Genomic DNA, 72,089 nt, shown 5'->3' with positions numbered 1-72,089 from the left:
ACTAGCTTGGGAGGGTCAGGTCAGCTAATTTTTTTTTTTTTAAACATCACATAATGATTGATTGGTGCAGGCAATACCAAGGACATGACATTTATCTAAGCTTTGTAACATCAGAGGTCTCAAATCAACAAAACATTTTTCGCCTGTTCTGGAAAAAGATAACTGCAATAGAAATGCAGGATGTGTTTCCTCGTCAACCACCTCCTAGGGTCATCATGGATCAGCATGAATTCCATTCAGAGTTTGCCATCAGCCACTGACTCTGGCCAGCTCAGGAAGCCTGCACGGTGGGGAGTGGGTGATGCAGGGTTGGACCCCAACTCCAAGATCCTGGTTCAGCCAGCTTGGGAGTGAAGTCCAGGAATTCACCCCCCAACCCCAAGGATTCTGATAAACCAGATTTGGGAACTGCTGCTCTAAATCTAGGGCTCTGTTAAAAACTGACGTTCCTGATGGGCCTCAGTACAGTGGGAGTCTGATGTGGCTTTGACTTCTGAAGAAAATTAAATTTTGCCCATGTGGCCAGCACTGTTTGTGCCTAGCACCTCCGTTCCTATATATATAGGGTGTGACTCTTGGCTTAGGGGCTTCCTTGGGTCAGGAATGGGAGCAGGAGTGTGTTCAGGCTGCATGTGGGCCGGCTGGGGGCCAAGGAGTTAACATTTCCAAGGAGCATCAACCAGTGACGGACAGGAGTTGGTGGATAAACACCCGGCTCTCTGGCACCCTGGGTGGGATAACCCTGTGATGGGTTCTACACCAGCTCACAGAGGTCCGCATGTGCCAGCAGCAGTAACCTGATGGATAACCTTTACTGGCTCCCTTCCTCAGTCTCTTACAACGCTTCCTGGACCACCTCCCAACACTCAGCAGTGCAGTTAGTGTCAGTGTGAAGCGTATTCAAGTCCACTCATGGTTTTGAATGGGTGGATGTTATGCTGTTGCCAGGATGGGGCCAGGGCGAGAGGAGAGAGGCACCCTCTGTGCTGATCCTGCTCTCGTCTGAGCTAGACCATGGGTGCTTCCTGAGGTTCTGCATCCTGGGCATCTTGCCTGCTCACTCCAGACCCACCCTGACTTTCAGGAAATCAGAATATAAAACTCAGACAAGACAACCTATCCCAAGTAGATGTTTTCCAGAGTGTGCTCTATCTATATTTCTTCACTGCTTTTTCATAGACAGTCACCCTCTAAATGGAGGACCTTTTTTGGCTTCCAAATTCTGAGGTATTAGAATCATTCTACATGGTCAGTAAAGCACACATGTTGTTGTAGGCATTTAAGACAGCACGTCTACTTTAAGATGATGGCTAAAAAACCAAAAGGCAACCTGTAAAGCATAGCCTATCTTGGCAGAAGCCTTCTAGGTGAAAAATAAAAGCCCTAGTTCAAAGAGGCTGCCTGGCCTGCCGAGCTCAGCCTGGAGTTTATTAGCACAGTTAATATCGCATGCAAATAGATTTCCCTGCTTCGGTCATGCCAGTCCATTAATTCAGCCCCTTGTCTGCTACATCTTTATCCTTGGCAGGTTAATCCTGCCAAATGCCTTTGCTGTAGCACCTGTCACGCTGTGCCTATGTCCAACAATGCAATTCTGCTAATCCTGTTGTATCAGCTTTGTGGCCCTGTCTGGTCAATCCAATGGTGGAAAAAGCGCATATAAGGTTTTTGCCAAGATCTTTCTCCTACTCTGGCACCTACCCCTCCTTTTAAAAAAAATGATTTCAATTATATGGTTTGAAAGTCAACCACAGCGCTGGACGCCAGCCAGTGGCCATGTCTTTCGGACAAGGATGTCACGGCGCCGCTCAGCATGCCTCCAAAGTGTTTCTGGCAGCCCCACCCAGCGTCAGCTAAATATGCTAAGTGAAAAGGGTTAAAAAAGGAAGATCAGCTAAACATCTCTTTTCCATGGCTGGAAAATCCTGTCCTGTCCTGACACCAAATAGGTTTAACGTTCCACCCTCACAGTTACCATAAAGGACGAGAAGGGCTTGAGGATGGAAAGCATGCCTGTCATTTGTTGTCTTTGGTGCTGTCCTCTTTAAGGCTTAGTGGAATCATTAACATGAATTATTAGATGAGGCACATCCCTTCCTGCAGTTGCCTTTGTCAGGTATTCACCTGACACAGGGAGGAGCTGAATCTCCAAGCCCCACAGTGTATTGCTCTTCTAGTTCGTGTCCCCGTGCGGGTAAGAGCCTGGGAGCTGGACCACTTCTACCTCTGTGACACCAAGCATGTTGCTTTACCTCTCTGGCCTCATTTTGCTCATCTGTAAAACAGGCATAACCATAGCACCGGCCACACAGGACTGCTGTGTAAGGATTCTGTGTTAATACATGTCAATCACTCAGAACAGTGATGGTACATATATAGCAGGCAGTGGGTACATGTAAGCTGATATTAGCATAGACTGAGGAATTTGTCAAAACTCACTGCCATTTGTGTAGTACATATGCAGAGTACATCATATTCCACATGGGCATATCTTTTAGGGTCTTCAGATATGAACTGTACTCTCTTGCCTGCAAATTACAGAAATCTGGCTGTGAGGACCCCTATCTAGTCTCCATGCCTCCCGCTGGTCTCTGTGTTACCCTGGTAGCCTTTGGTGGATGTGAGGAAGCATTCTGGGGGTATGAGCACTGGGACTCAGGGCCTGAGTCCTAGCCTGCTGCTATGTGACTTTGGGCAAGGTTCCCCAGGGCCTGAGTCCTAGCCTGCTGCTATGTGACTTTGGGCAAGTTACTTGACCTGTGAGACTCTTACAATCCCCACATTAGCAATGGCGAGACTTGGTTTTACACAGCAGGGTTATTGTGAGGATTAAATAAAGTACATGTGAGGTGCATGGCATGCCGCTGGGAACACCAAAAGTGCTCCATAAATAATGGCCATTATGGCTATGGAGCCCCTGCAAAGCACCTGGGCTTCCCTCTCCAATTCTCCATCCATCTGTCTCCTCATCACCCCATAGCTTTCTTATAGATGTTGTGAAAGTTATGTGGGACTGGGGAGGGAAAGCTGCCAGCATGGGGCCCGGTTTCCAACGCAGACTCTAGGGATGAGGCGGTACTCACTGCTGTTAAACCACAGTTCAACCTGGCTGATTTCTTGCTCCAAATAGCCTTCAGCTCCATACAGTCCTTTTTGTGTTACTCTAGTCTAATCCTTGCTAAGACTTATGAGTAGGTTTAAATGATGGTGTGCATGTATAGATTTGAAAGCCCCATGTTTGGACAGAGCTCAATGTGCATCCTGATGTGAGTGCCTAGGCATCATTATGGTAACTGTGAGGGCAGGACATTAAACCTATTTGGTGTCAGGACAGGATTTTTGCCCTCCGTGTTAAAAGTGTTTTGCTACACAAAAGAGCTGTATGCTTCCCTTGCCAACCCAGCCACTGAACACTGCCTTTTCCCTCCTGCTGTTCCCAAGTGCTGCTGGAACGTCTAACAAATAAACTATTATCATTAGTTGAGCACTTACTATGTTCCTCTTACCAGCCTGGATGCTTCACATTCATTATCTTCTTTTTTTTGAGATGGAGTCTCGCTGTGTTGCCCAGGCTGGAGTGCAGTGGTGCCATCTTGGCTCACTGCAAGCTCCGCATCCTGGGTTCATGCCATTCTCTTGCCTTAGCCTCCTGAGTAACTGGGACTATAGGCGTCCACCACCACATCCAGCTAATTTTTGGTATTTTTAGTAAAGACAGGGTTTCACCGTGTTAGCCAGGACAGTCTCGATCTCCTGACCTCGTGATCCACTCACCTTGGCCTCCCAAAGTGCTGGAATTACAGGCGTGAACCACCATGCGCGGCCCATTATCTTCTTTAATTGAGATAGTACTGTTTTATCAATTTCCCACTTAAGGAAATGGAAGCTTGGAAATGACAATTAGCTTACCCAAAGTCATAGCTACCAAGTGGCCATAGAGACCAGGGACTTTCCAGGCTACACACCACATCTTTGGTGTGATGCCATTTCAGCTGCTGGGCATCAGAGTCGAGGGTGGACCTCCTGAATTACCAACTCTCTTTGTCATTAATTTTTTCCAAGGTATAGCTATGCCACATGCAATATTTTCCTCCTCCTTTAATTGTTTTGATTAATCCCGTACTCAGGTTTTAATTTTTCTCCTGGGGGGGAGGATATGGCAAAAACAAGACTCCTTTTCTGTAAAAATTAGGAAATTCCAGCATCTTAGCACATTTCATCCAGTGTGCTAAGAGTACTCTCTTGCCTGCCAATTATAGAATTAGCAGAAAGGACCCCTATCTAGTCTTCATACCTCCCACTGGTCTATACATCCCAATTCTAATCCTATACATCTGAATTCTGTTGCACTGATCTTAATCTACTTTTCATTCACCAATCTCTTGAATAGAATCAGTTTGCTAATTAAAACATGATGGAATCAAGCTATTTGCAAAATTAGGAGTTCCGACCCTCTGGCCTCTGTGGCCCAGGTGATGTCCTCTGAGACATACATATGTGTTGCCTTGGCGAGAATTCATGCTGAGAAGACAGTCCATTCATCTTAGGTCTTGCTTAACTAGCAGAATGTAAACATCTCTGAACTTTGCTTACTGGATAAAAGGCAGCATTAGCTTCTCATTAGCTTCCCATTGCATTTCCTCCTGCAGGATCAATCACATATCCAGCCCAGACACGTGGCCCCTGCTTGTAATTAATCTTGGAAAGGCGTAGCTCTTCTGCGGATGGATTGCTGTATTTGAGCGTGGCTTTCAGAGGGGAGAGGTGGGAGAAATAAAGGCTGGAAGCAGAATAATAAGCACCCGTGTCTGCGAAGTCTGCTCTGTGCCCTGTGCTGCAGGAAGCTTTTTTTAGTGGTTGATTCACTGTCAGAAAATTTGCTTTTGCCTGAACGCGACTTAGCATCAGGGAAGGAATTTATGATTTCTTCTTTTCCACAGTGTGAATTTCATGCCTTAGGTAGTTGCGTCTTTTTTTTTTTTTTTTTTTTTTTTTTTTGCCAAATTGAAGTTGTCTAAATCCTATCTTTTGGGTGGTTCTAGAGTTATACTCCATACTTTCAACCTGTCTGAGGAGTGGAAGTGCTTGGGTTCCTCTCTTCACAAGGATTTAACTGTGATACTTTCATACAACTGAAAGAGACCTTCTTTTGACCTTGTTCTCAGAACTCTGCTTTTCTAATTCTTATTTGAATTTTAAATGCTTTAAGGTGGCTGGATTTTTTTTCTTTTTTTAAAATTGTGGTCATCTCAGTTACCAGGCTGGTAGAGGGCAGTTGGGAAGGCAGTAATAACAAGGAAGTGAAGATCCCATGAATATTGATCATCAGAGATGGCTAGGACTTGAGGCACTAAGGATTGTCAGCTCCTTGCCTTTACTGAATAGTATTTGTTGCTATTTTGGAAACCAAGCAAATTGCAGAAAAACCTTTACAGAAACTCAATTTACATGAAATCCACCTAAGGAGTCACATCCCCAAAAGCTCTAGGAGGACCGTGTGAAAAGGCAAGTTTCCTTGCTGCCCCAAATATCATGTGTGAGACACACTTCATTTAAGGGTCATGCCCATTGTGTAAAAGGAGGTGCATCTGCATTATCTCCGAAAAGGGATTTCTTCTGACAAAGCATTTCCCTCCCCCACAAGCCTCGAAAGACATATAGACAACACGAGGATTAAGATATACTGACAATGGGAGGATTATTTCCTTACCTGGCATATGACAAATGCCTATTAATAAGTGAACAAGACAATCCTGTCTTCATTTTCTCTCAAACACCCTGACCTTGTGGTCAGTACTCATGGGGTTACTGACCTCACTTATCCTGCTGCCTGCCCAGGACCCTGGGGGCAAACCATCCCGGCAAGCTTGAGACTGCCCACCCAGACAGAGGGGGCTCTGAAGGGGGCCCTTGGGCTCTGTCCACAGGAGCAGGTAAGCTGTTCTCACTTCCTCCTGCATGCCTGCCTGTTTTGCCTCAGCTCTCGCATTTCTGTTGCAAGAACTCAAAATGCTTGCTTGTCAGACAAAATGTATATTTGGAAAGTATATTTGTTTGAAAACTTGACTGGCATTGAGACCTCAAAGGCCTGGCTGGGCATTTCTGGTTAGCAGCAGAGACCTAATTTTTCTTTTTGAAAGTCCTGCTTCCTCCCCACAATTCCTGGCCTTGGAGCTCTGTGAAATTTCGTAAGTTACTTCCCCTTCCACCATGATTGTAAGTTTCCTGAGGCCTCCCCAGCCATGCTTCCCATACAGACTGTGGGACTGTGAGCCAATTAAACCTCTTTTCTTTATAAATTACCCAGACTCATGTAGTTCTTTATAGCAGAGCAAGAACAGGACTAAAACAATATGTTTGTATTATCTTCTCTCTAGTAGTTCTCCCAAGAAATTCTCTCTTTAAAAAATGCAGCAGCTAATAGAGTTTTGGAGGAAGAAAACCCTTTAGCGAAACATGGTTTCATAGAGTAGCAGTAAGGGGAAGTTCTGCTTCTGAACAAAATGAGTTACCTCAACACCACCACAAAATACTCAGGGAAAGGTAACCAAGAACAGGCTTCTGAGAACGAATGAGTCACCCTCTCTTACACTCTGCAGCCTGAGCTGGGAGACACTAGCACACACCTGCTGACACCGGCAATGACTCACTTCAGTCTCACCTCCAGACCTGTCAGATCTCCTGGCCATTATTTAGAGAAATCACTAGCAAAATTGAAGGACAACTCACAAATCCACATTACCCTGTAGTTCTTAACCAACTTCTGGGGGCTGGGAGCAGTTGCCTCATGGGGGGTCCTCTCCCCAGACTCTAGGCCGAGGCACAGAGGTTGACACTGACTCTTCCAGAATGTCATTATTGGAGCAGCTCAAAGATCCACCTCTGCTCGCCCCTGAGGGAGACACAGGTGAGTTGGAGCTGGTGAATTCTGGAACTCTGGCTCTTTGTACCATACCTCAAAAGAGCCTCCAGTCCTGGGGGTAGGGGGTAGCTTTCCTGCAAATGGATGTGCTCACATGCCTGGGGAAGGGGCTTATTCAGATGCACAAACAGGAAGAACAGGAAAGTGGGAGAGACCAAGGCAGGGGACAGAATTCAAGGGGTCCATGCAGTTTCCTTGGTAATATTTTTTAAAAAATTATTTGTGCAATTATTTACTGACATAACTGAATGAGGAATGGGTAGACAAATATCCCTGAGACTTTGCTCAAAGTAAAACACTTCCATAACACTAGGTATTACTATTTTAATGTTAACACTGAAAGACCATATTCTGAGACAGTGTCTGAAGCACAGACAAGAGCAAGGACCCCTTCCCCATGGGAAGTGAATCCCAGGGAGGGTGGAGAGAGGCAGGGACATGAGTCGTGTCTCCATGCCCCAGAGCTGATCACTCCCCTGACTTTGCTGTGTTCTACAGCCTTGTAACACTGGCCAGTGCTCACTCTGGGCTTGTTTTCTTATTGCTGAGATGGAAATAACAATACCCTTGAGCCTCAAAAGCAGACCATCACGTGCCTGGCCAAAGGCCATGGCTGTAGCAACTCAGAACCTGATCATATAGCACAGAAAAAACCTACCTACTGACCTGTTGGTGCTGCTGAGCCTCTCCATCCTTGTTCTGGACACAAATTGAGAAGTCCAAACTCATCCTTCACTCTGCAAGAAATTTTCAGGAATCAGTCACCCTCTAGTCACCTTAACTTCAAGGCAAGCCTTTTCAGACTCAGCAAAAGCAACCTTGGGACTTATCTGAACTTCAGAGGGGCCATGAAAGATGGTCCACTATATAATGGACCTGCCATCTTAACCCTGGGCTAAAAAACTGTGGGTGGGGGTAGGTGGTTGAGGGGAGGGAGGGAGGGTGTGGTAGGTGAAGAGTTCTGCCTGCCTGGGCACTCAGTGCTGGATTTCTCCCTGCACTTGCACATTCTTTAACAAAGTGGCAGGGCACAGCTAACATTATCATGCACCCTCAAGTGCCTCTTAGCTCATTTCATGCGATGCTTCTAGTGACATGCTTTTATGAATCTTCGAAGCACAGGTGGTGAGAGGATGAAGAGTTTCCTGTTTTAAGGCTGGGTGCTCTCAGACTGTGTGTGTTTGTGACACCATCCTTTCCTCCCCCCTTCTCCCTCCCATTCTACATCACTAGAAAGAAAGAAAAAAGGGTGGGATACTCTTTAAGACAAGCAGCAAGCCCACAACTTAGCTGATGTCATTCCTTTGTTCCTACTCCTGGGGGCTAAGGCAATAGCTACAGACCTGGGGGCAGGAGAAGGGGGACTTTCAAGTAAAGTTGAAGAGAAAGGAGTGAAATGAGAAAATCTTTAGCAAAGCCCATCTTCTCAGCTGATGATATGGTTTCACTTCAGTTCTCCTTGTCCTTGAGAGGCAATAAAATGGGATGTGACAAGATGGGAAGTAGGTCACGGTTTTGTCCCCATCTTGCAGATGGGGGAAACTGAGGCAGTGGAGCTTAAAGCAGCCAATTAACCTTTATGAAACCACAGGTTGGTAGGGGCCATACATATTTAGCAAACATCTTTAGCTTTCCTTTGAAACTAATGCTTTTAATTTTCTTGACTCCTGTAATGGGTCCAGACCAGCAAAGTGAAGATGAGCAAGTCAGCTCCTCCATGACATTGATTCAAACTAAGTTGGCAGGGGCGTTAAGATGAGCACACTGCACTCTAGGAGGTCTGAAAGGGGCTCTTGCAGGTACACTCTGGGTATGTGGGATAGAAGGAGAAAGCTCAGCAACACACACCTAATGATTAGATGACAGTTTCTCCATCTGTAAAATGGGATGACATTCTCCTTGGCTGGTAGAGGGAATAAAAGATAATCCTTGGGCTCAATCAACAGTCACAGTAATTGGCAGCTCACTAACGGGTGTCTCTAATACCACAGAAATAAGCCCAGACACCAAAGTGGGGAGTTCCCATCGTCAGCTCTGTCCTGAAAGAGTGGCACACACTTGGCACATTCATTCTAAATTACGCCCCTGGCCCCAGGGTCCATTATGTCAAAGGATAATGTATTTGTGGCACCCACTGTGTCCTTGGAAGAGGTTTTCTCCAGGATGTGGAAGAAAAATTTAAAAGGATCAAAATAGAGGTATCAGTTGATTCATAGCCAAGATAGGGTATACAGTGTTTAGGTAGTTGTAGTAAAAGCAAAGAAAAACAATGGAGAGAGGAAACATCACACAACTCACATTGGTAGAAGACCTGGAGAGCAATATTGAAAAACATTTTGATGCCCATTAGGTAACTGTGCCCACTCTGTCCCTGGCAGTTAAGTGCCTATCTCTGGTCTCTGACACATGGTGATCCTATACCATCTCCACTGAAATCAGAGAGCCTATCTCAATGGCAGCACCCCCACCAATGTGCCCAGCCTACAGAGCTCAACCACCACAGTGATCTCCCAGGCCAATGGGGCTCCATCAGTGACAGGCTGCTCAAGGCCTTACTGAAGGGAGTATCCTCTGAGCCTACTCCAGGGACAGAGTGTGAATGTGGGTGTGCAGGGCGCACATGATAAATCGGTCCCCACATCCCAGCCTTCTAAGCCTTTGATTCCATCCTCTTACATGATGCCAAGGAAGTTTTGGAAACCACATGGAATGTAGAACCATTGAGTCTCACTTTCAGCTAACCAACCAAACTATCTCTTGGAGCCACTTCTAGCTGCTCAGCTGACACATACAATTCAGGATCTCTCAGGATCATCTTTGGTCCAACATCCTCATAATCCATTCCTATTCACATTCTTCAGGTTTTCACCAACACAAATTAGCAAAATCTTGCAATCCTTTTGTAGGGATGCCCCTCCTGCCCTGGGAAGCAGACAATCCCCTGCCTCCCGCTTGGTGGAGGGTCTAGGCTGAGGCAGGGCTCCTGGGCTGCAACCCTCCTGCTCCTCTAGTGACCGCTGGTGTTTCTGCCTGCGGAAATGGTTCTTCAGGAAGCAAAACCTGCTGACAGAGACACTCTGCTCCATTTTGGTGTTTTGCCAGAGATTTTACTTTGATTTAGAAACTGAAGAATCCCTCTGATCCTGAGAAGGTCCCAGAGGAAAGAACCTGAGGAGACACCTTGCAGCTTTCTGGCCTGACAAAGCTGCTTTTCTGAATTAGTCTTTCCAGGACGGGGCTGAAGACTCAATATTCACCTCACTGGCACCTTAAACTCCCACCTTTATACTCCCTCCAAATGCAAGAAGACTTGAATTGTTATCAGAGACAGACTATAAAAAAGCAGCAGTAACTGAGTTCAGGGCAGCTGAGGAGGGCTAGAGATACCCGGCTTCGCTGGAATCTTCTGCAACCCCTCGGTTGCAATAGCCATCTTTCACCAAGCCTGACCGTGCCTAGTGCTCCACATACCCCCACCCCCAAGCCTTGCAGCAACCCTGAAAGGTGGACATCATTGCCCCCACTTAATGGGTGAGGAAATGGAGACTCGGCCTCACTCACATGCTTCCCCTGCCTCCCATTCTCCCAGTGATAGTGATGACAAGCCCGGGAGGCTGGCGCTCATCCCCCAGATGCCGAGACAACAGTGTGCCTCTGGATCATGATGGCGGGGAGTGGCTGTGGGCTTCTGGGTCAGTCACAGGCATTTGGCTTGTGCTTGAGCCATAGTCCTCCTGTCCCCAGGTGTCTTCAGGGAGTGTGGCCCTTCCTTTCCTCACAGGCAGGCAGGCTGCCTACTCTCCACTGCTTTTCCAAATGCCCCCGATGAAGACGGGAGACCGATTCATGCCATTCCGTTTTATTCATGTTTTAGAGGCACCTCTTTAAAACTTTAGTTTTGAAAAGCCTGGAACTGGCAGCAAAATGGACATTCCTGGTTATCCAGGAAGGTGAAAACTCACACGGCCTATGAAACGTACATGAGAAAATGTATGATTCCTTCAATGCAAAGTGATCCTCTGCCAAGTGGACTCAGTTCTCGGAAATCATGTTTTATGCTTTGACACGAATCACTGACCGGAATGTGTAAGGTTAAAAAAATTTAAAACAGGATTCAGCATCAGTATAAAAGTATAATCAGAAGGTTGTTTTATCAACTTTTTTTTTTTTTTTTTTTTAAGCAAGTAAGCTCAATTCCTGAGTTACTGTTGGAAGCTTTCCAAAAGATAAGGCTTCAGTGAGAGAGCTGGACTTTGGGTCAGACAGACCCATCAGTCTGCCTTGCTCTGGCATCCCTAGCCATGCAGGGTCTTGAGCAAGCCAGTGAGCTCAGTTTCCTTTGGGTGAGCTAGGGACAGCAACCCCTTCAGAGGGTTTTTCTGCAGATGAGGTGGGGGAGAGGGAACCAGCATGGGGTACATAGGAGAACAGAGGAGCCCAACACACCTTAGTTTTATTCCCCTTGCTCTTGGGACTTCCATTTCCGGAAGATAATTTTTCCACACCTCCCAAGAATTTATTTGATTCAACATCTAAAAAGGCTGGGTTTGATACTACAAAATTTGGTAAGCAGTGATTCCAAAAAGCAAACCAACAAGAAATATGTAAGCACCAAAGCTGAGTCAATGGGCTGGTCACTGCGACTGTGAAGGGAATACCAATGTAACTCACTAGACTTTGAATACAGAGAGATGTTGTTCACAATGATTACCAGACAGAAGTGTTCCCTGTTACCTACACAACCATAAAATTAGTCAGCAATTTCCAGTTAAAGCTCCTATTCCAGGCAGTAAGAGAATAAGCGAAAACCAAATCCTCCCAATCAAGCTTAAGAACAGGATAAGAGAAATAAGTACATTGCACATGCCAGTTGTGAGGAAGGTGAGGATTTAAATCCCTGGGTGATAGAATTCTGCTGGCGCTTCAGTTTTTATCCTACTCTTCAAAATTACCCCACACTGGGAGTTCAGAATGCAAAATTGCAAAGGCAGTGATGTGCAGGGAAATGAAATAACAAGGCTCAGCCTGTGGGGTTTGCAGCGTCGGGTTTGTGTCAGGATGGAACTGACTGGAAAGTATGACGATTGAGAGACTTGCTGCAAACTTTCCAGTTGAACCAAAGACTTAGACCCCAGCAATGCAGCCGGCCCCTTCCACTGGAGAAGAAGCTGCCTGGCAAACATGCAAACGCGAAGAAATCCTTCTCCTAGTGGACCCAGCTCGTAGAAATCACGTTTTCTGCTTTGAGCCTAATTTACAACAAAGGGTCATCTTCTCTGGGCATCCTGATTTTGTTTTTGGTTCACTTTCAATTTCCATCATTATGAATCAAATTAGTAAGAAGGGGATTATGAACCAATCTTCCCCACCCCTCCCCTCCACACACAGATAGCCCCCTCACCCCCCATTTCTTAGGCCTTGCTGCGAGGATGAAATCTACAAGAGCGTAAGTGCCATTAACTGACATTCATCAAAACACTCTCCATTGTTCGCAGACATGAGCGGCCGAGAGGTGGAAATTACTTGGCATTTCATTTTAATCTGTATTGAAGACTTGCCTGACAAAACATATTAAGTGTAAGAATTGCCAGCTTGGGACTGAAGCTATGTTTATGGCTTGCCCCGTCTTTCTCTTTCCTAAAGGAAAGGAAATGACACTTCCCCTCTCTTTTCCAACCTTCTGCAGCTTACCACCCCACCCCCACCATCCCTGAAACCTTAACATTTAATTTTCCTTCCTGAGTGAAGCTTTTGTTAGAAGTGTCTATAAAATTATAATAAACATCTTGTGCCTCTGCACTGGCGTCTGAGATTAAAAAAACAAAACCCAACAAACTCTGCCTTTAATAGGGTGTTATCAGCAGCATTTCCCTGGGGGAGGTGCGTCCTGGCCATCTAACTGCAGGCCACGCGAGCTGTGTGCTTCTCTGGAGAGAGACTGTCACCAAACGCTTCTGACAAAGAATGGATGCCATGCTAATGGATGCGCATAATTACCAAGGGACAATGATTCTCCCTGCTGAATTTTGACAGTCATGGAGTGCAATCGTGTATATATCATGCTTGCCACTACAGTTCATTTTCTTTGGAATCTCAAGTTTTTACTTTTATCTTTGAGGTTACTTTCACATTGTGCTAAAAAAAAAAAAAAGGCTCTTGCAGATGGAAGATTGTTTATTTTCTCCTCCTCATTTGGGTCTGTCTCTGGATTAGGAGGCTGCTCTTGGGGTAAGGCACCATGTGAGTGGTCCACACTTTCTAGACCATAGCTGGCCGCTTTTAGGATTCAGAAGAAGGAAAAATGGTGGCAGACCCATGGCGTAGAGGTGGGAGGGCTATTAAGGTCACCAGGGAATAATAGGGACACTCAGGTTTTGCCAGTTTTATGCTTTCTTTGCTTAGGAACCTTACGATGTTGCAGACTGGTGCTGCTCAGGTGTGGGAAGGGTAGAGAAATCCTGGTCCATGTGTTGTATTGTACTGTCATAAAATCTGTGCACTGCGCCACTCAAGGGACCTCCTTTTTGAACTTTTCCCTCCAGAGGTTAAAGGGCTACAAATCCCTGAAGGCAGGAAGTTTGACCTTCTGACCATGCTTTGTTGACCTTGGTGACTTATGTGGGCCCCAGTCTCTCCAGGGAGGCCTCTGTTGTCCCTCATGGGCCACCTCAGCTGAAAATGCAAAAAAGGTGTTCATTTCAGCTCTGCTATTGGGTATCTGCCATTTACAGGAGTTCTGGAATCAGCAGATAGCAGAGGAAAGGAGAGCAGTGCCCTGTGTTCCCCTAAAAGCAAGGTGGGGGCATCAAAGCCCTCCAACCAGTGCTTTCCTGGCCTGGGGCTGCCCACATAGTCCATGGATTGCAGGACAGGGTGAAGGTCAAAGAGAATCTGAGCTTTGTGCTATGGCAGGACTAAGGAAGCCCTTTTCAAACTATGGAGAAGCACCACATGTAAGTGAGGTTGACCTGGCTGGATGCAGTGGTCCTGTCCTACCAAAGGCATGAGAACTGCCTTGCTCTCTCACTCCCCAAATGAGTGCCTTAGGTTAAGTTTTGGTGACAGTACATGCCTTTTATTGGACAATGTGTATGTTCTTTTATGTACTATACAATATAAAATTGCTCACAGCTAAATTCATAATACAACTATCTCTGGCATCAGCCTGAGGAAAAGAATTCATTTCAATGGCTTAGAGAATTGTTACCAATTAACCCCTGAACAGATACAGCTGTTCCTTCCTCTCATGCCCAACCCAAGCTAGCTAGATGCATTCCAAAATTCAAACCTTAGCCCAAAGATGTGACCTTTTGAAAAGATGTGGGAAAAATAATGCCTACAACCTACACTGTTTAAGGTTATAATTTCAGTCTGTTACCTTTTCATTTTGAAAGATAAATAATATATGAGAGACTTGCATATGGCCCGATTTTAGGGGCAGATGTAACTGAAATGGTAATTACTAAGAGTTACAGAAATCATTGAGTTAACTACACAGTACAGTATAGTCACATCATGTTTAGAAAGTATAAGCAAGATGTTATCTAATCTAAATTTGTTGTACCATAGTTCTGATTTTTTTCCACATAAAGATTAGGTTAAACAAATCATGCTCTATTCGCTTCCCCCTGAATTAACTAAAAGTCTTTTTCTTTAGTAAGTAAGTTATCAGATTATCGAACGGGATCATTCAGTTCCTTGACCCCCAGGTTATGCCTGTGAGAGGTACACACCTTGTCTTGTCTCCAAGTAACTTAGCATTTCCTAAAGAGCTCCTGGGGTCTAGCTGGCATCTCCCCCAATACTTACCCTGGATCCAGCCCAAGGGAAAAGAGAGAACAGACGAGCAGCTTGTGCAGAGGAGTACCAGAGCAAAACCCATAGTTAGAGAGGGCTTCCTCTCTGAGAAGACAGACTGGGAAGCCAGGGTCTGTGCCCTAAGCATTTCCTGCTATCTTCCATGTTAACCCATTTGATTTTCACCATAATGCTTATCTCCATTGGGAACTATGAACTTCCTGTATTTATATCCTAGTCTATCACATGATTCCCACTGGACTATAAACTCCGTTGAGGGTAGGGATCTCCTCTGACCTGTTCATCTGTACGTCTAATGCCAAGAACAGTGCCTGGCACATAGTAGATGCTCAATAAATGCTTTTTGAATAAAGACTGAGAAGCAATATATTTGTTCCAAAGAGCTGCTCACTCTTCCCTTGGTCTTTGCACAAAGCAGAGGAGTGGGGAAGCAGTTGAGAAGGCATGGAAGCTGAAGAGAGCAGGTGAGAACTTAAGCTCAGAACGATGACTTAGGTTCAAGCCATAATAAAATAAGAGTTGCAAATAAAAAGGATGCACAAAGCATTATGGTGAGAAGTCCAAAGAACTTGACATCGCAGCCCTGGGGCAACTGCTATAATGTTTCCGGCCTGCATTTTTGAGATTGGCAAAAACTGCAGAAAGATGAGAATGGAGGAACAAAAGGGAAGACCTGCAGAAAGGAATGAAGTTGGACACTAAACAAAGAGGTTGCACACAGAGGCCAAGAAGAACTGTTTGACACTATCCAGAATTTATAATGTGCAGATGCCTGTGGATGTGGGTGATAATAGGCCATGCCAGTGAAAAACCTGTGGCCCTGGGACACTTAGATATGAAACTCTTACGTCCTGAGAACAAGAAACAGGTCTTTGAATATTTCCTCTTCCAAATCCAACCACGTGTAAACATAAGCTCTTACATACACACACAGTTCCCACAAAAACCTTCCCTAACCTAATCCATCATTGAAAACATGGGTGTGGGGGCAAAACCTGACTTTAAGAAGGTCAGGTTATATACATTTAGCCCACTGGTCTGAATGTGAACTTCCCTTTTAAGCCTATTTTATGTACTCATTTCCATTGCGAGTGGTTTACTCATAATTCTCACCCTTCAATTTATCAGCCAACCTTTCTTTAAACAGTTAAAGTTGGTATCAGTTTAAAAACTTTTCACAATAGCTAAGACTTGGAACCAACCCAAATGTCCATCAGTGGTAGACTGGATTAAGAAAATGTGGCACATATGCACCATGGAATGCTATGCAGCCATAAAAAAGGATGAGTTAATGTCCTTTGCAGGGACATGGATGAAGCTGGAAACCATCATTCTCAGCAAACTATCACAGGGACAGAAAACCAAACACCGCATGTTCTCACTCATAGGTGGGAACTGAACAATGAGATCACTTGGACACAGGGTGGGAAACATCACACACCAGGGCCTGGGGGAGGGATAGCATTAGGAGAAATACCTAATGTAAATGATGAGTTGATGGGTGCAGCAAACCAACATGGCACATGTATACCTATGTATCAAACCTGCATGTTGTACACATGCACCCTAGAACTTAAAGTGTGTGTATATATATATATATATATATATACACACACACACACAAACACACACACATATGTATAAAACTTAACTTGCTAACTATTAGTAATAGACCATTTAGATAGCCCAAATACTTTTGCTAATGTTTGTGGCCTCTTCTTTTATGAGCTTTTATATTTCTAAAAGAGAGTGGAAAAAATAGGTTTCATGCTCAAATGATTGCTTTCCTATTTTGGAATGAGTCCCTGCACACTTTGTTAGGAAGTGCCTACTGTGTGCTGTGTGCCAAGTGGTGATACACCAGAGAGCTGGGGCCACAGCCCTCGGCACATGAGCCTGGGCTGGCAAGGTTGTCAGCCACCCCCAGCCAAGAGCCACATCTGACCCAGCTACGCTTTGGACTGACAGGCTCTGATGTTTGCTAACCACCTTCTACCTGATGGTCCTCTTAAGGACTTAGATTATTCAAAAGAAGATTGCGATTAATGACTGAAAATGTGTCTTCTATCTAATCATGAAGAAGTATCACAAAAACCCAAAGTAAGAGACATTCTTGGTTTTCTTAAAAAATGTCAATGTCGTGAAAGACAAGAAAGGCTAAGGGACTGTTTCACATTACTGAAGATCAAAGAAACATAACCAAATGCAACGCACACTACTGGACTGAATCCTGGATCAAGGGAAAAAGAAGTGTCTGTAAAGGACATCATTAGGACAAGGGGCAAAATGTGAATATGGATAGTGATATGTATCAATACAATACTAACACAATTGTACCGATACAATATTTTATCAATGTTAAATTTCCTGAATTGCATAATTGTGCTTGATTATGTTCTCAAGAAATACATAATGAAATATTTAAAGACAAACTAATTCCCAAATGGTTTAGGGGAGAATGTGCATATATGCACATACACACATTTGTGTGCGTGTGTGCGTGAGAGAGAGAAAGAGAAAGGGAGACAGGGAGAGAACTTATAAAGTAATCAATCTGGGTCCAGAGTATATGAAATTCATTGTATTAGTCTTACAAGTTTTCTTTAAGTTTTATATTCTTTTTGTTTGGAGGGGAATAATTTTTTCATTTTCTTTTTTACTTACTATTTTGAAATATGTCATGATCTGTAAATACATGTTTTTTTCAGTTTTTAATGGAGACAGAAAAAAGTAATATTTGAAGTAACTGACGTCACATTTAATGTCAATATCATGGTATTTCTTTGAACTCTAATATATGACCCCCCAGTAATTACTTCATGTACACAAAACATTAAATTGTTTCTTAATTTTTTTGTGTCTTGTTGAAAAGCTGCTTGATATTTTTATTTTCATGAAAATGGGTAAAGCAGATGGTTTATACTTTTCTTCTAACAGTACAATGTGGCTGAAATCACATAATGCCCTTTGGCTTTTTAATTAAGTCAGAAAAATAAATTGCTAATAGTCAGAGCTTCTTCCATTTGGTGATTTTGAGGGATAGTGTGGCCAGAGGTCCCTGGGAAGCTGGATGATTTCTCATATATGTTCAGTTATCAAGGGGTATTCACTTTTCCAAGAAATGTCAACACAAATGTTGCCTTGACACCAAAATATTCTTTCTTCCATTCAAATCGCAGATGATCAAAAGGATACAGCAAGAATATTTTGCTTGGCACGTGGCCTAAAAGTTCTAAATTTATGTATTCTATTTTTGCTTCTTTCTCAGATTGGATTAGTTACTAGGCAACTGCAGTATTTAATTTCATTTGCTAATAGTAGTTACATTTTAATAGAGGCAGACAGTGTATATGACCAATGCTGCCAATACAAGCTCAGCCCCAACATTCAGCCTCTGTAGGGACAGTAGTGCTCACTACTTCATTCTAATCTTAGACAAACACCACTACATTCCTATATTTTATTTATTTGACTAACATTTAAAGGAAAAGAGATGTCTCTTTTAGAATTATTTATAGAAAAAAATATTTTAGTGATTTGTTTTTTCACTCAAAAAGCTATGTTTGTAACATCCTAAACCCCCTTCTAGACTTTTGGTTCAAGATGGCACACCAAGCATAAATGTTTTCTTCCCTTCACCAAGAAATAAAATAAATCCTTAATAGCATTGAAAGGTGGGCCCTATTAGCACCCCAGGTACATTGATGAACTTCTAGAAGACAGAAAGCGGGTGGGGCAGGTTGATGGGAAAGTTACAATAGTGAACGGCTACCCTGCACAGGCTCAGCGGTAGGCTCAGCAGAGGTAAGAGAATCTTCACAATGGTAGGCTGAAAAAACTCCAAATGAGGAGGAAGAGCAGACTAAGTTAAAACATAGTCTACATACAGGGACCAATCCTTCCTGCCCCTTCCCCAACTGTGTGGAAGACTGGAGGCAGTGTCTGTGACCAAGCTTGACCCAGCTTGACCCATGAGTGTAGCCCTTAAGGCTGGGAATTGGTCTAGAATGTGTAGGGACTGTTCTCTGGGATACCGAGTCTAGAACATCAGTCAGAGGGCACAAGGTACCTCAGTAGACAGCGTCAAGGATAAGGCGAGGAAAAGAGAAACACAACTCTGTTCAGAAGTGAGCTCTGGGAACCTGCTCCACAGGATGAAGCTTCCCTATAGCACCCCATGAGGGTCCCAGCAGTGGGCTGCTCACTTCTCAGGCACCCCAAAGAGAAACCAGCTACTGACATGTGGCTCTTAGTCATCCCTTCCCTCCAGAGGTGAGATCTGCAGTGGAAACCAAGGCTCATGACAGTGAGGAAACGGAAGACAATTACCAACACCAGTTCACACATTTCTGTATTTAAAATATGAATGGACAAGCAAGAATCATCAGATATTCAAGGAAATCATTTGCACAATAGAGACAGTTGAGGATAAATAGAACTAGACTCCAAAGCAGATAACAGAACTTATACACTACCCACACAGATCACTCTCTCTCTTCAAAGTGCACTGGTAAAACGACAATAGGTTATTGTGAAAAAAAAAAAAAAAAAAAAAAACAATCAGGGCGAGAAATCCTTGGAAGTTAAAAGCATGTAAAAATGTGCTAAAGATTTTTGTCTTGGTGGGGGAGGGTAGATTACAAATTTTGATTGAAATTATAGTTTCCCATCAATGATAAGGATTAAATACTCTGCTTTAAATAACTAAAGAGTCAGTCGGGCGCAGTGGTTCAAGCCTGTAATCCCAGCACTTTGGGAGGCTGAGGCAGTAGGATCACTTTGAGCCCAGGAGTTCAAGACCAGTCTGGGCAACACAGTGAGACCCTGTCTCTACAGGAAAAAAAAGAAAAAAAAAGATATAGTGGTGTGCACCTGCAGTCCTAGCTACTTAGGAGGTTGAGGCTGCAGTGAGCCATAATTATACCACTGCACTCCAGCCTGGGTAACACAGCAAGACCCTGTCTCAATAAATAAATAAATAAAATAAAAAATTTTAAAAATAACTGAAGAAGAATAGGATAGAGAACTTCCAAAGCACAGAAGGATGAAAAAGAAAACATTATGAATATAGCAATAAAGAAAAAGGAGGCAGGTAGAGAAACAAGCAGCATGTTAAGTAGAAAATGAATGACAGGAATAAGTCCAAATACACCAATATCTATAATAAATATAGTTTAGAGTCTCCTGTTAACAGACTTTGAGATGGGGAATGTACAGAACCAAGCTGTTTGTTATTTTCAAAAGACTTAAAATGATATAGAATGACTGGAGATAAACCAACTAAAAAACCAACTAAATGTTGTCAAAAAGAAAGCAAAAAACACAGTATTAATGTCAGACAAAAATAGAATTCAAGGCCAAAAGTAAGAGAATATTTTATATGGATTAAAGATGCAATCTAGAAGATAATAGTAGCCACAAACCTTTCCCCACTGAACAACACAGCATGGAACTGTGTAACAAGTGTTAGAAATGCAAGCAGAAACTGTTAATCTGTAATCATGGTGGGAAACTTTAGCACATCTTTCTCAGAAATTGACAGACCAAGTAGACGAAAAAATAGGTAAGGGTATGGATGATTTGAATACACACTGAGCTAGATAATTTTCATATGTAAACTCAGTTTTCAACAAACATAAAATATATGTTTAAATTTCTACAGAACACTTTAAAAATCTGACTCGGTATTCAGCCAGAAATAAAATCTTAATAAAACGCTCAAAAGAGAAATACTACAGATCTCTCGGAGCTCTAACCCAAGAGTAATTTATAAAAGAAAATCAAAGCTGAAATTAGAGACCATATAGCGATGAGTAATAATCAGAGCACTCAGCTCAAAATTTACAGGACGCATCAAAGACAGAGTCAAAGTTTAAAATGCAAAATAAGAAAGATTGAAAATGCGCTAAACAATAAGATTCCTTAAAAAAAAAAAAGTAGAAGAAAGGGATTCAATAAAGAAAAAGTAGGATGATGAAATAGAAAACAAGTCGGTTTGATCATTAAAACCCAAAAGATGTTAAGTTCAACAAAAGACCAGTATGAAAAACAATAAACAAAACTTAGGAATAATACAGAGGGTATAACATTTCAAATTATGAAAGAGTATATATGCAAATACCAGTACATTTAAAATAATTTTGGAAGAATAAATGTGGAAATAAAAATTTTCTAGACATATATGAACTGCTAAAATGATTAAAAAAGAAGCAGAAAAGATCAGAAACTATAGGGGAAAAAAAGTTGAAAAGATAGTCAAAGATCCCACTCTCCCACCAGCCAGGTCCCAGGCCCAGATGGTTTTACTACTCACTACATTTTTTTTTTTTTTTTTTTTTTTACTTTTAACAACCTTTAAAGTGTAAAGTACATATTAATTCCTGTGCTAGACTGCATAGAACATAGAAAATATATAGAGTGTCTCAATTTATTCTACAAAGCTAGCATAACCTAGATACCAAAAGTGGATAGTATGGCACTAAAATAGCAAAGTATAGACCAGAGTTCAACAACTCAAAATGCCTGCAAAAACCAGGCAAAGCATTTAATAGGAAGAAATTTAATATTTAAAAGGAAATTTGATATTAATTTAATAGAGTGACCATAGGAAGAACATATGACCCATCTGAAAGAGGCTATTGGTTTGGTGTGCAGGAGGGGTTCTAAGCACAATCTTATTAATGCTTACATAAGCAAAACTCCTAATATAATTTCCTAACTCAAAATCAGTAGTGTCTTTAAAGAGTAACACAACACGATCTAGAAGAATTGATCCTAGGAATGCAAGGATAACTTAACATTAGAAGAATCCATTACTATGATTCAACTAATTAATAGAAAAACCACACAATCATCTTGATAAATTCAGTACCGACATTTGATGACTCAAAACATCAATTCCTGGCCGGGCGCAGTGGCTCAAGCCTGTAATCCCAGCACTTTGGGAGGCTGAGACGGGCGGATCACGAGGTCAGGAGATCGAGACCATCCTGGCTAACATGGTGAAACCCTGTCTCTACTAAAACATACCAAAAAAAAAAAAAAAAAAAAAAAAAAAAAAACTAGCTGGGCATGTTGGCGGGTGCCTGTAGTCCCAGCTACTCGGGAGGCTGAGGCAGGAGAATGGCGCAAACCCGGGAGGCGGAGCTTGCAGTGAGCCGAGATCGGGCCACTGCACCCCAGCCTGGGCGACAGAGCAAGACTCCGTCTCAAAAAAAAAAAAAAAAAATCAATTCCTACAGAAATCTATAAAGTAATCTATTTAACACTGAAATGCAAGAAGTAAGAGAGGGATAAATGGCCATCATTGTGATTACTTCCACATTACACCAGTGGTCTTGGGAAAGGCGGTGACCAGAAAATGAAGTGAGGTACAAATATTGGAAAGAAAGAGAAAACATAGTACTTTTCAAAGTTTGTGATTATTATCCTCCAAAATCCAAGTTCATCCACTTGAAAGTGGTTAGAATGACTAAATGGTTTAGTAAGGTGCCTAGATATACCTGGATCTACATCTGTATTTTCACATTATGGAGATACGGATCTGAAAAGTGGAGAGAAGGAAGAAGTCTAGCGGGGGACCCTGGGCCCCAAAAAATGACAGTGATGACTTTACTGGCTTTTCTTTTCGCCTTATCTATTCCAGACCTGGAGGTGAAGAAGCCATCGACCTGGAAATGCAACAGGGCACAGACAAAAATGCTGAATAAAAGGTCCCCCCAAACTCAAAATTATCTCAATAGCCAAAGAACTAGGACAGGGGCATCATAAATGCTTATATTAGAAAAGAAGAAGAGTCCCAAATAATAATAATATAAACTCTTACCTCAACAACCTAGAAAAAGAGCAAAATAAACTCAAAGCAAGCAAAGAAAGGAAATAGTAACAAGCAGAAACCAGTGAAATTGAAAATAGAAAAGTACAGAAAATGAATGAAACAGAAATCTGGTTCTTAGAAAAGAAACAAAAAAATTGACAAATTTCTAGAAAGAGTGATAAAGCAAAAATGAAAGAAAACAAATTATCAATATCAAGAATTAAAACACAGGAGATTTTATGGACCCTATGGACACCAAAAGGATAGTAATTACTATGAACAACTCTACACACATAAATTTGATAACTTAGATAAAATGAACAATTCCTCAGAAAACACCAAACTCACCCAACATGAAATAGATAATTGGAATGGCCCTTTAACTATTAGGGAAATTGAATTTGTAATTTTTATTTATTTATTTATTTTTTGAGACGGAGTCTCACTCTGTCACCCAGGCTGGAGTGCAGTGGTGCGATCTCTGCTCACTGCAAGCTCTGCCTCCTGGGTTCATGCCATTCTCCTGCCTCAGCTTCCTGAGTAGCTGGGACTACAAGCACCCGCCACCACGCCCAGCTATTTTTTTGTTGTATTTTTAGTAGAGACAGGGTTTCACTGTGTTAGCCAGGATGGTCTCGATCTCCTGACCTCGTAATCCGCCCGCCTTGGCCTCCCAAAGTGCTGGGATTACAGGTGTGAGCCACTGTGCCCGCCCTGAATTTGTAATTTAAAATCTCCTGAAATGGAAATCTCCCGGTTCAGATGTTTTCCTAGGAGAATTCTGCCAAAGAAGAATGAACCCCAGTTCAACACATTGCCTTCCCGTAAACAGAAGAGAAAGAAACATTTCTCAATTTACGAAGACAATATTACTCTCCTATCAAAACCAGACAGGGATAGTACACAAAAGAAAACTACAGACCAAAATATGCCTCATAAAAATAGATACAAAACTCCTTAACAAAACATTAGGAAATAAAATTCAGCAGTATTAGGAAGTGAATTACACATCATGGCCAAATGGGGTTTATTCCAGGGAAGCAAGCTGGTTCAATATTCAAAACTCTATCAATGTAACAGGCTAAAGAAGAAAATTACATGATCCTATCAATTTACACAGAAAAAGTATTTGACAAAATTCAATACCTGTTCATGATAAAAACTCTAAGAAAAATATAAATAGAGAACTTCTTCAACTTGATAAAAAGCACCTACCAAATATTCTACAATTAATATACTTCATGGTGAAAAACTGAATGCTTACCCCATAAAATGAGACAAGGCAAGGTTGACTGCTTTCACCTTTCCTATTCAACATAGTACTGGAAGTTCTAGCCAGTGTAATAAAGCAAGACAAAGAAATAAAAGGCATGAAGAACAAAAGGGAAGAAATAAAGTTGTCCGTATATCTAGAGAGCATGAAATTACGCAGAAAGTCCCAAGGAATCTAAAAGCAAAACAAGAAAACCCAGAAAACTCCTAGAATTCATATGGCAGTTCAGAGAGGTTACAGAATACAAGATAAACATAGTAAAGATGTAAAAATCAATTGTATTTCTATATGCTAGCAATGAATACGTAAATGCCAAATTTAAAAATACCATTTATAATCCCTAAAAACAAAAGAAATCCTTATATGTTGTAAAGATGAAGAGAGAGATATGTATGTATGTATGTATGTACGTCTCTGCCCTCCCAGTTCCTGGCATGGACCTCCTAAAAACCCTTGTAATTTCCTGAGCAACAGGGATGCTAGGAGGATCTTTTGTTCTAATATTTCGTCTCTGTCCTAGTTCCTAAGACAGAGATCCTAATATCTTACAGATAGGGGTACTAGGGAAATCTTCTGTTCTAAAATTTGTTCTTTGATCCAGGTTCCTAACACAGAACTTATAATCTCTTGGAAATTCCTGATAACAGATGCATCTTTTATTCTAATAAGGTGACTCTTGGTGGGCTCCTAGATGGGGACTGGTCACCAGAATCATAAACACAACCAAGCCATAATTATAAGCTAGGAGGGGTTTTTTTTTTTTTTTTTTTTTTTTTTTATGACAGAGTCTTGCTTTGTCGTCCAGGCTGGAGTGCAGTGGCACAGTCTTGGCTCACTGCAACCTCCGACTCCCAGGTTCAGGCGATCCTCCAGCCTCAGCCCCCCTAGTAGCTGGGATTACAGGCACGTGCCACCATGCCTGTCTAATTTAAGCTTGGAGCTTTTAGCCACCCCCATCAGTCTCCAGAGAGCAGAGAAGTGCTGGAGAGTTAAGAATTCATCATGCCTATGTGATGAAGCATCCATAAAAATCTCTGAACTATGGCATTCAGAGGCGTTCCAGGTTGGCAAACACATCTGTGTGTCAGGAGGGTAGGGCACCCCAACTCCATGGAAAAGAAGTTCCTGTGCTCAGGACCCTTCCAGACCTCACCCTATGTACCCCTTCACCTGGTTGTCCATCTGTACCCTTTATTAATAAGCCAGTAAGTGTAAGTCAAGTGTTTCCCTGAGTTCTGTGAGCTACTCTAGCAAATTAATAGAGCCAATAAGAGGGTGTGGGAGCTGGGATTTAGAGCTGGTTAATCGGAAGTATAGATGACAACCTACTACCTGTGATTGGCATCTGAAGGTGGCGGAATCTTGTGGGACTGAGCCCTTCAATGGTGGGTTCTGATGTTATCTCCAGGTAGATAGTGTCACAATTGAATTGAACTATAGAACGCCCAGCTGGTGTCCTCTGAAGAACCGCATGGAGTGTGGGGAACTACCCCTACACAGCTGATGTCAGGAGTATTATGTGGAGTGGTGTGTGAGTAGAGGGAAAAAATGGTTTTATTCGTCTTACACCATGTAAATCTAACAAAACTTGCACAGAACTTGGATGCTGAAAACCACAAAATGCTAATGAAAGAAATACAAAATCTAAATAAATGGAGAGGCATATTGTGTTCATGGATTTGAAAACTCGACATAGTAAAGATGTCAATTCTGCCCAAAATGATACAGTAAAGTTTAATGCAATTCTTTTTTTTTTTTTTTTTTAATTTTTTTTGAGATGGAGTTTCACTCTTGTTGCTTAGGCTGGAGTACAATGGCACAATCTTGGCTCATCACAACCTCCGCTTCCCGGGTTCAAGTGATTCTCCTGCCTCAGCCTCCTGAGTAGCTGGGATTACAGGCATGCACCACCACACCGGTGTAATTTTGCATTCTTAGTAGACACGGGATTTCTCCATGTTGGTCAGGCTGGTCTCAAACTCCCAACCTCAGGTGATCCGCCCACCTCAGCCTCCCAAAGTGCTGGGATTACAGGCGTGAGCCACTGTGCCCGGCCTTGATGCAATACTTAACAAAATCCCTGTATTTTGTAGATACAGACAAGATTATTTTAAAATGTATATGTAAAAGCGGAAGAACTAGATAGTTCAATTTTGAAAAAGAATCAAGTGAGATGAATCAATCTGCCTGATTTCAAGGCTTACGATACAGCTATAGTACTCAGGACTGTGTGGTATTGGTGCAGGGAAAGACACAAATTATTTCCCAATTGATTTTTGACAAAGGTGCAAAAGAAATTCATTAGAGAAAGGGTAGCATTTTGACAAATGGCACTAGAGCAACTGAACATTCATAGACCCAAAATGAACCTCAACTTAAGTCTCACCTCTTAAATAAAAATTAACTCAAAATGGGTGATAGATTTAAATATAAAACTATAAAACTTAGAAAAAAAGCACGAGAAAATCTTCAGAATATGGGGCTAGGCAAAGAATCCTTAGGTATACCATGACACTATAAAAGAAAAAAACTTGATAATTTGACTTTAACAAGATTAAAACCTTTTGCTCTGCAAAAGACTATTAAGAGGATGAATAGACAATATACAGACTGGCAGAAAATATTCAGAAATCACATATTCTACAAAGGATTATTATCTAGAATATACCAATAACTCAATATTGAAATAAACAATTCAATTAGAAAATGGGCAAAAGACATGAACAGACATTCCACTGCAAAGGATATACAGGTAGCAAATAAGCACATGAAAAAATATTCAACAGAACTGTCCATTAGGGAAAGCAAATTGAGACCACAATGAGATATCACTACACACTTCTTAGTACAGATAACAAAAAACAGTGACAGCACAAAATGCTGGAGAGGATGGGGAGAAACCACCTCTCTCATATATTGCCTGTGGGAGTGTCAAATGGTACAGCCACTCTGGAAAACAGTTTGGCAATTTCTTCAGAAACTAAACATACACTTCCTATGTGACCGAGCAATTGTATTCTGGGCATTTGTCCCTGAAAAAATATGACTTATGTTCACATGAAAACTTGTACATAATAGTTCATAGCAGCTTTACTTGAAATAGTCCTTACTGTAAACAACCAAAATATCCCTCAATAGGTAAATGATTAAACAATCTGTGATACATCCATACTATGGAATACTGCGCCACAAAGATGGAACAAAGTATCGATACACACAACAACCTGAATGGTTCTCAAGGGAGTTGAGTATAAACATACTCAACATATGTTGTTGAGTATGAACATGTTGTTGAACATGTTATTCACTCACGTATGCCTGCATCATTCCAAAAGAAGGCCTTCTACCTTGATAATTTTTTAAAAGTATGATACATGTTTATCCTTAAAAAAGTAAATATATCCATATATAAAGGACTACCCCATGTGTTCATTCTACTATCCTAAACAGTGGTAAGTCTTGTGGCATAAACACACAACAGTGAGTGAGTTACAGCAGTGACCAGGCCTTGGTACACCACTGTACTTCCCAGCCATAGCACTTCTCTGCTTTCCAAGGTGTCTCTGACAAAACATTGAACATTAACCTGAGGGTGGAGAAAATACGTTACCTATAAAACATATTACAATAAAACAATTTCAGTTAACTTTAAAATAACTTGAAAAATTCAAGCTGAGTATATTATGTAAATATCTACCTATTTGAGAATCCCTCGCTCTTCCCAACTCCCCTGGCCTTTCTGCTATCGAGTATGGTGCAAGGCATTTTTAAAGCATCGTCATGAATGCTAGGGGTGTTTCAACCAATTAATTACCCTCTGCAAGTCATAATGTAAATTCCCTTTGCCATTAGCGAAACAGTACTGAAAAGTTATCGGTTATATTAATTTCCCTTTTAACTTCTGTTCTTCTGCTAAATCAAGTCTTTAAGGTGCCTATTTTAGGGCAGCCTTGTACCCATTCATGTACAAAAAGGCCACAGCAGACAGTGCAACCTTAATTAATAACATTTTAAGATTTACATCATATCACATAGTGTGTGATATGGAGACAAGGTCAGTAGTCACCAGGGGTTAGGGATGGTGAGCAGAAGCAGAGTGGGTGTGACCGCAAAGGGGTAACATGAGGGAGATCTTCGTGGTGATGGATAGTACCTAGGCTTTTTAAGGTGCCTTCACCTCTACCTCTTTGGAACCACATAATAACCCTGTGAGGCAGGCAGAATAGTCTTAATAAATGAAATGGTATTATACCTAACATTTCACGTTTAGATAGTGGATGAGTCAGAAGCTGAAGCAGAGATTTCTGCCTCCCATTATACCATACTTATGTGTTCTAGAAAGCATACTGGTGGGGACATAAACATATTATTTATTACAGTCTTATTAAAAAAAAAAGGAGTGGCTGATTGCCATGACAGCTGTTTCATTTTGTTCTTCCTGCTTCACATAGTACTTCAACTTTATACCTGTTGTCCTTAAATGTAATTTTTTAAAAAAAATCAGTAGAATTTTTTAAAAAGACCTACTGTAGTCACTGGTGGAATAATTCTAGAATAAAGGAATTTTCTGGCCCCAAAGTCAACGGCATCCTTAATTTTAAAAGAATTATAATAATCTTTTAAAGCCAAAACACATCCTTGCTTTTAGAAAGAAAATCTGCTGAAGTACAACAAAACAACTACAATGGAATCACGAAGTCTTCGTTACCATTGCTTAAAAGATGGCAGATTTACTAAGTCAGACAACAAGTATAAGCTCATACACTGCTTAAAGCTTTAAACTGCCTTCTTGGTGAGAAACATGACTATTAAAGCTTGTGCCTGACTGACTGTAGAGGGAAAATGAAGCTGCAAAATAAATGTGTCAAAAACAAAGTAAAAAGCAATGGGAAAAGTATGGAAAACAGTGACCTGTAGAGCCTGCTAAATACAAGGGGACAAGGATGCAGGCAGGTATCATTCTGAATCAATCTCTTCCCAGTGCTGCCTCAGGAGGTCTGTTGAGATCAGTGGTTCTCAAACGTGGCTGCACAACGGATTCATGTGGACTGTTCGACGAAGTATTGATGCCTGCATCCCTTCCCCCAGAGATTTGATTAATTTAGTCTAGGGTGAGTCTGGAAGAGGGTTTCTAAAAGGCCCTCCCTCCCCCAGGTAATTCTAACGAGCAGCAAGGTGCGAGCCCCCTTAGCCCTAAGTACTATTATGGGTTGGGAGGCATTCTCCACACACCCCCTCCACCCTGTGCCTGGCCCTGTAGTTACTGCAAACCTGGGGATGAAAGAGCGTTGAGAATGTGGGAGCCAGAGGGCCTGCCTTCCCAGGAGGGGTGGGTGCTCACCTTTACAGGTGAAACCTGTTGTGAAGCATCTCAGGAAGCCCCGAACACTCACAGCTCCCCAGATCCAGGGGGCTCCTGTACCTCTGTGTTAGAAAGTGATCCTAAAGCAAAGTAGAAAACCGGCAGTGTCCTCTGGGTCTCCCAAGGAGCCAATAGCAAGGCAGAAATGTGCTAAAGATGGGATCCTAATAATTTTTTTTAATTTTTAGAAGTCCCTTTTATTTTTCAAGAAAAAAAGAAAACAAAAGTTGGCAAGAGTTAACAATTCATCACTACCCAAACTGGATTTAGGAATCAGCCTTGTAGTTCATTGGCCAAGAATTACATTTTCCCACACTGACCTCATAACTGACATCATGGCTTACAAACTTCTCTTCTGAGTTAGGATTAAGGGAAGAAACTGTCCCTTTCTTCCGCTACCACTACGAGTGAATTCTGATACTTTGGGTCAAAGAAGCAAAAAACTGCATACCCCACAGATTACATGAGGTCCTGTTGGCTGAACAGAGCAGGAAAGAAGGCAAAGACACGTGGAGGACAGCAGTAACCCATTGCAGCTGTCTGCAAGAAGCTGTTGGAAAAGCTGTCTCTGGAGAGGAATAAACTTCAAACTTCCTGGGCCTAGCCCAGGGGGAGAGGAAAATGGAGGCCAGAGACTGACCCAAACAAAAGCTCTTACAGAATTACCTATATCAGCATCATCTGACTTCATCATCTAACAGGCAGAAAAAAGGCTTGGATTAGGACCTTCACATAAAAAGGCTAAAATCACCAAGGCTTTCATCTTTCTCATGATTTCTTCCTTCCCCTCTTCTCTGGCAGTTATTAAGAAACACGCCTGTAATCCCAGCACTTTAGGAGGCTGAAACAGGAGGATTGCTTGAGATGAGGAGTTTGAGACCAGCCTGGGCAACATACAGAGACCCTGTCTGTATAAAAAAAAATTTTTAAATATTAGCTGAGCATAGTAGTGTACACCTGTAGTCCTAGCTACTCTGGAAGCTGAGGTGGGATAATCGCTTCAGCCCAGGAGTTTGAGGCTGTAGTGAGCTATGATGGCACCACTGCACTCCAGCCTGGGCAACAGAGCAAGACCCTGTCTCTGAAGAAAAAAAGAAAAAAAGAGAAACAGACAATTAGAGAAACAGCAGCAGCCCATGACCCTGGCTGTTCCCATTCCAGCTGATGAGTTGGGAGCTGCCCACATGTTCCAATTGGCCTTAGACCCACCGTCCCTTTCCAACTTGCTTTGCATCTGGAAGGTGACTTGTGTACTTCACCACCTTTGATTCTGCCTCTCGCAATTACGTATTACTATAGTAGTTCTTCCCCGATGCATTATTCATTGAGCATTAATCCCCTTAAAATTAGTCTTTGCAGGGAAACTTTGCTTTTTAAAAATCAGTATGCGTTTAATCAAGGCAGTTGGTCCCAGGTTTGCTGATGGGCAAGCGGCTTTATAAACGCAAAACCAAGGCTTCCCTGTCTCTACCACTTGGTGAAATCCATTTTCTGCCTGCCTTGGCTCATAGACTCTCTTCAAAAAATGGAAGTTAATCCTTGGGCGACACAATGTTAAACCGCCCAAGGAAGAATTAAATATTTCAGAAGAGAAGGTGGTAAAAAATGGCAACTGCTATTTTAGAATCTTTGAAAATTTAAGTAGAAGAGCAAAAAATAGAAAGTGGCTTGTACTTGGTACAATGGATCTAAGTTCACTTTTGTAATGTGCAGGATTCTTAATAATGTGCAGGAAGATAATGAAAGCAGCAGCATGCTTGCACACAAAGCATTGGTCCTGCCAGCCCCCAGTACAAAGAGGGGATCTGGCTGCTCCAGTTAGAGGGACCATGTGCTCGAGTTTCCGAGGGCCCAGAGACTGAATCCCTGTTGAAAATGTGATTTGAAGAATGAAAATTGACCTATTTTCCTTCTCCTCACAGTAACGTAACGAAAAGCAAAACTTTTCCTCTTGGGAGGAGCATGCTCTGGAGTCTGATGCCTTGGGTTGGGGTCCTGGCTGCCACAGTTACCAACCCTGTGGCTTTGAACCCTGCTTGGCCCCTCTGTCTCAGCCGACTTGCGTGAAAAGCAGAAACATGATGGAAGAGCCTGCCTGGTCGGGTGGGCACGAGGTTAATTGGGAGGCCGTGTGTCTTGGTGAGTGGAGAACAATCAATACATGCTAGATTATGATGACACAATAGTGACACAGACTTAACCTGGATACATCTTTTCCTGCAGAAGTACAAAGAAAAAGCACTCCTTCCTCCGTAGACTGAGGAAAACCAGGTAATTGTAAAAATGCTGCAATCATTTTTCTATCCTGTGCTTTTACAATCCAATTTATTGCTCTGCTCCTCACAGCTGCTTTCCAGAGCCCACAGACCATGGTTAAAACATATTAGCTGGAATCAGAATAGCAGGTTCGAGAATCATGTATTTATGGCTTGCCTTAAAGAGGCACAAGTGATGTGCCTTCAATTGTTTTAATTTGCTATGCCTTGTCTCCCTTTGCCTCAGGGTGCTCAGAAGGGATAGGAGCTCCCTGGCATGACACTCCCTGGTGGGGCTCTGCACACACGCATGCACGTGGCTGGCCAGTGAGCTGCTGGCCAGCCAGAGGCAGAACGTTTTCAGCACTCACTTGCCCCTGTGGTGTGGCTGTTCCACCCTGGAGGCTCGTGCCACCAAGTAGGGGCCTGTGTAGAAGGTTCCAGAGGCATCTCCGTCTTCTATACCATGTGGGGTGTAGGTTCAGAGGTTGATCTGGCCTGAAGACACTTGAATTCATTCATGGTGAAGGGGCAGCTCCCAGTGCTTTTCAAGCCTTGTGGTTTTGCAGACTAGTCTTGGTTCTCCACGAGAAGGGTTAACTACAATGAGGCAGAAATCTTGGATAAGAAGCATGGCCACTTGGGAGGGCCTGCTGGGGCTTCAACCCTCACTTTACCACTTTTTAGCTGTGTGGCCTTGAGTGAGTCCTGTAGCCTCTCCAGGCCTCAGTTTCTTCACCTGTGACATGGAGATGATAAAGTCTATACCCCTGAGGGATGGGGGTTAGAATTCAATGAGAATGTCTCCAAAGCTCTGGATGTAGGCTAAAAGTAGAGGATCTAGACCTGGTTCTTCCCAAGCACACATCGCAACACTGCTTCAGGCCCTCAGACGCTGACAGACACTCTTCAAAACCTAAGGGGGGGCCTCCCTGCCTCCACCTGCAGTGCCTCACTTCCTCGAGGATTTGCCGGAGTCCTACTGCCTCATTCCAATCTCATCTCAAATGTCACCCTCCAAGAGGCCTCTCCAGCTCCCTGCTGGCCAGCAATCAGCAATCTCTCTTCCCTTCCTCAGCCTTCCATTGCATGTTTTAAAGCCACCATGCTGTGCTTTAGGGACATATGTTGTCACTGCCAGTGTCCTTAAGGCCCCAGGCACAGGACTTGTGCTTTATATATCCATCTGGCCTTTCCACTTCACCCTGTCTGTGGCTTGCTCTTAGAAGGTGCACAACAGACTTTGGTTGAACTGTAAATTTGCTCAACTCAATGAAATACCCAAGCTTTCAGAGACACCCCAGGCAGGGTCTGGCAGTTTTATATATGAGGTGCCTAACTCAATCAGACAGAAACGAATGCACCAGATCCAGACCCTCCTGAGACAAGCGACTGCTGCCGAGGCTCCCGAGAACAGTGCCACGGCTGGGCACCAGCTGAGCGCCTAAACACAGATTCCTCAGGGTCCCTGAAAGGTGCACAGGGACCTGAGGCAGGAATGGGACTTTTCGTTAAAACGGTGTGCCTTAACAAAAGTCCTGGATACAGACGTTTGTGAAACACTCAGAGGAGGGCACAAAATACCTAGTTCCACGTTGGGATCTTGTTAGACTAAGGTGTTTTAATTAAGGAGCGGTTCAAATCTGGGTCACCTGAACTTCCAAACCCCCATATGATTGAGGCTTTCAACGAGCATATCTGGCTAGGGTGCAAACAGCTCAAGCAGGCTCTAGCGCTGGAGAGCAGTTAGCAGTTTGGGTTCTGGAGCTGGGCAGGCCTAATGCCACTAGACCCAACTGACTACCCCAAGTCAAATGTATTGATCCATGCATGTCCCGGTCTTTTTCTCTGTGAAATGGGGAAGTGATTGTACCCCCATCTCACAGAGGCATCTGACATGGCAATGGGCGACTGCACGTAAAGGGCCTGGTATAGCCTCCGGCACACAGTAACTGCTTACTGGTGCTTGCTCTGATTAGGACGTTGCCACAGATGCTTCCCCCCGGGCTCTCTGAAGTGAAGGGGTGATTTCACTTGGAGTAAATTAAGTCTCCACAATCTAGCATGAGCCAGAGATTACAGGTGAACTTGTTTTGCTTGGTGGGTTTGAGAGGGTATGAAGAATACAATCAGGAAAGAGAGAAGAAAATGATGGCTGAACCCAAGTATTTCTACATCACGTGGGCTAACAAATGCTTCAATCTGCTTTTTAAAAAAGAAGTTTAAGAACAGGCAGTGGAAGGGTGTGGGGGTGAGCTGGGGCTGGAGGGAGGCAGTTAGGTTTATCCACCTCATAGACCTTAGTTTGCAATATAAACTACCTCATGACAATAACTGCGCCTCTAGCTCTCAACTTGCCACCCCAAGATTAGAACTTAATAATAATAATAATAATAATAATAATAATAATAATACGTAGTGAGTGAAAGGCAGGTTCCAATTTCTGACCCTCGGGAGTTGAGAAACCAGATGCTTGCTGGTTGTTCTCCCATCGGCTTTTACTTAGTGAGGGAGGGCCCAGAGTGAGGAGGGTCTGAGAAATCCCTATCCTCAAATGCGCCGTACCCTTCAAATCCAGTAAAACTGTAACAGGCCTCTTCAATTAATGAGTGCAATGGACGCTGGGGACCTGCCTTTTAAACAATTTACTGGCAACAGTCAGAAGGACGGGGACACCAGCCTTGCACTTAGCGGTGTTAAGGAGGTATTTATGGGAGCTCATGAAATGTCTGCCTCCATCTATGAACTCAAATCACCCCAAGAAGTTGAAGGAAACCACTTCTAGTGTGTGAGGGTCAGGGAGAGAGGGGTGGTGGTAAAAAACCATGTAGTGTGAACTAGAGCACTATTTCAAGAGGAAGGAAATCAGCAAAGAACAAGGCCAAGCTATTTATGATGCCACTGCTCTTTTCAGGTAATTTACAATGTGCATGAAAGGTTTTGCCTCCAGCAGCACCTGCTTTTAAGTGGCACCCAGTGTGTACCAGCAGAGAACATCTCCTGGAGAAGCAGGGCTTTATTTATTCAGAAGGGCAGCAGAGGGCGATGCGGCAGGATAGAAGCAAGTTCATTGCTACACGGTGTGTTTTTTTCGTGTAGATGTTTACCATCTAGTTCTTATACCTGCAACCATCTAGGCTCTTGTTTGTTTTATCCTAATCATCAGAAAAAGTCTCCTAGGACCTCACTACTCACAGTGGCTCCAGAGGCCGACAGCTCTTCACTGGAGAGCTGGTTAGAAATGCAATCTTGGGCTCCCCAGACCTGCTGAATTGGCACAGACACTGAACAAGATCCCACAAGTGCACACGAAAGCTTGAGGGGCCCTGCTCCAGGCCAAACCTTGCTGACACACAGATTCCGAAGAACGGATTCCTACCAGGCTACTTGTTTAAGGAAATTATTCTAATGCACCAGTTGGGGCAGACTTTCAGGGAAAATAAACTAAGGGGAGGGAGAGTTTGCAAATTCTCATTCCTGTTGATTTCAAAAAAGCAAATCACAGGACACAAAGGCTCATCAATTCCTGGGAGCTCACTGTGTACTCTTCATCATTATAACTTGGTCTTCATGGGTTTCTCAAGTATATTTCTTCTTTTCTCTTTAATTATGAGTTTTTTCTTTTTTTCTTTTTTTTTTCTGGGAGGAGGACTGACCAGTGACATATCCTGTGACTCAAATCCACCCCTTTCCCATCTTGGCTGTTCTCCAGTCACCCCCCACTCCCCTCCCCCTACCTCCCATCTTAGGCACCACAGCTGTGCTCCTAGCCTCCAACCATCACCTGCTGGGCTGCCCAGGACCCACCCGTTTCTGCTTCCACCATCTCCGTTAACCTGCCACTGCGTCCGGGCTACATCATCCCTGTCTCCCTCACCCTGCAGGTTGGTTGTGATGTCTTCTGCTTGCCCCTCTCCAATCCCCTCTCCTCCCTTTCTCACCAGGCCCTGAGCTCCAGGAGGCTGACACGTGGTAGGGAGGGACTTCATCAATGGCCCTCTTAACTCCTGGCAAGAGGGGAGTGGGGTCAGGACACTGGGTCCCTGGGCTCACTCTGCAGGGCCCCTCCCTACACAGCTCCCTCCTCTGGTCCCTGCAGACTGGCTGCCACCAGTCTGCAGTACACGATCTGTGACACCTCTGTACATGATCCCTTTATTAAACTCTCCTCAAATTACCCAAGTGAGTGTGCCATCTGTCTCCTGGGCCCCTGACCACGGACACACAACTCTGTTACCCTACACACCTCACACTCTTGAAGGCCCCAGTGGGCTTCTAAAAGATACATCCAATGGCCGTTTCTTTCCCCTTCATCCTCTTCCTACTGGATCTGATGAACAGTCAGTCCCCTTTGCATGCCCCCCAACACATCACATCAGAATGCCTGAAATAACTCATGTCACTCCCCCAACCCCCTTCCAGGGCCATCACCCCTTACCCCCTCCTCCACCCTGACACTAATTTCTACCTGCCATCAACTCACCCCCCTCCAACTCCCTGTCAGAAAGCCTCAGAATTGTACAGCTGGGGTCAAGTCCTTAGACCCCCTGGTCCAACCCAATGCAGGCACTGAAACCTGATAAGCAGCCTGCAGCTCACCTGGCTGGTTTACAATGTGGGGCACATCTGCCCCTCCATGCCCTCCCCATCCACACCCCGTCTCTTGATTCTCTCGTGGTATTCTCTCATCAGCCTCCTTGATGGTTTCTCCACTGCAGTCTCTCACTCTAGTCATTCTACCTATTGTGGCCAATAAATCGTCTTAAAAACACTATTTGAACATATCATCCACCAGCTCAAAACTGCTTGGCTTCCCAGTCTGCACAAGCCAGTGACCCTAGCATGCAGTGGAGATGTCCTTTTCCAGCCGTAGGGCGGCCTGCAGCCTCCTGTCGCCTGTAGGAATGCATCTTCCTCTGCAGCTCCAGTGAGTCACTGGAGCCCACCCAAGCCTCTCTAATCTGTCCCAATCTTAGGCATCCTTCTGGAGTCCAGATCTGGCTTGGAAAACCCTAGGGGGCTCTCCCTGAGGCTTTCTACAGTCCTGTATTTTTTTGTCCCATTCATTTCCTACAGTCCTGTATTTTCTGTCCCATTTATCATTAAACAATTAATCATGTCCTACTTTTGGCAGCCTTGAACAGCTACAAAAGACACCCATTTAACCAGCCCCTGTCTGACCCCCTCCCCAAGCCAGACTGAAGGTCTCTGGAGACACAAATCCTTATTTCATGTATCTCTTTATCTCTCAGCATCTAGCAGAATGAGATACAAATAGAAAGCATACGAAGACAGTATGACCTCTGTTTTACAACAGGGGCATAAATGAATAAAATATGGCAAAGGCTTTTCTGGAGTCTCCTGATGCCCTGTGCACCAGAGAAGGTGCAGTGAGAGTCAATTCCACCTCTGTTGGCCTCCAAACCACCCAAAATGAGGTTTCCAATTTCTGGTTTCAGTTTTCTATATAAATTTGGCTTCATTACAACTGATTAAATACATTGCAAATTCTACTTAAATGTAGATTATGATTTATATGTTTTTCTCCAAAGATGCTGAAGTGTTTCTATATCCTGACCCTCCTGGGAGACCTTCATGTGAGACCAGCGACATCACTTCTGTGCTCAGGTGCAAGCCACCCTGGAAGGTTGCAGGCACTTCCCAACTGGCTGTCTCTCCTTACCCTCCCCCAGTCTAATCCACTCTCCCCATTGCATCATAAGGGATTTTTTAAAAGGAAAAGTTGATCATGTCATTCTCTACCACTCTAACCTTTCATCCCTCCCATGAGGATGGCTCACCCTTCCCCAGCTCTCTCTCAGTCCCCCTCTACCTGGCAGCCTCAGTAACCTGTCCTTCAGGTTTCTGCCTAAATGTCACTTACCTGTCAACATGCCCATCTGCCTGTAAGACATTAACAAAGGGGCAGAGGTTTTGATCTAATCCCTCTGCCTCTGGTGCAGAGCATCATTCTTATGCAGAGTGGGTCCTCAAGGCGCCAGCTCCACTTTCCTCATGACAAAAACCAGCGATGGAATTCGGAGCCTGGTGACTCATTCAAAGGGGCCTATTCTCTGACATACCAGAAAGTCTCATTCTTGACTCTAATTAATCTGAGCCATAATACCCAGAAACACCTGCTCTGTCCCTGCTGTGGAGTCCTCAGCTGGTAAGGAGGTGACGAAGCCAGGTGAGGGGTCCCAGCACCTATAGGAACAGCAGACACCTCTCCACAGGCTCTTCATGGCCTCCCCAGGGAACCACTGAGTAGCTCTGGAGAAGTTACTCAGATTGACGGGCCTTCGTTTCTCTTCTCTTTACTTTTATTGTGGTAAGTGTTTTTTTTATATATATATATATACACACACACACATATATACACACATATATATGTATATACACACACACACATACATGTAACATAAGAATTACCACTGTAACCATTTCTGTGTGTACAGTTCTGTGGCACTGAGTGCATTCACACTGTTGTGTAGCCATCACCACCATCCAACACCGTAACATTTTCATCTTCCCAAACCGTACCCCGTAAACAATAGCTTCCCATTCCCCTCCCCACAGCTCTTAGTAACCACCGTTCTACTTTCTGCCTCTGGATTTGACTACTCTAGGTGCCTCATATGAGTGGAATTATATATCTGTCCTTTTGCGACCGGCCTATTTCATTTAACATAAGGTCTTCAAGGTTCATCCATGTAGCATGTGTCAGAATTTCCTTCCTCGTGAATAATATTCCATTGTCCAAATAGGCCACATTTTGTTGATCCATTCATCTGTCCGTGGACACTTGGGCTGCTTCCCACTTCTGGTTTTCCCTCTTGTACAATGGATTAAATCTTAATCTGCTTTAAAGACAAAAGTAAACACCCCTTCCTCCAGCCAACTATAGCAGGGTCTGCCCAGCCCACGTCCCCTTGGCACCTGCTGGGTCCACCAAGGGCTTTGTGTGCACCTGGACTCTTGGCCTGAGGCTGTCTTGGCCTGCAGGGGACAGGCTGGAAGTGCCTGTATGTTAACAGTCCAGGAGCAGCCTAGACCCAGTGACCATGGGAGCTGATGCGTGAATGCTCCACCCAGCTCCCTCACCCCTCAGGGGCTGCAGTGACCTACTCTCCAGTGAATTCTGCTGTCCTGGCCTCCTTCCTTCCCTGTCTCACTTCCCCTCTCCCCTAACCAGTGCTGCCTGGGCTTACCTCCTAGACACACAACTTATACTGCTGGGGGAATCCAAACTAAGACACTAATCAATCATCCAAATATCTTATCCCTCTTCACACACTCCTCTCCACCCAAGGTACTGAGGGCAGCACCAAGTTCATGCATGCACTGAGGCAGAGATGGAGGGGACACACGATATGGACTCTCTGGTTTGAGAGAATCTCACTGTTCACCCGAAGTGGCAACAATTCCCTGCCCCACCCAACAGCAAGCTGCAGGGCAGCCATCTCAGCAGGGGGATCTTGACCCAAATCAGCCGGGAAATTCTCCTACAAATGAGCGAGGAGGACCCCTTCTCAGGGCTCCCAGCTCATGATGGCAGCTGTGGGTTCCTGCTGAGACAAACCAAGTTGCCCTTCTGGCTCATGGCTGGCTTCACTTCCCAAATGTACCAAGTGGTGTCTCCAAGGGCTGAGTAAAGCCACAACCATTCCAAGGCTGTTACCTCTGGCAGAGACCTGACGGGTGGTCAGATCCAAAGGGGATCCCACTCCTGCAGGGACGCTCGCCCTACCCTCCTTCTGAGGACTCTGTTGTCCCCTTTGTGCCAGTGCAAGGGCATATCACTGTTTTACCCGTGTTTAGGCAGCCAAGGGAAGAAGCAAACCAAGGGGAGGTATTGGTCCAGGCCAAACACCGAGTTGGCCAGGCCCAGCTGGTACCTGTGACCACAGGGACAAGATCTGCTCACAGGATGAGTGCAGAGGCCCGAGTTTAACTCTGTGTCATCAGAGCCCAGCCTTCTCCAGCCTGCCTTGCTTTCTCCCTTCTGCAAGGCCCGTTCTGTCACATAACCCTTTTCTGAAAACTGCAGAAGATACAATGACGTAGCCACAGCTCTAGTAATAACATAACAGCAAAAGAGAGACAGTGGGACTTTTAAAAGAGCAGGTGTCCTTAACATCCATCTGCATACACTATTTTTACTAGAAGTAGATTTCATGTAGTTAAAAGGTCATGGATCATGTTATCCCCTATCTTGATTCTGGTGTTTATAGAGGATGACTGCTTTTCACTGGTTCAGCTGAGAATCTTAGCTGGGACCTGCCGTGGTTACAGGGCTTGTGGACAGTTTTGTTTTAAGAAACAGCCATTGATTACAAAATGGAGCTTATTAATTTCCACAAAGCCAACCTGTGCCTCTACTTCTCCATCAGCTCACAACTTGTTCCAACCTGCCCACCAAGGCCAACGCCTCATATATTACACTGGAGTCTATAGTAAAACAAAAACAAAAAAACTGATGATGGGGAGGGACCTGCCTTCTGGGAGCCTCCAGTCTAGTAACAGGCAGACTAGCAAGAACCCAACAACCACAGCACTAACAGTGTGTCAGCTACTGTCCAAATGCCTCACATCTACTAACTTTCTTAATACTCTCAGCAGCCCTTGAGGAAGGTACTATTACTCTCACATCACAGAATGAGGAAACAACTCACCTCACTGGCTTCAATCACTCAAAGACACTTGGCTATCCAGTCCAAGCCAGGTTCTTATATTCTTAACCCCTATGCTATACAAACTGCCCAGAAGCCCAGCCTGGGGGGCAATCTGTGCATTTCACATGGTCACTGAACTCTGAGTCCGTTCTCTCCCTTTCTGAGCCTCAGAACAGAGCTGTCTGTCACAGGGAAGCCACATGGAAAAACGAACGTCTGCTCACCTTTTTGAACATGCCATGCTCTGCTGACCCCTGTTCAGAGCAGTTTTGCAAGAATAATGGCTAAAGTCAAGGTTTTGATGGAGAGAAACAAACCCCGGACATCTTATGAAACATTAATCAGGGTGTCAGAGGGCTCTGAGTTTTGACAGAGGTTTTCTCTGCCACAGAGGGCAAGCCCCTGCCATCTTGCTTCCATGAGTCACTGAACTAGCCTTAGCCCCATCTCCTTTTATAAGTTATACATGTTAAAGTGCAAGGTTGCAATAGAACATAGCACATGTGTAGAGAAATATCCATTCACAATGCATGCACACACATGCCTTCTATTTGGATTGGTTTTTTAAAAAATTATTATTTTTTTAATATGGAATGCTTCACGAATTTGCATTGCATCCTTGTGACGGGGCCATGCTAATCTTTTCTGTATCATTTATTTGGATTGTTTTAACACAAAGAACCTGCACATTCCTCATCTTATGGAAGAAAAGACATGGACATTCCAGCCAGGCACTGTGCTGGGTACTTGGAAGGACACAGATGGCTAGACAGGGCTGACTCTGACTTAAGGTTCTCAGAGTCTAATAATGAGAAAGACAGACCACTGGAGAATTCACTTTAAGACACTATGAGAGGAGTGCTCGTTACATTAAAAAAAAGGAGCTGCTGGCCCTGCCAGGAGTGGAATGGGGTAACTGGGAGTCAGGGAAGGCTCCCCAGAAGAGGAGACTGCCACTTGGGTCTTGAACACTAAGTAGAAATAATTTCCAGTTTGAAAACAAAAACGTATGCAGGAAAACAGGCTGATGAGGAAGGGGCATTTCACAGCCAGAATGGACGAGACAGGGGCTCAGAGCATGAGCCTTGGAGCCAGGAGGCCTAGGTTTGAACCCTCACCCCTACTTGCTGGGCCTGGGACCTTGAGCAATTACTTCACCTGTCTCCTTACCTGCAGAAAAGTGACTGCAGACTATCTCATTTAATTCTCCTTACAAAGAGCTTGGCCCACCCAGGACCTGTTCAATAAACTGCTTATTACAATGGTTCACAGAGTGGACATTTTGCTTATTTTCTGTCATGACTATGTCAGTTTGCCCCAAATCCAATGTCTCAGAGTTCTGCAGGGCCCTTGGTTCCCAGACTAAGCCTTGAGATGTGAGTAAAGAATAACTCTTTTGTTTTATGCATCAACTGTCCATGTTCCCTGAGAATAATAAATGAGAATAAATAGTTGCTGATGTGCTATCACAAAGAGGCAGGAAAAAATCAGAAGGCTCTGGGAGAGCACAGGAAAAGTATATCTTCCATTAGCTTTAGGAGACTGTTATTTAAGTGGTGATATCCTTTGAAGGAGGTGCAGTGGGGTGGGGTGGGGTGTGGTGGGAAGATTGGCTCGGGGAAAAGGAAGTTTCCACTAAACCATGGTTAATTGTAGTGAGCAACAGAAAATTGAGAAGAGAAGCCTTGGTTTCATAAAACAATTCACAAATAAATTGCCAATCAACACAGCTCCAACTCCATGGGAAACTCCTCTTCAAAACAGTGAAGGAAAAGGACAAGGGAAATTTATAATCTTTTTTTCCTAGGTGTATATCAGCCTATGTTTTTGACAAGCAGTAATGGAAAATAGGTTTCCTGCACGCTTCTATAATATTTTCCTTGCTGTTGGTTTTGGTTCTCTAACTTGCTTTCTGCCCCTCCCTACTCTTGGAACGTTCAATCTATTTTGTGATCCTTACGTGTCTAGTGACCCAGACTTGCATGAGGCTTGCTCAGAATTTAAACTACCGTTTTCTTCCTGACTTTTCATGGCTTTTAAGTTGCTCTGGATTTCCTGGCCCCTCATCCTTGGCATGAAAGAACATGAGGCCTCTTTACCTAGAAGGCGGCACAATGAATCAGCAGCAATGCTGATGACGGGAGGCCCAGGAACCAGATGGCTTTTAAGACAGGCTTTCACAAAAGGAACCTGAGGAGAATGACAGGAAAGGTACAGGAGGGTAACCACAGTTTCAAAGGCACCAAATGTGAGGCTCCTGGAAGGTACCTTATAGAACAGCGCTTCTCAAAATTTAATGTGCACATAAATCACCTCCAGATTCTGATTCAGCAGGTCTAGGGTGTAGCCTCAAATTCTATGCTTCTAACAAGCCCCATTCATCACACTTTGAGTAGCAAGATTCTAGATGACCTAATTCAATCATCTCATTTTCCAGATGAAGACACCGAGGTCCAGAGGGGGAAAATGACTTGAGGAAGGAAGGTCAGAGTAAGAAGTGAGTTGAGTCTAAAAGCTGAGTCTGTAACTGCTGGTCACAGTACCCTTTCAAAAGAATGATTTAAATAGCCACACAATGGGGGTGAGGGGCTCACCTTCCCCTCACAGTCTGCCTTAGGTAGGACGTCACTTGAAGAGATTGCTCAGTTTTGAACCCTAGTGTGTGATCTGAAGAACCTAAACCCTAAAGCAGGTAATGTAAAGTTCAGAGTGACTGATCTCTCTATGCTGAACTTATTTATTCACTGGGCCTCCTGAATCAAAGAGGACTCTTAGGGCCAGAGGATGCAAGCTGTCTCCCATTACCTGTGGTCACACAATGACAAGGCTGCAGATTCTGCAGGAATGCGAACCTCCTGCTTTTATAAGAAGACAATCAGGCCGGGAGTGGTGGCTCATGCCTGTATTCCCAGCACTTTGGGAGACTGAGGTGGGTGGATCACTTGAGGTCAGGAGTTTGGCACCAGCCTGGCCAACATGGTGAATCCCTGTCTCTACTAAAAATACAAAAATTAGACAGGTATGATGGTGAGTGCCTGTAATCCCAGCCACTCGAGAGGCTGAGGCAGGAGAATCGCTTGAACCTGGGAGGCAGAGGTTGCAGTGAGCTGAGATCGAGCCACTGCACTCCAGCCTGGGTGACAAAATGGGACTCTGTCTCAAAAAAAAAAAAAAGACATTTGCATTAACACTGGTAATGCCACCATGTCTTGCTGATTTGGGTAACAGATAGTAAGAGGCAGCTTAGCTTCTGGAGTAATCTGTTACTTCAAGTAGAAATGGGTCGGCAGGCAAAGTGATAGTAGCTCCCAAATGAGCTCACCCTCCAGCCCCATCCTGCTGTTGTCTAGGCCCAGACATCCGAATTGGTATTCAACTTCCCAGCTGATTTTAATGTTCACCTAGTTTTAGGAACTGACAGATTAGATGACCCCTCAAAAAACTACCATTTGGCCTGGGATGGTATAGTCCTGGAGATGAAGCTGCTCACTCGGTGAGCATCATGGTGAAGCCAGTGGCCCCTTCCCAGAATTAATGATGCGCTCACAAGGGCAGCTAGGGACCCCCATCCTCTGCCTCTGAGAAGGACCAACGCCACTCAAGGAAGGGCCAACAACGAGCTACCATGGCTATGAGAAAGGCAATCTGCATAGTTCAGATTTTATTAGAAACGAAGAAAGGGAGCAAAACTGAGGTTGTGATATCAGAGTGTGAGGGAGGCCTTTTTTGGAAAAAACATAGAAGAGCTTTTGAGAATTGAATGAGAAACATTTGATGTGGGGCAGATTTTCTCTGAAAATGTGAGCAACCTGGTGGGTGAATTCTGTGCCCTGTGAAAAACATTGATGAGGACAGCATACAGAGAAGGGGGCCCCAGGCTCTCCAGCTGCCTGCAAGGAGAGGAAGGTTCCACCAAACGAGCCTCTGGAGATTGAGGGGGTGTGCTAGGGGGAACTGCTGGCCCTAATTCTTACCCTCAGCTCTGTCTTCTGTCACATGCCTTTGCACATCCTCCTGCTGAAGAGGGGAAAGGACCCTACTTTTGTGCTTCATCATTAGGTTGGCCAAGGAACTTGCTTTGGCCAGTAGAATTCAGCAGATGGATGGTGCGGCCAGTCTGAAGCCTAGGTCTTAAGGGACCTCAAGTGCCTTCACTTGCCTTTGTGCTCTTCTGCTGCTGTTAAGAGCAGAGCTTGCCTTGCTACCCTGCTGGTTCATAGGGAATGAGAGCCATGAGAGGCAGAACTACCCTGCTGACCCACAGACTTTTGGGGAGGGACAGGGCCCAGCCTGAAGCACAGGGGCCCAGCGGAGCCAACACTGGACCAGCTGAGCCCCAGGCTGCCCTGCAGCCCTGGGATGACACTTGAGTGCTGAGGAAGCCACTGAGTTCCAGGGGGTTCCTAACACAGCCGCGGCTGATGGTACAGGTGCCGAGGAGAAGCGGCAACTAGCACGAACCTCACTCGGCAGCCAATTTGGCACTCTGCTCAGGGCAGCTCCTTACTCCAGAAGACAGAAAACAGCTGATAATCCAGAGGACACGACAACTTTGGTAAGGAGTCCTTGCTGACTCCAATTTCGTGATCCTTCTCTGACTTAAAGCCCTTTGCTCACATCCCTACACAAAATGAAAAGAGAAACTGGACTTTTAATCATGGTGGCTGGCTGGAAAAAGTGAAACTTTTGCTAATAATAAACACGCAATCGTTAATGCTTTACCGTGTCATATGCCCTTGGCCCAGGTCTCCTGCTGCTTCCTAAACACTTACTCATTCATCATCAGGAGGCCTGAGGCTTCTGCTCACTCAGCAGCAAAGACAGGCAGCTAACTCTTGGCCTGAGGGACCTTTTCGCAGGCTCTGGAGTTAATGGTTTTCTCAGAGGGAAGGAGGACAAGGAATTACCCATGGTCTTGCTGAAGAAGCAAGGCACTGACTGCAAATAATTTCCTATCCATCCAACTGCTTGCCACATCAGAGCCTGGTATGGGTCTTAATCTTCTGCTTCTTTCTGACTGTGTTATCTTAGGGAAATCAAATTTTCTGAGCCTCAGTTTTCTCAACATAAATCCTTAGGAGTTGCTGTTGGTGCTACAGATAATAACTATGTAAGAAAAAGCTGACCCTGTGCTTACACACGTAGGTACTCAAGGGTAGCTATTTTGTTCATCAGAGCACAGAGTAAGCAGGGTTGCTGTGTGCAACTGTGTAGGTTGTTAACTGCACAGAGACTCCTGGCCAAGGAGACAAATGGGACTGAAATCCATCCTGAGCCCCACAGGCCTAGTCTTGCCTTCTGTGTGGTCTGCTGCTGTCCAGAAAGAAGGGTTCCTGTTTCTAATTTGCACAAATGGTACATAACAGCCCTAAGAGAAAGTCCAGGGGATTGAAGGTTAAAGATAAGTTTGTGCTGAAACTTCTCTGAAAGACAGTGAAAAATGATCACTTTACTCAGTGACTTGCAAATAATTACACAGCTTAACAAAAAGTTGCCAGTTAATTTTCCATTTGTCCTAAAGATTCCAACTCAGTAGGTCTGAGGAGGGGCCTCAGAATCTGTGCTTGTAGTCAGCATTCTCAGCGTTGTTTATACAGATCTAGGTTCCAGAACCACTGTGATGTTTCGGGTTCCCTTGACCCACGCCTGGGCTCTCAGGACGCAAGAGCAGGTCAATCAAATGAACAAACAGGAAATCATCTCCAGCAGTTCAAGTTCCAGGGTTAAAAATCCAGAAATACCCCCTGTGTCTTGTTAACAAGAACTTTAGTCGACCAGGGCCTCCCAGTGGTTGGGCTAGGGAAAGGCCGTAGCATTAAAGGGATGCATGGCAAAAGGGGTGCATGGCAGCTTGGGAGGTGGCCGGGGCCCTGACAAGGAGCCTCTGATGCACACTAATGATAGGAAAGAGCCTGGCCACCGAAGGCAATTACAGAGGATGAAGCATCACACAAGCCAGCGAGGCGGGGGAGTGCAGGGGGATCTTATTATCCCTCTGTCTTGCTTAATAGGAGTTAATAGTTGGAAGGGAATAAAAGAATGGTGTGTGAAGTTTAGTGCCAATACAGTCTAATATGCATGCTATGTTTTTATTTCAAAGAGGATAAAGGCCCAAATTTTATACTGAAAACAAATGTTAAAAATTAATTATAAAGAAGACACCAGAGGGCCTCAAGCCTGTTCCCTGGGTGACTGATTAAATGCCTGCCTCATTTAGACTGGTATAAACCCAATCTCTTGGAAGAAGGCCAAAACTATTTGCCAACGTCCACAGAGACTCTCCAAGAAAATGATCCTGGTGCCAGGAAAGAGAAAAACATACTCACCACCGCTGCCCGGAGCCAGCCACCGCCACAGGGTGGAATCCAGTCATGGGCAGGAATGCAGAATGCTGCTGCAAGGTCAACGTGGGTCAAGAGCATCCCTCATCACCTGAAATTGATTATCAATGAACCAAACAAATGAGGCCATTCAGGCCTGGGAGAAAAGCGGTCCAAAGAGTTCCTTCTCTCTGCAGGCTCTGAGTCGGGGAGGTGGGGGCTTATTTTTTAATCCTTGGGTTTTGTTTGGTTTGAGACCATCTTCCCAATTCTCAGAATGTGCAAGCTCTAATTGAAAATTTTAGAACAGGAATGAAGCCAATGACTCCATTATCTTTTGAATTTTAAAATTACAGTTTAATGGCAAGATAACATTTCCTTGTTAAAAGATTTCCAAAAATGCTGACATCCCCACCTTCAATACTCCTCACCCCCAAACTCTAGTTCTCTCATTTCACCCCAAAGGTAACTGCTGTTAGCAGTCTGGTGTGGGTCCTTTCAGACCCACAAAAAAACACACAAACACATAGACCTGTTTTGTATTTTTTTCACTGACGATATCACACTGGGCATATTTTTTGCAACTCACATTTTTCATTAAACCACAGGTCTCAGAAGTCGATTCATGTTGGTACATATGCTAATTGCAGCACAGTATTCTAGAGTATGTATACAATTACTCCACATTCAACAGAAAAAAGTCCATGTTTCTTAGACTGGTATTTAGGGATGTTCATAATAAGGTCCTAACCTACATTTTCTACTTTATTTCTGCCAGCTCCACACCCCACCCCCACTTCCAATAAACTATACACAAACCAAAAGGAACCATTTGCAGTTTCCCACAGGGATGGACAGGCATCTCCATGCAGGGCTATCTGTATCCTCAGTTCCTCCTCATCCTGCAAGGTCAGCTCCCAGCTGGCAATCATGACACCTTCCTCGGGACTCCTAGTTTACTTTATATGCCTGTATATAGGGTCCTTACCACTGCTGATGGGCATTCAAGTAATTGAAGGGTTATTCTTACTTGTCTTTTTTAGTCATGAACTCCTTGAGGGGAGGACTGTGTACCAGAGATACAACAGGGACTTGGCAAATTGTTGTTGAATTTTTTTTAAAAGAGAAGCTAAATCTTCCACTGATTCTCTATATTGCTATGGGGAGGAGGAAGAGCAAAAGCTCAACTAGAAGTTAGACTATGGATACAAGATTGTCCTTTCTTCCATCTGAAGGGCAGCAGAATATGCCACCCCAAAATATGCTTCTTCGGCACATGGATGATTTTGAGCTAAAGGCCACTGAGAACCAGCCGACGCAGGCAAAGCTGCAAAGACAGGACACACGGTTTTCTTCTGTCAAGTAAATTTACACTCACAAGGAAAGTTTCCATTGGTAAAAGATGTCTTCCTCTTCCTGGTAAGGGAGAGGAGTTATTTATATGCTCATGTATAGGGTCCTTACCACTGCTGCTGGGCATTCAAGTAATTAAAGGCTTATTCTTACCTTTTCCTCTTTAGTCTGGTGTTCCCAGCCCAGAATCCACAAGCCCCTTTTAGCCTAAGATGTTTTATAAGCCCAAGTACTGACCATCCCTCTGGTTACTCATCACTGGGTGCACCCATGTGTACACCAACAATACGTATGTTAATAAATGTCTCGTTTTTATCTTGTGAAACCGTCATTTGCCAGTTTAATGTACAGGGCTCCAGCTGGGGAAGCTAAGGTGAGGAAACTAAGACTGCCTCCCTACACTTATCCATCCCTCCATCCATCTTTCTACGAATCCTTCTACCCCTCCCTCTATCCTTCCTCTTCGTTGGCAGCCACGACAATGCATCCCCCCACCCCCAGATCTGACTGCAGGGAACTTATTGACTGACCTGCATCACGAGGTTGGGGAGAGACAGTGCCTGCGGTGCAGGCACTTTGCACCCCTGGGTCACTGCAGATGTGGGACCGTAGTGACAGTAACGGTGAATGCTGACTGGAGCTCATCTCTGAGCCATGAATCAAGAGGGGGCTGTTCTCAGGAATTCCCTCAATGGTGGACAGCTTTCCCTTTTCCATGGTGCTTTCATTTCATTCTACTATGATCAAGGAATGGATAATTTCTATTTGGGTGTCAAAGGATGCAACTGCATGGAGAGGCCAGTGGTTTGCCTGAGGGGACACAGTGGTGCCTGCACGAACCCTTGGGAATTCACACCACTATGAGCTCCTGCAGCCTGAGGGAGTGGAGGCTGAACAATATTTGCAGCCCAAGAATTGCTAGAACAAAACAGGTTTCATGATCCCTCTCAACTCCATCTGGCTGTCTCTTGGTCTTGGAAGGTACCATATGCCCAGTACAATTTAAAAAATAGTTGGATTAAAAAAAAAAAACAGACTATGCCACTTGGGAAAGATGGGCTGCTACCCTCCTTTGAATTCTCTCAGATTCTGAGATTCCACCCCTCCTCAGCCTACCCACTTTCAATTTTATACAACTAAGAGCTCGTGCTGCAGCTCCCTCTCCCCCTCCTCCAGTGTTGGCTTGAACAGCACTGACTAACCCTGAAGGCTGGTGATACCTCTCTCTCCCTTAGTGCTCCTGCAGCCCCGAGGTACCCTATCCCATACCACAGCTGTCCTGTACCCACCTGCTCCTTGCCTGTCTCCCGAGAGGAAAGTGAGTGCCTGGGAAGCCAGAGGCAGGGGGTACTACCGTCACAAACGGGGCTCAAGATAATGTGCAGAGCGAGTGCTTGGCAGTTGGGCTTTAGGCATTCCAACAGGTCAGCTAGAAAAGCAGATTCAGCCGAATATTCATTCAGCCAGCACTCTCTGGGCTGTCACCCCCAATTCTAGGAGTTGCATCCCACTCAGCTTCCCACACCTTGCAAAACCGCCCCTCCTTCTCAGCACCTGTGACTGCCCCACACTGATGTGCCAAACTTTCCAGGCCTCTGCAGGTGGAACTTATCTGGTATTCTCATTTCTTAGTTTTCCCCATATTCATTTTTGCAAAATAGGCCTTTAAAAACATTCCTGCAATATTATCAACATCCTATCAGCCGTTTTTCTGGTTGGTTGCTTCTTTTTTTCCACCAGCTTCCACATATTTACCTGCTTCTGTTCCCACTTTGTCCCCACTACTACCCGTCTCCTCATGTCCCCCATCTCTGCACCTTCTAATTCTCTTACCACCTCCCACGTGCATATTCCCTGTCTCAGACCTCCTGTGTCCAGGGCAGCGCTGCCTGTCGGGAGGGCTCTCCCTCGCCGTGGACCTGGCCGTGATGACTTGGCCCTAGAAGTGGCTGAGTCTCTCAGCAGTTCTTAATACACGATCAATTTTCAGGGATGCAGTCAGCATATTTTGGCAGAGAAGCACCTGAGAGCCAGCTCGGGAGTTACTGGGCAGGAACCAGCAATTTGAAGGGATTAAAACAAACAAACAAGACCTACCCAAAGTGTTTTGATGATAGAACTGGCAGATAGAGAGGGCAGGTCTGGATATGGAGAGAAACATAAACTTTCATCAGTTTTGTTTTTCACACCACGATGAATGAACAATGGGTGCTGGCAATTAGAGCAATAACAGTAATAACAAGGAACGAAAGTTACACCAGTAAATGTAATTTCTAAATGTCAGATGGATATCAGATATATTTGTTTTAATGCCTAGAAGGTACATTAAAATCTAAGAAAGAATCTAAAAGTAAGCAGTAATTTGTGGTGCTTTTCAAAGAAAAGAGTGAAGAAAGTATTTCTTAAATGAAAGTATTAAAATTTCCCAATAGGGTTGACTAATTTTTACTTCAAGTATATAAACACACACACAAATATTACCCTGATCTTGATGTGGATAAGAAGATAAATGACTTTCAAGTTTGTTTTGCCTGTCGGATTGCTGCAGAAACCCCTTAATAATACAGAAAGTGTATGGGGTGGCACCTGCCACCACACTAACCCCCTGGGGAAGTCCTGCCCCCGTCTTTTATTCTTCTTTGAGGAGACGAAGACATCACATATTCCCCAGAGGAGTAGGAGGTGACAGCCATAGATTACCCTTGTCCCTCCATCATTATTTCAAAATGACTGAGTTTTACATGTGCCTTTCTCTGTCAGCTGAGTAAGAACTCTGGGTCTTTCCACTGAGAAGTGAGACAACTCAAAAGCATTGTCAAAATGTGTCCCCAAAGCCTGTGTTGGCATCATGAGCTACCAGCCCCTGCCTCAGCCCAGGGGTGAGTGGGATCCAACAGGAAGCAACCTGTTAGCTTAACATGCCAAGCCAAACTGGCTGTCCTTTTAAAAGCTGCCAGCATGAGTTTTTCCTCATTATTTATTTTTTGTTGATAAGTAAAAACAGTACATATTGATGATGCACAACATAGTGCTTTGGGATACGTATACATTATGAGTTCATCTCACAGTGACCCTCCTCCCCCAAGGGCTGGCATTTCTACTAGTGTGTTTCTTGGGGGAAGGTCCTCCTTTGCTAAAACAGCGTGCTGTGAAACCGTAGGCAAAGGGTTACTATTAGTGCTTGTGACTGCCGGAGAAGTCAGAATTGTAAGTGAGCACAGACCTTCTCTGGTGTGTACTCAAGCCCTTCAACCAAACAAGTTTTCAGGGATGAAATGCAAGCTGGCTGTACACACGAAGGGGCATCAACGTTATCCCTGTTGTCCCATTAATCATATTTAATGCCTAAATCTAATAATGTTATCTTTGCTCCCAGTTCTAAGAGTGTATAATTTAACCAGACCACTTGTCCCCAAAGTGTGAATCAGGCTCATACACTATCTCTCTCACCTTCTTTTGTGTTTCTAAATTAGAAAACCAAAACGTCACTTTTCTCAGATATAAAATCTTCTCAAGGTCAATGTAAAAGAATAAAGCAATTAACTTCCTGGGTAAACTGCAGTATGGTGGTAAGAACACCGTACCTGAAAAAGTGGTTAAAAAATAAAACCCTTTCTACAAATGACACCCCTTGTTTAAGACCCAAATAACGAATGCAGTTCCCGAGGCTCCTGTCAAATGAACAACCAGGTAGAGGAGGCTGCTTCCCCCTCCGTTGCCAGCTGGCTGCAGGATGTGCTGTTTTTATGCTGCTGGGCACACCGATTGGCTGTTTGATGAGGCAGATCTGTGGCTAGTTTCTTTGCTTTTCTTTCTTTTCCTCCCTTTTTGATTCTTTCTTAAGTTTTCTAATAAATCAAGTTCCATTTCTGCATGTCTGGTGGGCCTATTACGGTCTAACAGGTAACACGAACTCTATACGCTGACTACCCACGCTTCGTTCTCTTATTGAGTCCAGTAATCAGGAAGAAACAGACCTACACAGAAACGAAAAGAGAGAGGCAAGGTTCCAACTAGTTACTCAAATCTTAACATTTTTTTTTCCAGGTTTGATTGAAAATAGGGTTTAAAATTTGCCATCTCCTGCTTCTGCATAAATAAAAATGCAAACACATTTTTATTTGTACATTTCTTTGTAATAGTCAGCACCGTGATTTAAAGGGGTAAAGGGAGCTGCTTACCATGTTTGATTAAATTTCAGAACCCCACAGCCTGACTCACACAGGACCCAGCCTAGAGCCCTGGAATTCTCACAACCATGGAGGCTCAATAGTCTGACCCATGACTAAATGTCCTAAAACCCATCCAAAGGCAGTTAGTGGTTCTTCAGAGGAGCTTGACCTCAGAATACAAAATAGCATGGGGAATACGGCTGTCGGGTACACCAAGGTATGCCCCTGAACACATGTAGGGTGCACCACAAAGCACTTCCAGATCAAGGCCTCGGCTGGGCCCATCGCCTCAACAGCTTTTGCTTCACTAAGAATGGGGCACACGTAACTGAAGGTCTGTGAAGTTTCTGTCCTCTCGATGGCCACAGGTGTGTCCGTGCAGCTCTGAGCCATGGGTACCCACTAGACTTGGGTGAAAGACAAGCCTGTGGTTCAGAACTTCCTTTGAAATAAGCCCCTGGAAGAACTGGCGATGGGCTCTAATGAGGAGTGGATACACACAGACAACAGGTGTGGTCAGTCGCCCTCCCAGGCACCTTGGGTCAGCAGGTTCCAAGACTCCCCAACTGCACTAACCCCCACTTCCCCATCAAGTCACTCATCCTCATTACTCTCCAAATACATCTCCCACCAAATCTCTAGGCATTTGCCTCCCCCACAAATGATGGTATCCCCTTCTCCTTCCAATCTCACTGATGAATCCACATTTCTTAAATCTGCTCTGAGAACTACAGAAAGACCTCAAAAAGCAGCAGGCTCTGCAAAAAAATGCCACAACGATCCCCAGCTCCACAAAGGACTGGGCATGTTCTCCTCCCTCCTTTTGGGTGTAAAGAGGCACCCAATCCTGAAAGTCAAGGAGGGTGCAGTGGGGTGAAGTGATCGCCTGGCACTAGGGACTAGAGGGGCTGTGTGTAGATGAGAATAGGTGCTGCCTGCCACTGGTGCTTTGAGCCCACTCTTCCCTGTGAGCCTCTGTTGCAAATTTTCTCAGCTGTTTTGCAAGCACTTTTCTCATCTCTCCAGCCGGGGGTGGGGAGGGGGGAGTGTTGGGGAGAGGGGACACCGCCCTGCTGCTTTCTTGTGCTGCGATGAATGTTGCAGGGTGACAAACAGTGACTCTCAGCTCAGTCTCATCGTCTCCTCCTGTAGGGCAAAAGCAGCCCACGGCTGGTTCCCACAGCCCCAGCTGGCAAGCAAAATCCTCAGGCACCAGGTGAGCCCAGCAGGGCGTGCCGTGGGCCAGAGAGCTCTGCAGGTGGTGGGAGGTGTGTAGGTGTAGGGGCCCCAGGAAGGGAGGGGATCACACCCACCCGTGAGCCCCGGCTTGGCACAAGGCGGAGCAAACGAGGAACCGAGATTCGAGCTTTGCAACCCGCTGCTCTCAAAGGCTCTGGCAGGCTCACTCTCTCTGTGACTCATCCTGCTTCACTCTTAGGACTTTTTAATGCCTTTTATCTGCCACAAATGTTCTTGTCAGGGAGCTGGTAGGTGTTAGATGTTCAAGCAGACTCAGGGGTGTAAGCACACACACGGAGTCTTTTGAAAAGCACATTTGTCTCACTTAAAAACAACAAAAACAACACACCTGCCTGCCTTAAAGTACTTCCCTGGGAATGAATAGCTTCCTCTGACTTCTGAGCTCCCATTTCACTCCCTTTAAATGAATGAGGACCTCCTCCCCAGAAGGACAGCCATGCCTTAGAACTGGACCCACAATGCCCCTGGAGAGGGCATGCTGGCAGCGGGACAGAAGCAAGGAGGAGAGTACAGAAATGAGGATGGGACAACAGACAGGTTGTGCTGAAATGGGACACTGGGGATGCCGGCCAGCCTTCATGAAGCCCCTGGCACTGGAGGTGTGCCTGACCCAGGGCCCTTCCGGGGGCACACAACAGAACTCTTCAGAAATGGAAAGCAAAATGTAATGGCCACTGCACTCCAGCCCGGGCGACAGAGCAAGACTCCGTCTCAAAAAAAAAAAAAAAGAAAAAGAAAAAGAAAAAGCAACTCGATTTCCTACCTCTCCTTTAATAATTGACCATGTAAGGTTGCTTCCCAAATTTTCAAGTCACATTTAAAAATACCCCGTGTAGTCACCCTGACCTAAGAAGCCTGAAGCCATTCACCTTCCCTGCACAGAGGTGGGAAGCCCACCAGACAGAACACATTCAACTCCATTCCACAAACACTTGGGGAAGAACAAGGAATGGCTGCTCCCTTTAAGAGGCTGATGACCTCGAGAGGGAGGAAAGCAAGTATACGAAACTGCAGGGTAAGGTGACAGACACAAGAGAGGGACCAAACATTACGGAATACAGAGGAGGAATTCGTTCAAGCAGAAGAAATTAAGGAGAGCCCAACAGTGGAGGAGGCATCTGGGCCTTATAGAACGACTGGTGGGGTCAGGGCGGGGGAGGGAATAGGAGAGGGATGGGGAGGGCCTTCCGGTGTTCAGGATGGCCAATGCTGGCCCACGATGGCCTGGTGTGTGGCACATCTGAGGACTGTCAGCACCCAATGGGGTGAACACTGGAAGCTGTGGAGTGGCCAGCCTGATCCCCTTTGGAGGGGGCTGTCATCAAATGCCTTCTGTGGAGAAAGTGACTGGCCCTAGTGTGGAAGGTTGACTCTGGGGGTGGAGAGAGGAGGGTGAGGGCGACGGGGGTGAAAAGGACTGGTCAGCACTGAGAGACTTTTAAAGGTAGAATTCACAAGACTTGGGCTCCAGAAAGCAAGGCAGCAAAAGGAGTGTCCACCAAGGACAGGTTGAGGGTGGGTGGCTGGGACTCATGGCATGATGGGTTGTGGGGCAGGGTGGGGTTAGGGCAGAAAATACACAGGAAACATGGCTCCATTTCTGGCCTCCTAGGCAGCAGGCAGGCAGGTGGCTTCTCCCCTGTGCCCTGCACACCCCAGCGCTGAGGTGAGTGTCAAGTGACAGACGAGAGGCCAAAGTCTGGCAGTTACAAACAACATGACATCACCGAGTGCTGAGGGGCTTAAGACTACAGACCAAAAGAGAGCTCAAAATAAGGAGCTCTGTGGGGCCGCACAGGAAATGGGAGCACAGGAGGCCATTTTAAAAGCAAAGGAAGCTGAGAACCCAACTCAGAAGCCTGGCCTCTCCCAGCCACAGATGGGAGGCCCGCGCTGGCAGCATGGGGAAACTGGTCCTCTTGACCCCAGGGGGAAGTGCGCTGTGCTGCTCTGACCTGGAAAGATCTGGGAAGATTAAGGAAGCAGGGCCTGTCTTCAGGGAGTGTCAGGACTTTATAGACCTTATTTTTAGATTAATGTGATGAAGCTATTAATATTCCCGGCTTCCCAGCAAAAAAGAGGCTATCAGGCATGCTCACCGCCTGTTCTCTCCTCAGCCACACACCCTCCCCCTCGCTACCTGCAAGTCAGTCCTGATGCCTCCATTTTCAAGCCACAGCTCCAAGAAGGGTCCAGCGGGGACCCTGAGGCTCACAACAAGGGCTAGGAGTGGCAGCCCAGGGTCCCGAGCCGTAGAAACCCCCATTCCCTGCTATTTGTCCACAGAGTCTCCACAGAGCACTCTGAGGTATACAACTGTCTCATAGGAACCCCACCTCCATGACCATAGGGGGTCTATGCAAAATAAAAAAACCACCAAACTTTTACCTCACACTACAGATTGCATACACAAAGTGGGGAAGTGCAAGATATATTCCAAAAAGGCTATTCCCGGCCCTGGCTGGACTCTTGGCTGAATCAATCGGCTTGGCTTCTTTTCCAGAGACCGAAGGGAGGAAGAGTGTAAAAGACCACAATTTACTTCATAAAGTCATTTGGTTTTCTTACATAAACACATGCTTTTCAATGGCATGTTTAGCTCATCTCATTAATTCTTAAACAACCAGAGGGTATTCTATCTTAGGTTACTGCAATTGGGTAAATACCACTTGTTTAAAAAAATGAGATGATTAGCCAAAAGAATGTAGAGAGTCTATCCCCAAGGTTAAAGTCACAGAATACTGTCTCAAAACAACCCAATTTCAGAAAAACAACCCATATGTCAAAAATGACAATAAAGTATCATTCAAAGAAAGAAATGATGCACTCTATGGTTCTATTTGCAGCCTTTGTCAAAAATTAAGTATTTACTTAATTTTCTTGATCTGTCAGAAACTTTTCCTGCCTTCTTCCTTTACCAAAAACATTACCTTTTGTGCCATTTGAGGGAAAAGGACTATATGCTTTCAAAACTTTACCAAACAAAGAACAAAAGCAAGCAACACTTTAAAAGTACTCATCAGGTACTGAACAAATATCGACAGCACTGAGAAACTCAATCTCATGCTTAGTTTAGATTGTCTTGTATTATAATTAGTGGTTTCTTGTGTTGTAATCAATTATATTTCATATTCTGTCCCTTGATTTAGATGGTAAGGTGTCTGAAGCAGCAAGTATTTTCAGCATTCTCCAACACAGTCACCTGGCATTTTTTAAACAGGCAACATGCAATAACTATTTTTTCGAGACAGGGTCTCATCACTTTATCGCCCAGGCTGAAGGGCAGTGGCATAATCATGGCTCACTGCAGCCTTGACCTCCTGAGCTCAAGTGTTCCTCCTGCCTTAGCCTTCCGAGTAGCTGAGAATACAGGTGTGCAGCACCACACCTGGCTATTTTTTAAAAAAATTATTTTCTGTAGAGAGGGGGTCTCACTCTGTTGCCAGGCTGGTCTTGACCTCCTGGGCTCAAGTGAGCCTTCTGCCAGGGCCTCCCAAAGTGCTGGGTTTATAGACATGAGCCACAGTGCCCAAACCTGCAATAACTTTTTGAATCAATGAATAAATGATTAAATGAATGGCCAGGTTAATTAACTGCAGCTTTAGTAAAGCCAGCTATGCTTTTTTTTTAAATGAAAATATTTTAGGGTAGCTGGGAACTGATGGGAGAATGTGAAAAATACTGGTTAGGAAAGATGGTAAATGTATAGTACTTGATTAAATCCTCCTCCTTTTCGTGCCCTTGGCAGACATTAATAATCAGTTATAAGACTCTTGCTGAGCGTTGATTAGGCCTCAAATTTCATCTCAGATGCCAAGCTCAATCAATCCGCAGTAGCTGCCCTAAGTGCTATGTAGAGAAGGATCCACTTGCCTTCTCTGTGTTAGATCCAGGTTTTTAAAAGCAACACTTTCCTGAAAAAAGGAAGACAGGGTTACTTTTCTGGATTTAATGTCACTTCTTTTATTTTTAAATCCCTTCTTCCTTCCGGGCACTGATTTTTCCCCTGCTTGATATCCTACCCCATCCTGTTTAAACAGAACTGTCTGGTAATCAAATTGCCTTTCCTTGCCAATGCTCTTTGTTCCTGCCTGGTGTCCAGGCCCCCGTCCGTGTGGGATCTCACCCCCATGCTCACCATCTCCCACATGTGGGGGACACGACAGCAGGGAGCTGGGCATGACCATGGGAAACACTGGATCGTTTTCCTAGGCCCCTCAACAGCTTCAATCTACAAAATCTTGGATTTGCCCTTGAAACTCTCTTGTAGCATCCCAGCTTTGATCCTCAGCACTGAGGGTCCCCTTCACTTACTCTAGGGTTTGGTGGGGTCAGATGGCTCCGAGCTGGACACTGGGCCACTGTCACATCTAAATCTGCTCTCTGCTGCCTACTGTATACCCTTCTCCCAGGGATGTGAGGCTTCCCTGGGAAAACGGGAGTGATTCTTACAGGGACACAACGTGAAGGTTCCTGTGCATGGGCAGATACAGACACAGGGGCTACCGGTCAATGAGGCTTGTGAAACCCCTGATAAAATGTGATGAGTTGATATGAAGAAAAGAAAATAAGACCTTGTCCCTGCCCTCTGGAGACTTATAATCTCACGAGGCAGATGCAGCAAACCCATGTGGCAGGATGCCTGAATTAAAGTATTAATTCGGCTGCCTTCTCTTGGCCAGCAGGAAGATCATGAAAGCATGAGAGGGGTTTCTTGTTCCCCTCTCCTGAATTTGAGCTGGGAAGCAGAAGGTCAGGGACTTCTTGGCATCCAGAGACAGGTTAAGAGGCTTCTATTTGTTATGTTTTCCAATCCAACAGGGAAAGAGCTAGCTAGGTAAGGGAGGTAGCATCTTAAAGGCTTGGACAGGCAAAGTGGAGCCTGGGAGAAGGGATCTGTAATTGGAGGAGGCTTGGGCTCTGCTCCCTGGCACTCCTGGAGAAGCTCTGGGGAGCTGGAGACTGAATTATATAGACCGTTGCCACAGGAGCTAGTAGGCAGGTCCTGGGGCCTGACCAGGCAGGGAGACACAGCATGGCAACCAGAGATGCTGTGTACGTCATTGGATTATCACCTTGAGATGGTACGCAACCCTGCAGTGACCATGAGGTTCTGGTCTGCCCTCCAGGACTTGCACAGTCTCATCAAGGTGGATGTCATCCTCTCAAGATGACATGTCAGCAGGGGCATGAAGTCACACGTATTTTTTTTACTTGGCCCAGTCATAATGTTTTGTGAGTCCTCTCATCGAAGGTCCTCTTTATTATATTATTTAATAAGAAACAAATGCTCATGTGTTTAACTGAGAAAAACACAATGAAATTCTTGCAGGTGAGTGTCATGGAGCAAATGTGAGCTTATTCCAAGGAGGTGGAAAAATAAACAAACAGCGTTCTGGGGTTGTTCTGCAGGTGAAGGTAGTGGTGGTGCAAGGACCTGAATCCCTCAGTCAGGAGAGTTAGAACAGGTCAGCTTCTATGTGAGGCGAGTCTTGTGTCTGGACACTCAATTTTGGCTTAGATTCCCTTAGCCTTGACTTATTAACTTGTACTTTCACTCACACAAAAGCATTACATTGAATTAAAATATTCTAAGTCCAGATCCAAATATTAGAACACAGGAGCGGGAGAGGTGGCTACCACTGAGAGCACCTACCACGTGCCATGCACTGCCGGGTGCCTTATCTTTACTACCTCTAATTACCATGATCCCCAAGAGAAGGATCATTTGTACAGATCTGTCTCATTTGTACAGATAAGGCACAAAGCAGAATATGGGCTAGAAAAGTTTAAAAACTTGCCAGTAGTCCCACAACTGGTAAAACCTGGAGTCAGGCTTCAAACCAAGCTTGGCTGGACTTCAAGCTTCTCTTGTCAGACACTTCATCAGGTCACCTCTCAGCTTCCAAATGGCTCCAAGGTTGGATGTCAGTGGAAGGATCTTTGGGGCAAATAAGTTCCTTATTTTGAAAAACATCTGCCCAACTGTGGAAGAAAATCAGTGTCCTGCATTCAATCCTGACTTTGCCTCCTATACACTGTGTAATAAGGGGCATGGCCTCTCTGAGAGCGTTTCTCATCAGACAGAAGAAAGTTCACCTCTAGTGCAGCCAGGATGAAGAAGAGCCTGGGGTCAGGCTCTAGAATCAGGTCAACACCCTTAAAGAAAAGGCTGCTGGAATTAGGAATATTTTAATCTATGTGATTAACAAACCCAGCATATGACAGCAGGTGCCATTTTATTACTTTAAGATCTTATCTGGGCTGTGAGTTGCATTTGTTTCCTTTATAGGAACGTGGCTGGGGCTATGCTGTAGATCACTATTGCTGGCTGTACTGCAGGGATTCAGCTGTGTGCATGGACAGGTGTATTTCCTCATTGAGGCAACTGGCCATACAGTTAAGAGTGGAAACGCTGAGGACCCTGAGAAGGGTGGCAAACCAAGCCCTGCACTGGCTGAAGTTCCTTACAGGAGGCCTGGACTCTGGATACCGCACGCATGCGTACGCTATTCTGTCAAACGACTCAGACTTGGGGAATACACTGGCCACCTGAGAGCTAAGTCAACCTTAAAAGGGGGAGATTGGAAAGTGACAGTCAGTGAGATTGATGGAGAGTTCTTGTGCCAAAAGGTCCTTCATACAGCAACGTGCTGTATGCTGGTGGTGCTGTGCTTGTAAGGGAATGAGGACAAGGCCAGCCCTCATATCTGGAGTGGGGTATTTCTTGGAGGGCATATAACTTCATACTGCCAGAGCTGGTGCAGAAAGTGAGTACTTGAAGCGCAGGCTTCTGGGCTGGGGGAAGCTAGTGTCTCAGAGGCTGGTCATTCCTCCAGCTGGGGAAGAAAAGAAGACAGGCATCCTCCACCTGTTGGGAGGGCAGCAGTGGGCAGAGGTGCTTAGTGGGTGGTGTCTGTGGAGGGGCAGGATCTGTATCTGGTGTCTCCTCCATTTATCTCTTACTAGTCCCTTGTTTTTAACAGCTGCACTGCTGATCTGGGTTTAAATGTGCCAGGCTGATCTTGGCTGTGCTAGAGGAGTGTGGTCTGACTCAAAGAATGCACAACCTCTCCCTTCCCCCAGGCCACACAGTGGCAGCAGCACCAGTGCCAGAGAGGCTGGTGGTCTTGGCCTTGCAGGGGATGAGCCAGGGACCAGCAGGGCCCCTCAGGCAGGTGGGGGTCAAGGCAGAGAACTGGCATGGGACCCAGGCAGGATGGGTCTGCAAAACACCTAAATGTCCCCCAGCATGGCGGAGGGCTTTGTGGCTGGGGAACTGATTAAAGTGGGATAGGTAGATGGTAAAAAAGGAAATGTGTTCTTAGTTTTTCGCCAGGTTGGTGGGGCTGCAAGGCAGTTGCTCTCTACACTTCTTGTCTGTCTCTAGAGCACCTGGACATAGAGAATTGGCTCCTTGCTGGGCAGATATTGCTCTGGATGTGTGATGCAGGTCCAAGGGATAGTGGAGGAATGGTGGCTGCTTGAAGCCCATCTTCAACAGGGAGCTCCCACTGGGCCCCAGTTACCCTGAACCACAAGGCAGAAGTTTTGGCCTGAAAACATTTAACTGCAGACTAAACTCATTTGGATAAACAGAGGTCTCCAGTTTCTCCCTCTGTGGGTGTTCTGTGGTCACCATTTCCTTTGCTGTCTTGGGGTAGGGAGGGATTAGGAACCCACTGATAAATTAACCTAAGGGTTCCCATCAGTGAAACTCAGAGCTAAGTCCTGGGGAAAGGGAGGCTGTGCCATTTTCCTTGATGGGCCTCTCTCCAGCTCCTGCCCCTCCTCCTCTCCTGGCCTCTTCTTCAATCTGTGCTGAGACCTAAGACATGCAGCTTCTCTGACCCTTGACATGGGCTGGCATCACCCACAAACCTGAATCTTCCCGATCCTCCTCTTATTCCCTGGAGCAAAGAAGAGCTCAACAACTGATTTTAAATGTGTTATCATCGGAGTCCAGTTTGTATTTGCTTGTTTCTCTGAAATTCAGAAAAGACACAGTCTTCACCCCTTTAAAAAAATCAAATTTCATTTTGGATCATGCCTCCATTTGCTTCTCTGTAAAGTGAAGGTGGGAATCAGCCAGGCAACTCCATAAGATACCATACAGTTCTAAAGCTGATTTCATATCCCACACCCTGCAGCGGCTTATTAATAAAAATGTATTAACATTGACCTAAAGCTCAAGATGAAACACGTTTCCACAGCCGCAGATGCATGGAGCTTGTTGCATCAGCAGCGTTGTGCAGACAGTGAAGGGTTTGTTGGGGAATTATATCAGGCTCCCACCAGGGCCTCCTTGGCTCTGTCCTTTGTACCAGTGACAGTGCAGATGTGCTGACTGGCGAGGGGTGGAGTGAGCAGCCACATCAATACTGGAGATGTCTGAGGATGTGTTAATGACTGATTCATAGCCGTCAATGGCACCATGGAAGGCTCTTTGTGATGGTCCCACCCCTGGGGCAGGGATATAAGGACCAGTAATGAAGGACCCATTTCAATCCAACAAAAATGTATTGAGGCCTCACCAGATGCAGGACACTGTGCTCAGCTTGGGGAGAGGCCGGCAGAGAGGGACAGAAGACAGACAGTGGTGTCAGGGCTGCAGCTCAACAGTGCTTAAGTCAGCTGAGCCCCTGGCATCGCACTGCACCGATTGAACAGCAAAGTTCTTTGCACACCATTGTTCCAGTAAGTCAAACGACTTACTTCTAAAGGTGGGGGCTGTGCCCTTTGAGAGTCCCAAGAAACAAATGGGCCCACTTTGGCTTTCTGCTCAGGATGGCCTGTTCTCAGCACCTCGCGCTGACTGACTGTCCCTTGGTGACAGAAATGTAAAAATGCCCAGAGGGTTCCAATGTCCCCACCAAATGCTCTCTTCTCTACACTCTGGTAATCTCCACTTAGCGTGGTCCACAGAGCGCACGTGTAGACGGACACCCTTCCACCACTGGACCTTGCATTTTCACATGTGAATCTCGGTGGTTTAATGATGTGTTGATTTCTGAGTGGACTAAAGTTGATATTTGAAATTGGATTAAGCATTCCAACCTGTGAGAGTTAAGTCATCCTTAAAGTGTGAAGACTGAAAAATAACATTGAATGAAATTAAAGATAAAATTCCTTTAAAAGCAGGAAAAATCTCTCTGACAAGAGCCAAAAGGGACTTTATATAATGATATATAAAAATATTCATTACAAGGGAATAAAATAAAACTATCTACTTATTTACTCTAGTTTTAAAGAAGTTAGTGCAAAGACACAAGTTGGCCAAAATCATCAATTTTATCCCCAAATCAAATCCTCTTATAAAAACTATTACCAGAAGATCTCTGTTTAACATCTCTAAGCCCTGGTCAATACTTCGATGCCATCATGTTCTAATACAAGTGATGAACCTAGAGAGTCTCCTGGAATTTGCTGCTGTGGGGTTTAATCTGTATTAAAGTTCTTATCTTTGATAGAGAAAGGTTTGTGGGGGAAGCCCTGATCAAACCCGACAGTTCTGCCTACAGAACACCAATCAACTCAGTGCTTGGATCTGGAAGACATTTCACAGAACTGCAGAGTTTTTGTACTACTGAAATGACCTTGAAAACTGAGGCAAACAGACTCCAAGGTAGAAAAGGCATCTTCCATTTGGGAAAGAAGAAATGCTTTGATCAGACATTGCTCAGAGGTCAGAGGCTCATTTTTGGTAACCTCAAGTAAGCCCCTCACTAATAGGACCCCTCACCAAGGTGCTGTGAAGTCCCCAGTGGCTGGTTTCAAGTGTTGGTGGGGTAAGACCTTATATTGGTAGGTTGGCTCTGGGGTGACAGATTGACAGCAGGTCATTACTCCCACCTATGCCCATGGAAGACATTACTAATCAATCAGATGCAACCTCAAACCTCCTAACACTGATCTCAGGCAGCAACTCACTCCTGCACACCCTACTGTGACAAGGAAAATCCCCCAGGCCAAACCCAGAAAGCAATATCCTCATCAACAGCTTTTGGACCATAAGCCTAGGGTCACTGCTAAGGGAAGTGGATTACAAAAGCTTTGTGCTTATAGGTAGCATTCAGATGTCTGCCATTAGTTATGTTTAGAATTCCAAGAATGGACTGGTATGAAGAAGGCTGGCTCAACGAACTTGGTAAAAATATCAACAAAACCCAATACACTGGGCCCTTTGTTTATCTGGGCTGTTCATAGAGAAATGTTCCAATTCAGAAGTATTTACAAAGAACTGAAATGACCATTCAACAAAGACCTCTTGGGTTGCTCTAAAGTGATTAAAATGGAGGGACTGGCCACTAGAGAGGACTGATAAAACTTGAATTATTTGCAAGTCAGAACCTTCCTGCCAAACTGCATTCCACAGATAACTAAGGAAGTCACAACACAGGGTATAAAACTGCTTGTGTGGTGGGGCTGGCTCACCTCGTCAACCACCGCCACAAGCCTCCCTTGGTTAATAAAGGTGGAACCCAGAGATCATTCTGAACACTGCATAAGACCCTCCTATCCCTTTGATCTGGGGAACCTCATGCTTAACAGAGGGATGGGCATCTGAAGCTTTCCACAAACATGTCCCTGCTGTTAACTGAATGGTATATAAAAAATGTGGATGCTAACAATCCTTTTGGACCCCAGCTAGGTTGCAGAAATCTAACAAGGTTTGTCCAGGTCATAAGCCCTCCCCTGTGGAGATGGAGCAGGTTTCACTGGTTACAGAGAATCAGCAGTGGACACCAGTAATCAGAAGATATCATTCACAGCCAGATTTTTTAGGCACAGAGCTGTATCACACAGTAACTTGAAACTAATAAGAGTTAATAAAGTGTTAAAATTTTAAGAATAAGACTGGCTTCTAAAAATATCATTGCCAAGTCTATCCATATAATCACATCCCTTGCATTCCGATGAGCCTGCTGGAGTGGGAAAGGGGGTGAATTTCGGTGACTGCCAGGGAACTGCTCATGGTGGGCAGTCTACTTTGTCTATGCCATGGCCTTTAGTGGTTCCCATTAATTGTGTCCTATTAATAGGTGGCAGTTACTAAGTACCTTCATGCTTTATTTTCATGTCCAAGAAGTTTGTTCTTAGTTTCGTTGGAATCAAAGGATACCCATGGAAGTTTATTTCATGTGACAATATTACCTAGTGCCTATGCCCGGGGTGGGAGTAAAGGGACAAGAATTTTCTCTGAAGCAGTCCAGAATTCTTTTGATGGAGAATTTGGAACTGGAAGAAGTAGGTCATTGCTTGGCACAGCTGGCTACAGCTCAGTCTGGGGATCCTAAGGTCCTGCCTGGCTGGGAGGACTTCCAGGTTCAGGTCAAGTCTATGCATTTTTCAAAGCCTTCTCTTCTCAACATGGTTTTCTCAGGTGTTTTTAGTACTGAAAGGAGAAGGCACTCCTGGTCTACCTGAATCATGGTGCATGTAGAGGCTGTAGTTCTGCCTGCAAAGCAGTTGAATTTTTGGATTTACAAACAAGTGCAAGCAACAAGGGCAGACTTTCCAAGGGCTGAGTCTCAGAACTAAGAGGTCAAACCACCAAAAATGACCTGCACAATCATGAACCTATTGTCTTATTCTTACCCTTTGACAAGGAAAAATATACAGTGAAAAAAACTAGGTTATAAAACATTGTTCAACATAATCATAATTTAGTAAACCAAAAATGTAAGCAAATACTTATAGAAAGAATACTGAAACAGCAAAATATTAATGGTGGTCCCCTTGACCCTCTCCCTCTGCCATTTTTATATCATATAGAATGATAACACTAGCTGTGTTGTGCTCCCTTTAGAAAGTTCTTCATTCTATTATGCACATACAGAGGCTAACAATATATGGAAAATATGACATCTCACATCCTTAGACTTCTGCAGGAAATAACCCAAGGCCTACCAAGTTCACACCAATATACCATACAATGCTGCGAGGAAGATTATCATACTTGATTATAAAATTGATAGTTTGAAGACTCTTAACATTTTCATCCATTCTACCAAAAACTGATCTTCTCTGTTCTATATTAATGGCGACTGGCTAACAAAGGAGTCTCTAAACTTGTTTGAGCACATGACCTCAATGGTAAAAGAGAGACTGTAATCATAACACAGACTTATGCATATTTATTCATAAAGTGGGTGCGTGTATACTTACATGTTAAGTCCATTATCAAATGTATGAGAATAGAACTGTTGTAGTCGAATGGTCTGTATTTTTCCTGTACCACACTGGGTTATCTTGTGTGTGCCTCACTTTGGAGATCTAGAGTTTAAACACCAGAGAGAAAAAAGTGGCCAGCATAATATGGCTGATGCTAATTTGCTACCTGGGAGGCTTCCTGGGCAGGGGTCCAGAAATCTCCACCATTCACCCACTCACATGCATAAGGGCTCCACCAGTCAGCACCCTGGAAACCCCCAGCCAGATGTGTAGAGTGGACTCAACCACCTGCACCTGGCAGGTCACCAGCAGGAACTCATTCTTTCCTGGGCTGAAAGTCCCTTCCCACAGAGAGGCTCAGGGTGGCTGTGCCTGGGGACTTCACAGTTGGCTGAGGGCCAAGGAACCTCTGCGAATGAAGCACTTCCCTATTTTTTCATATGGTTTGTCCAGAAGATGACTAAATAGAAAAGCTTTGGTGATTCTTCTTTTTCTGCTCAGCACTCTATAAATATAGACAGTGGTCAGAGTAATAATAATCATAGGTTTTGGAATGTTTTCATAAAAATCTGATGTCAATTAGGACATTCAGGAAAGCTAAAAACACCTTGGTGTAACGCCACATCCAGATTTGCCTTTAAAATCTCGAATAAAAAATGCTGAGACTCTGCATGGTTTTCTAGTTCCTCCAAACAAGTTTTGAGTGATGGGAGATAGCTCATTAAGTTCAATTCTGGGGAGATTAGAAGTTTAAAAAATAATCAACCCTAAACTAAAGTGACTCCAAAACCAAGTCTCATAAAATGTCTGTTAACCTTCAATTCCGTCTTTGCCAAGTAGAGGCTCTAAGAGTGTCTGGGGTTCCCAGCACATCATCTAACATCCAGTGCTAGCAGAAAGCAAGAAGACGGTCCCTCTGCTGAAGAATGATTGAACAAATGAATGAATGAATGATCACTTCATAGCCTGAAGTTCATCGTTGAGGTACAGACATAAGCCTGTATGTTCTAGTGATTTGTTTTAGAGGCTTTTTTTTTTTTTTTTTTTTTTTACTAGCTGCTGGAAAGACAGATGAAAGTAATGATGGCTTCTAATTTCAAAGAGCTCACAGACCAGTGAGAAAAAAAGAAGGTGAGCAGAGAACATCAACCTAGGGTGCTCTCATGAGGTCTGAACACGTTGCAGGAGGTTGTGGAGGAACGCTTAATATGGGTGCAGAAAGGTTTCGGTGGGGGGCTGGCCCTTGGGGCCAGGTAGTGATGGGTGGAGAAACTGGTCAGCCTGTGTAGCTGGGGCTGGAGGGACATTCCCAGCACAGCAATCAGCTCATGGGGTGCACAGAAGCACAGTATGACTGGGAAGGGTGATAAGTCCAGAGTGCTTAGGCCCAAAGGAAGAGGTTGCCTGCCTGGGAAGCACCACGCAGGCCAAGGCATTTTTATTCTATCCTGCAGGCAGTGAGGAAACTAGAGTTGGTTTTAAGTAGGACACAGTCTCCTTCCTTGCTTTTTTTTTTTTGTTTTTTTTGGTTTTGTTTTTTGTTTTTGAGACAGAGTCTTGCTCTGTTGCCTAGGCTGGAGTGCAGTGGCATGATCTCGGCTCACTGCAAGCTCCACCTCCTGGATTCACGCCATTCTCCTGCCTCAGCCTCCAGAGCAGCTGGGACTACAAGTACCCGCCACCACGCCCAGCTAATTTTTTGTATTTTTAGTAGAGATGGGGTTTCAGTAGAGACGGGGTTTCACCGTGTTAGCCAGGATGGTCTTGATCTCCTGACCTGGTGATCCACCTGCCTTGGCCTCCCAAAGTGCTGGGATTACAGACATAAGCCACTGCGCCTGGCCTCCCTCCTTCCTTTTTTACAGCATGACCGGATTTGAAAAGAAAATAAGATAACTCTATCAATGTGAAAACAGAAAATACCCAAAAATAATGTATCTGCTAAGACAGGTTAAAATATAATCTTTGTTCTTCTATATTAAGATATCAAATTCTAAATCATTAATAATGGGGCAGAATCACCTTTTGATTGATCAGAATCAATCCAATGCTGAGCACAGCTATCTGGACATGGTGCACACTCTGTGGACATCTGTTATAGTGAACAATATGAGTTTAAGCTTTGGAGAGAACCAAGTTAAAGGGGTCTCACTTTTTATGGGTATCATAACTGAACCCTGCCTTGAGAAACTGACTACAGATGTCTAGAAATGTGTGTTGGATGATGTTTCAATGGAAACCACTGTATACAAATAATGACTCTGATTTCTCAAGAAGAATATATGAAAACATAAAGCAACAAGTCTAATTGTGTTAAAACCAGGAAAATAAGAGCACCGTGCATGTTCATGAAATACGACAAAAATGACTTCTCTGGTTTCCCGTCCTTAGAGCCATTAAGGAAAAGGCAGCATGTTCCTCAGAGAATAGTCTGGCCCAGAAACCCACGCCTGTTGGTTGGAAAGACCTGCCATCTGCCATTCTGAGTGGCATGCTTCGGTGACACTAAGAAGGGAGGTTTGCATGTTGGCTACAGAGTGGTGAGGTTTACGGGTTGGGAATTACTGGAATTCTCTGCAGGTTCTAGTCTGCAGGAAGGTAACAGGTAGGAACTTTGAAGGTTTTCTCCAAGTTGCACAAAGGGCTCAACTCCATGAAGTCCCTATACCAAAAGCAGGGTTGTGTCTAGGGGCTATGGGAGGCAAGAAGGTAGGAGTTACCCTTGGTAGGACTGGCCCAATATTTAATGTGCCCTGGACGCATAGCCATGTGGGGAGAAGAGGACAGTTGGTGCTCTGCTCTCTACTACCCGCTTCTAGGTACTCAGGAGCACTGGAGTTAGCTTCCCAACCCAGGGAAATCCCCTCATCATATCCACCCCCAAACACTCCCCCTGCACGTGCCAGCCAGATGACTTTCATAACCTGCATTTTGCCTGTCCAGATGTCAATGAAGATGATGCCAAGTGGATTTTCACAATCTTCAAATACTGACAGGCTTCTTCCAAAATTCGTAAGTAAACATTGGAGGTAACTTAATGAAAGTTTGTTGCCTTGCTGCTTTGACATCAAACACTGGCCCTAAAGTCAGGCTTTGCTTTTATAGGGTTGCTTTGAAAATATAAATAAAGTTCTGTTCTACCTCCAGAACCAGAATCTCCCATCAGTACCCTACATGGAACAGCTTGGAGCAAGGAGAGAAGGCTGAAATGAACAAAAGTGCTTTTTCCTTACTGAGAAATTCAAGATGGAACACAAACCCAGTTGAGCACTACAGGTTGTGTCAAGGACTCCAATTTGCCCAGGATGGTGGGTTCTAGTCACAGAGATCACCTTATTCAGTGAGGGATCACTACAAGGTAGGAGAGGAAGACTTGAACTTCCAGAAAGTCAAGACCAGACAGAGTTCTTCAATCCTGTCCAAAGCAGTAGCACAAAGTGCCACAGCTGGAAAGTCCCTTACAAATAACAGTGCAGCCCTTTCATTTTACATATAGGCAGGTTGCCTTCCTTCTTTGGGCCTCAGTTCCCTAAAGTGACAAGTGACCAGAGCAGAGTACCGAGGATAAGAATCTTGGGTATCTTGGTAGTTGAATAATTCTTATTACCAACACACCAAGCTGTTTCCAGATATGGATAATCACTTTTCACCTCCCAGCTCAGAGAACGCCTTTAAAACATATTCAAATCCTATGCAATCTAAAAGCTTGACAAGAATTCTTATTTTGGCAAGATTCATGAATTGATAGTCCACAGAAGAGCACATTCAAATGGCCAACAAACACAAGGAAGGATGCCCAACCTTAGGGGTTGTCAGGGAAACGCAAATCACCGCAACGATATGCTATCGCTGTCACTCTTTTTAATTTTTACCAATCTGATAGGTGAGAAATCCCACTGCTGGTGGGTCAGGCTGGGTATGGCTCAACATCACTGGTGGGAATGTAAATTCATTCAATTGCTTAAGAAAGCAATCTGATGACGTAAGTTTTAACTTAAAGCACACACTTCCTTACACTTGGATCTCACCTCTGACAGTCTTCCCTTTGGTAGACACGGTAGGGTTGGTTTCCTACTCAGTATCCATTTCCCCTCTCCTCTTTCTAACAGAAAGCTAGCTTTCTTATGTATCCATCCCCACCCCCTACACAACTCACCTGATCTTCACCTACAGCTTCTCCCAAGGACCTATCAGGTCTAAGAATAATCCTATCCCCTTGTGCATGATTGGCTTGGGAATACAGGCCTCAGCCATCACTGCTGGCATTCTCCTGGCCCCATGGTTAGGTTTAGGATTGGACATGTAACCTACTCTGGATCAATGGGACTACAGCAGAAGTTTTCTAGGGGATTCTGGGAAACATGGTCCCTCATTCTTCCACGAGATAACAGAAGCTCCCCTCCTTCTTTGGCTGTTATTGCATTCAGTGTTCAGGTCAGCAATGACTGCACCGACCTTGCCTTTTGTCTGAGAATGAAGCACAAAAGGAGAACAAGAACTTACATGAAACCACATCTGCAAGCACTCTGTCACTGACCTTCCGTGCCAATGAATCCCTTTTGTTTTCTTTGTGACTTATGACATATTTTAAACACAGAGAAAGGTAAAGAATAAAGTAAAAAATACCCAAGTACCCACAACTCAGCTTCCACAAATGTTTATGTTTCGCCACATGTTCCAGTCTTCTGTGCTAAATCAAACTTTACAGACACATTTGAAACTCCTTTTGTATGTTTTCACTGACTTCATTCCTCTCCCTCCCTCTCCAAAAGCAATCACTATTATGAAGTTGGAAGGTAACCTTCCCTTCCCTTTTAATATTTATGTCACATATGTATTAGGTTGAACTATAGGAAATGACCAATATCCACCTTTTTACCTACATATTTTACCTACACATGTATTACGTATAGTTAAACCTCATATAATACAAAAGTTTCTTTTATAAACGGCATCTTGCAGTCATCACTACAATTTTGGGGTTTACCCATATTGATGCCTATCATTTTAACAGACAGTCTGAATTGCATTGATTAGAGGTGCCATAAAGTGTGTCTTCATCTCTTATAGATGGATATTCAGGTTGTTTTCCTTTTTTTTTTCTATCACAGTTGCTGTGACTGACATCTTGGTGCATCTTCTTGTGCAAATAGAGGAGTTTCTCCAGAGTAGAAAACCAAAATGGAATTGCTGGGTAGTGGGTGGTCTTCAGATTTGCTAGATGCTGCAGCTCTGTCTGAATTTAAAAGCCTGCCATCCAGGTATGAAGTTCTACTTCAGTGCTTCCTCTCAGTTTTGTCAGATGTCAACATGTTAACTGTTGGCTGTGAAATGGTTGCTTTTAGAGGCTTTAATGTGCATTTTCCTGATTACTAATTGAGCATCTTTTCATGTTTATGGATTAGTCAGTTTCCCTTTTCTGCAAAGAGCTTTTGTCTACACTTTGGCCATCTCGCTACTGGTTTGTTAGTGATTTTCTTTTCTTTCTTTCTTCTTTTTTTTTTTTTTTTTTGAGACAGAGTTTCGCTCCTGTTTCCCAGGCTGGAGCGCAATGGTGCGATCTCGGCTCACTGCAACCTCCGCCTCCCAGATTCAAGCAATTCTCCTGTCTCAGCCTCCCAAGTAGTTGGGATTACAGGCACCCGCCATCACGCCCAGCCAATTTTTGGTAATTTTTAATAGAGACGGGGTTTCACCATGTTGGCCAGGCTGGTCTTGAACTCCTGACCTCAGGTGATCCACCCGCCTTGGCCTCCCAAAGTGCTGGGATTACAGGCATGAGCCACCGCGCCTGGACTGTTTGTTAGTGATTTTCTTACTGAATCCTGGATTAGGCTTACTAAAGCCTGAATTAGTTTTTTGTTACATGCTGCAAATATCTTCTCCCAGTGAAGGTCTTGTATTTCCACCTCTTAAAAATGGTTTCTACTGTCATTCATAAATATTAACTTTTATGTCATGAAAATTATTAATCTTTTCCTTTTATCTTTGTGCTTTTTGTGTGTCTTGTGCAAGAAAGCTTTCCCTCCCCGAGGTCATAAAAATATTTGCCTGTTTTTCTTGTAAACATTTTAAAACTTTGTCTTTCACATTTAGGTCTTAGATCCATCTGGAATTTATTTTTGTTGTGAGATACGAGAAAGCTATCTACTTTTCTATTTCCCTATATAAAAAATCAGTCATCCTAGCATAGTAAATTTACTTGGCTCCCTTCTCCCATTGATTGACAATGCCACCTCTGAAATATAATGCTGATGTACCCTAGGCCAGAGGGTCAGACTAGAGAAACCAAATATGACATGTTGATCTCTGAAAAAGACCATATTTTAAAAATACCTTCATGGAAAAAAAAATCCTATTTCATTGGGCAAGACTATCTTCTTTATTCTTTGGATTGTTTTTTCTTGGCTCTTTAGTATTCTACAAGAACCTTAGGATTAGCTTGTTAAATCCTGTGAAAACCTTTTTTGAAGCTTTTGTTGAAATTGTACTGAATTAACATATTAATCTGGGGAAACTTGCCATTTTTACAGTATTCATTTATATTGCCATTTATTTAGTCATTCTGTCTTGGCTTTCAAAACATTTGAAAGTTATCTCTATATACATCTCATACTTGTTATTAGATTTATTTTTGAGTTTCTTAGTTTTTAGAATAAAATCTTTTACATTTCACTTTCTACTAAGAA

At 44.3% G+C, this 72,089-nt stretch overlaps 1 pseudogene; it reads right to left on the bottom strand.

Annotated features, from left to right (window-relative positions):
* Nucleotides 1-40,703: 40,703 nt before the first annotated feature.
* Nucleotides 40,704-40,803, bottom strand: LOC123572019 (U6 spliceosomal RNA; annotated as a pseudogene).
* Between the last annotated feature and the right edge of the window lie 31,286 nt (nucleotides 40,804-72,089).

The sequence above is a fragment of the Macaca fascicularis genome, chromosome 2 (genome assembly GCF_037993035.2).
Source record: "Macaca fascicularis isolate 582-1 chromosome 2, T2T-MFA8v1.1".
Classification (NCBI taxonomy): Eukaryota; Metazoa; Chordata; class Mammalia; order Primates; family Cercopithecidae; genus Macaca; species Macaca fascicularis.
Note: the sequence above shows the minus strand (reverse complement) of the source record. Positions and strands in the feature narration are given on the sequence as shown.